Source organism: Patella vulgata, chromosome 7, assembly GCF_932274485.2.
Source record: "Patella vulgata chromosome 7, xgPatVulg1.2, whole genome shotgun sequence".
Lineage (NCBI taxonomy): Eukaryota > Metazoa > Mollusca > Gastropoda > Patellidae > Patella > Patella vulgata.
In genome coordinates this window covers 20,881,077-20,953,165 of record NC_065885.2, presented here as the reverse complement: position 1 = coordinate 20,953,165, position 72,089 = coordinate 20,881,077, and the positions used below count along the sequence as shown (strand labels likewise).

Sequence of the window (72,089 nt, the reverse complement as noted above, 5' to 3'; positions counted from 1 at the left end):
ACTTGAATTATTTAAAAATGTAATAGTTTTGTAATTATTAATAATAAAATTTTAATGATTGGATAATACATTTCTAAGACACAGCTTAGGACAAGTTTTCGCTTTAAGTCTTTTCGGATAAGTGCAATATGGGTATCCGGTGATATGAATTCATGAGAGTAAAAACTAAATTTTTGAAGACAACTTTCTAAAGATTTATTTGTTAAGATTTGTTAGATTGTTTATCTGTCTGTTTATTTTAGGTACTGGCTCTAAAAGTGACTCTGATGATTTCTCCGATCTGGCGTCTGATCTGGATATGGAGGAAATCTATGGCGAGCGGTACCGTGCTGATGGTGCAAGTACTGATGATGCCTGGGACGATATGTCCATAAGTACCGTAAGTAATGATGACGCCGATGGTTCAACCTTTCGACGTAAATATCGACCCAAGTCCCTCAATCTCTCTAGGTCACACAGTCTAACGTCCTCAGACGAAGAGGAATCCCTGGAAGCAGCTGCGGCATCAGCTGCAGAGGTAACGACCAATTTGAACCAAGTACCAAAATCGAAACCCACTCATCCCCCACCCGTTGCCAAAAAACCAGACCTTAAGCTCGCCCCAATCGTAACCGAAGAACCAAAAGCCAATCTCATGACTTCATCTCTAGAAATACACGAATGTAAAGCAATAAATTCTCCCACGCCTCCACGAAGTCCAAGCTGGCGTGAAGGTTTGGAGAGTCCCCCATTCTCGCCAAAAAGAAAAGATCATTATCCTGGGAAGAAACGGTCTGGCTCCGTGTCACCTACGTCTCCTAAAGAAAAAAGGCATCACTTTAATTACAGTGATTTATCACCACCGTCTAGACAACCATCAGTAGACGAACTTTACGGAGATCAAGGGCCGAGCAAAGACACTACTGCCCCTTTAATTAACATGGCACAAAAACCATCACCGTTGTCGCCTGAAGAGATCCCCAATTCCATCATAGGAACATCGGGAGAGCCATTTTCATTCAGTATGCCCGTTCGTGATAAATTCAAATCAGATCTTAGTTGCTTTCAACCCGCTAAAATAGCGGAGGATATCCATGACCAGGTACAGGTTATGGATCTAGCTACCTATGCGGCAACCATTGCTAGCAGCACAGCTAGTCTGACATCTATGAGCGTGTCACCAACTACTTTACAGGTTAATGCTTCGTGTTACAATAATGAACATGGCTCACCGGAATCCAACGATAGTCCTGATTCCAACTCACCAGTATCGCCGGGCTATTATGATAATGTTTCAAATTCCGGCGATATGGAAGATGTAGAATTGGCTGATCCATCTACTAAATCAATTGACTACCAAGGATCTAAGAGACAAAAGGCGAGACCTCCCACTACTGATTGGTCCCCTGTGATAGATCTGTCCCCGATCCTAGATGTCTCCCCATCTATTGAAGAAGCAGAACAAGAAGATATGTTGATGAAGCAAAGGGAGGAATTCTTAAGACAGAAATCCAGAGAGGAAGAAATAGAGCGAGCGGAGGCGGCCATGGCGGAACAGGATGAAGAAGAAGAGGAAGAGGTGCAGCCAATCACAGACGAAGTGCAACCACCACTAGCTACAGTACCGCCTCCAGCGGACCAATACTTATACAGATCATTGCGACGTTACGGAAATTTCGAAGATATGAGCAAAATTGGTGACAACGGCTTGACTCTGAGTACTCTGTCCGATGAACTGAATGGAAATGACCCCAGCTACCACATAGAGGACTCTCCACCGAAGGATGAATTTGCAATGATGCATTGCGCCAGTTTAGCCCAGACTCTGTCCACTGAATCAACTCCGCATTATAGTAAGTCACCAGTCTTTCAGGGTGATACAGTTGGCGACTCGGCTCATCATAAATCAGTATTAGAGACAATAACCAGCATCGAAATAAGAAAAATAAGTCAGGACTTAGAAGACATTGCTAGAAAAGGGGTGGCTGAATTCAAGCCTCTACCACCGCCTAAACCAAGACGAAAACTGCCCGAGCCAGGGGTTGAGTCTACTCCTAAGAAGATACCACCGATTCCTGCACCAAAGCCATCCATGTCAGTGCCGAAAACCGTGGCTACGGAAGAATCAAAACCACCTACTAGTGATGAACCGAAAACTGTTTCGGATGACAGACAGCTTCAAAAACAAGACTCGTTTGAAAAAAAGACAGCCAAATATTTGAAAGCACGACCAAATCCTATTTTAGTCGAACATATAGAATCCGAAGAACAATCTGTATCGCCACAATATAAAGTGTTGGATTCGCCACCTACACCTGAGCAAAAACCTATCAAGAGGGAATTCTCAGAGAGCACGTCCGTGTCTCCTTCTTCCTCTCCTGACCAGGATGTGTATATGTTCCCTTCCCCCGTTACTCCTCCAGATTCAGATTCATCTCCACCAAAGCCCCACTCTCCATCCTCGACAGGTACAGACCTTGATGATGATGCATCCCATAAATCTTCTCGAGATGATTTGATGGGCTTAGATGAACCTGTCCCGACCTCTACTGCCAAACAATCACCAATTAAACCCGTTGGCACCAAACCAGTGTCACAGCCAATACCCATACCATCAGATGCACAGAAAATAAAGGATAAAATTTCGAAATTTGAAAAGGTACAACTTATCTGTAAAATATATTTCAATGGTCAGGTTTGGATCTTTTGTTTTCCTTTTTTGATCGTTTACATTTACTTTGCCGTCAACTAAAGCATTTTCTAACTTCTATTATATTGTCCGACGGATTTCGTCGTTAAAAGATAATGAATGATTAGTTCCTTGGACCTTAATTTCAAAATGATTTCATTAAGGATTCGGGAGAGGGGGAATTACATGACCATTATTCTCACTTACCATTTTTCAGATATCCGATTCACAGAGTGACCATTCAAGGGAACAAAAGAAGGAAGCCAAAAAGATTCGCCGGAAATTACCCCCAATACCAGTCGGTGAAGAACCAGTGTTAAAACCAAAGGCTAAAATACGAGGAACAAAGCAATCGAAGCAACAGCATACTGAGAATAAAGTTACCAATGGCAGTTACAGAAAGTCCTCTACGATTTCTCAAAGTGATGATTCGATGAACGAGGAAGATATGGAGGTTGCTAGAATCACGAAACATAGCGCATCAAAGCGAAAACCCATCTCAGATGTCGGAAAAGCTAAAAGTTTTGACGTTTCTCCCCAGACTATGAAAGGCAGTAAGACTCACGCTGAAGCTCAAAGACTACTACGAGCATGTTCTGTGGGATCTAGTCAGAAAGTTGGACCTAAAGACGAAACGGATGCAATAATTGATTCCCTGATCAGTATTTACAACATCCCCATAACAGAAGCAATGAAATCCTTAAAGAAACGATTGCAAGAAGAACTACGCAAAGTGACTAGAGATAGAAAGCGCAAGATTGAAGAATTAGAAGAGATTCGAGCGCTACAGATGCAAATAGGCGCCCTCCAGTTAGATGCACGACATGCTGCTAGGGTAAGGAATGGGAAACGCTCACCAGCCCCAAAGCAATACGAACCTCCACCAACAGATTCTAGAAAGCGAGGAGGACTTTCTCCATCTAGTAGTTCTCAAACTTCACGATCCTCGCCTCAAGTCACCCCTCGACGCCAGAGACATAAACGCCAATCTTCGGATCCAATGATAGCTAAATTCTCTCCAATAAAGGAAGATCGGGACATAGAATCCGACTTTCAGTCCAAAATAGACAGCGCTGATGCAAGACAATCTAAATATTCTACTGATGATAGTTCTCAATCAGGATTAAGTGACTGTGATAGTACCCGTTCGGAACCAATTACCAATGTTCGGTACAAAAAAATCAAACCATCGGCATATGCTCGTATGTTCTATACAGGAAAAGGGACTCCCACTGATCGAGGACAGCCTGATCACCGGGAACAGCAAGGGCCACAAAATCAATTGTCTGTGAGTCGATCCGAATCCCAGATAACTGCCGGTTATCGTTCAGGTTCTGGATCCGGCTCTAGAACACCTTCGTATTATTCGGATGACGAAGAGATGAAGGCGAAAGAGGAGAAGAAAGCCCAATTGCAGTATGAGATTGATAAACGTAAACGTCAATTGGAAGAAACTGCTCGACTCAAACATGAACTGTTGAAACTAGCAAGAGCTCGCCAAGCTCTAGCCCACAGCTATGATGATATTCCTGGTAGATACGGCTCGGGAGATTACCAGAATCAATACCGTTCCTATGGTCCACAGAGACCAATACCAACTGGAATCATACGACCGATAGATGATGAACCCGATGAGATGGATATACCTCATTCTAGGAGAGATGATAGATCGAGAAGCAGGCAAAACGCTTACAGTTCGACCGAGTATCTCGTACACAAGCACGAATCTCGGAGATACAAATCAGACGAAGCCAGCATTTATTCTGATGAACAGCATTACAGTGATGGTTATAATGATATGGAAGCCGAATCACCGCCGAGAATGTCAAGGCGAATGGAAGCATCTTATCCATCCGCAACCCCAAGTCGGGATGCTCGCATGTCCGCTAGTGTTACCCTACCAGATATGTATCACACTAGGGGTGATATCGAATATATACCAACCCGGGACGCTTTTAGTGTTTATTCAGGATCTGAAGGAAGCCCAGCTAGTGACTATACACCTGCCATGCCATTACTTGATGACGTCATGGCTAAATCTCGTAAAATAATAAGAGAAATCGGAAGCGGAAGTAGACCTGTTTCAGCAGAATTTAATTTGGACGGTGGTGTTGAAGGTACGTTTTAGAAATATGTCTCTCTCTTTAATTTCATAAAAATGGTTAGATAAAAGGCATGTGCTTTTGAACAGGGTTTAAAAGTTAGATTTCAATGTGTCTATTGAAGGAGTGCACATAGCCACCAAGCTTGTCTTCTACATTTGTATAAAGCACTTACCCAATGAAACTGTTGGTGTCATTTAGCCCTGGTGTTATTTTCTACACGAGTGCTCCAGCATCTGAAACTATCAAACTATCGATCAATTTTAGGAGTTAATATTTAACATTTTGTTTTCAGATCTTATGAACGCCATGTATCGCGTAGAGAGTGATAACAGTGTTGATGCTGATGAACCAATCATGAAACATATGACAGAAGGTGGAGTAACCATCCTAAAACAACTAGATAGGAAGAAAAAGGTATTATATTATTATATACATGTAAATAATAAATGATATAAACATTTAACATACTCCTGACTTTGATGGTTAGACCACGGCGGAAAATTATGGCAAATGTGTAAAATATAATATACAACATCTTTATCCAAGAATAACTATGCCAGGTTTTAGTTCACGAAATTTCGCTAGTATCTAACAGGGCTTGATGCCTCGAGTTCGTGGAATTATTTACTTTAATTTAACATAGTTTGAAGTCCATGTGTCTGAAATGAGGATTGCTATAGGGCCATATAAATTCGGGATTAAAATTACCTTGTTTATTATTTTTCAGACTCCGTCTAAAGATCCTATTCGATATCCATTTCCCACTAAGCGTATTCTAGTAACACGTGACCCTAAAGACAGGTCCGTTACAGGTACGACAGGTAAAAGCAGTTTAATTTATCATTATGTATATTGTCATTCTTATGTTGCTACCTTCTACATTTACTTGTTGTGTCTACTTTTTTACCCGGCCCCAATTCATCACTGTATTCAATAACGTATGACAATGGTTGTCCTTTTCTTCTTGACACACCCTTTAGCACCAATCCATCACGGCATTCAATTATTGATGACGATGTTTGTTTTACTCTTCGTATCACACCTATTATTGTATACGTCCATATTCTTACCCCTTTGCAAATCAGTGTTTTTTATAATCGAAAACCGTTGACAATTTATCTGTTGATCTTTAACAATCTATGCCCATAAAACGACCCTTAATAAAGAAAATACTTTTCAGGTACTACATAAGAAAAATGAACAATATACAATTTTTTTTATCTTAATGTAATTATTACGATATACGTCTGAAAAATTGATTAGCACAGAAATCAATAATATCTGAATGCCAATCACTCCAAGCACCAAGGAACAATCACGCCGTTCTTTATACAATCGATGCATCTTGACCTCGACCGATTCAACCATGTTAGATGAGCTTTTGATTGGAATCTATGTCTATTTAAAAATCCCCCAAAACTATTTTGTTCTACTCTGGTGTATGTCTTAATACATTGGCATTGTAAAGTAGACGGCAGTGTAACAGTTTTAAATTGCAGAAGCAAATGCAATCATATTTTCATTCTTTAAAAAATTGAAAACTGAGATTCTGTAATGATAGAGTATTGTATGTTTCTAAATATTGATAATTTAATGTCTAAACATGCTTCAATTAAACTTAAATATAGAACTTTAGAACATTTTTTGGTCTAAAATCGATTAATTCTGGCAATTTTAAACCTATATTGATATCACACTGCCAAATCATTATATCCTATATTAGACAGATATACAGATATAGTAATAATAATAATTTTAAGTACCTATGTATTTTATGCAGGTAATGGTTTAGGTATGAAGATAGTAGGTGGCAAACAAATACCAGGTACAAAAGAAACAGGTGCTTATGTTACAGCTATTTATTCTGGCGGTGTAGCTGATCAACTACACGGTGAACTAGAAGTTGGTAAGTTAAAAAAAAAGAGAGAAAAAATGGGTTTAACTTCCACTCGACACAAATTAGGTCATTTCGGAACTAACATATGGTTCAATTTCATTTAAATAATTCGCTTGCGCGTATTGATCTTTCGCAGTGGTAGGAAACCAGAGGACCCGGAGAAAACCCACGGCGTTGGTGTTTTTAAGTTTTACCTACGACACGTTATGTGTTTTTACAATATGTGGTAGCTATTGCTGTTCGAAATAGCTTACACATTTCCAGTGTAATTGTACCAGGCCTGTTTCCCTTAAGACATAACAATATTCAACCGTTTGTAAATGATCGCCAAAACAGGTTACTGACGTTGTGGTTTCTGTGTTCAAGGTAAATATTCAATAATATAATGCGTTACTTTACGTTCTCTATTCTTACAAACATAGCTCGCCAATAAGTAATTGTATGACGTATAATTCTCTTTAATATCAAATAACAGCAGATAATATCAGAAAATACAGAATGATGAGTAATTTAGTTCTTAACTAAGAAAATCAGTCTTTTTATGTTTCAAACCGTTCATTTTTGCATCAATAATGTTTGGATGCGCTGCCTAGATCCAAATTCTAGAAGAAATCTAACTAACTTGAAACACTTGACAGTCCTACTTTCTCTGTCAACCCGCACATGGACCGTAAAGAACAAAGACAAAAACCATGCGGTGGCTAGTTAAGAAATGAAATAAAATGACATGGGTTTTTTCTGTCCCAACTGGGCTGATGAAGACCGTTAATTAAGATAGCACCATCTATAACCATGTATGCCAATTACATTTGCTAAATTATTGTGTAAAGATCATTGGAACCTATATGCGTTTATAATTACCGTACTGTTGATGAAAACATTCGGTTGTCTTCGAATTAACGTTGGAATGTAGCAAACAACATTTTTCGTCTTTAGCTGACTTCATTTTTTAAGGGCGGATAACTATCTGATAAAGGGAAAGGCTCACAACACAATAAATAACGCGTAACGTTTTAAAACCGATAAGTTCAACGTAGCCAAAACGTAGCCAAATCGTAACAGGCGTTAGAGTTCTTATCTACACTTTTTTTAATGAGTAAGCTGCTAAACGCGGCTGTCGACGCCGTTTATAAAACATCCTTAGTAGTGTAATTTAAAGCTACGGAAGATATGTAAAACTATAAAACGAAAGTAGAGATCGATGTTATTACTGCGTTGTAGTAATGTTATTCTCTGTTGTAGTCATGTGTATCAAGATGTTTGTCTCCAATCGCACAGAATTGCTTATGCTAGGTTCCCAATATCACGATTCGCGCTACGATTGAAATCGTAGTTATAATCATGAAGTAATCGTGTCAGGTCTGATCATATAATAATATTGTGGTCAGTCGTAGTAATCGTGTTGATCGGATCGAAACTTATCCGAACGTGGACCCAATAGGAACCATCCTATCGTAATGCATCGCACGACAGCGGGGACCTAGTCTAAGAGCCTTTAACCTAATATAGTTAACCGGTTTTATGCACTGAATTATATCTCAGATGTATTGTCAATAGCAGTAAGAAGTAAAACAGCAGCAAGTATATCAATTATTTGGATTGATCTATAAGTGTACATAGAAGATGACTGAATTTCTATCGGATGTAGCAGTGGTTAATGAGATGATAATGCTTGATAATATTTCTTGGGGATATGCAAATATGTATATTAGTTGTGATTTGGTTTCAACATGGCTATCATTTACTTTTTTTATTTCAGGTGATCAAGTATTGGAATGGAATGGCGTGACGTTATCTGGTAAAAGTTACGAAGATGTTCAACAGATTATATCACAGCCAAATGGTGAAATAGAGATGGTAGTTAGACCGTGAGTTGTCTCCCTTTTTATCCATTACACTACAATCACACATCTTTCAGACGTCACATAATGTTTCATAATAGAGTATCTGTCGTGACGAGGATTAGACTCTCCGATCCATTGAGTTGTCGAGTTGCTCAAAGAGGTCCATGAACAGACAAATTATTCAAGTGATAAATTATTATTATATCTGTAATGGTAGGTTCCAATTATCACGATTAGTCCTACGATTGAAATCGTGGTTTCAATCGCGGAGTAATAGTAGTGATCCTATCTGGTCTTATCATATATTGAGGTCAGTCGTAACAATCGTGCTGACTGTATCTAAACGTATCCGAAGGTGTCTGTACGTAGCAGATCGTGGACAGTCCTATCGTAACGCATCGCATTGGTAACATAGTCGTGATCCTGTCAACTATCCTAAATCGTGTCTTTATTATACAGGTTAGCTTTCCCATCAAGCTCAAAACGTCCGACCGGCCATTCCAACAGCTGCCATTCATCCTACGATAATCTAGATCTACCATGTAGTGATGATGAACTCGGGGACAGTAAGTTTGATATCCATTCTTATTTTCCATTAATTGCTCTTACTAACCATCTTGACGTCAAGGGCTTCTGATTACGGAAAAAACTCCATATTCTATTACACAATTCTCAGTTCACTTAAAATTCCTCATTAATGTATCTATCTCAAATAAATCATAGCATTTTGGGTAATAACCATAAAATGACGAAGAACACTTTTTCCCACTTGCACCCAATCTGGATCAGAAGCCCTGAAGATCTCCACATTGACTGTTCCTTCCTTTCCCTCTTTCAACAAACCTTTAATCTGAAACAAACCTTTGTAGCTTCATCAGTCTTTTCACCACACGATCTACGATCTGGGTCTGTGTTTAACTCAGTTCTGATTCCTTCAGTACCTGCTGTCCCCTGACCGGCTAATCATTTCCTCCTTGTGTTCTTTGTTTTTATTTATTGCGTACAGATATAAATTTACAATACATAGTTTTACGTAGGAAACACCAAGTCTTTGTTCAATCATATCCTAGATCCAGGAATATATGTTTCTGTCTTATCAACTATCAAACCTTTTTTTGCTCTAACATCTGTGTAGTACTTCTCGTTGCCGAATATTCCGCTAATGTTGATCTTGATATTTATGTTTCTAACCACCCATAATGGTTAAAATAAATTGTTCTTTGTGTTTGGTATTTATCATTTTATACAATTCCGCTAATATTTACTTTGATATTTATGTTTCTAACCACCCATATAAGGTTAAGATAAACTGATCTTTGTGTCTGACATTTAACTATTTATAAAATTCCGCTAATATTTATCTTGATATTTATGTTTCTAACCACCCATATAAGGTTAAGATAAACTGATCTTTGTGTCTGACATTTAACTATTTATAAAATTCCGCTAATATTTATCTTGAAATTTATGTTTCTAACCACCCATGTAAGGTTAAGATAAATTATTTTTTGTGTTTGATATTGAACATTTTATAAAATAAAAGTAGGTATTTTTATTTGTTTATTTCTTTAAATATTGAATTTAGTTTTGGTTTATAGGACCACGAATAAATAGATTTAGAAGGTATGTCTGTTGAATGTTTCATTTTATAGTTAAATTAAAAGAATTTAATATATTTTTTAAAGAAACTATATTTCGAATGGCGGGGTTCTTTAGGTTAAATCACACTTGACCAACATCGTGACCACTTTCCTAACAATAGTTTTTTTTCCATTCTGTTTTAGAGTCTCGGTCGAGTGTTTCTCCCAAAGGTGTTGATCCTCAACAACTTGCAGCTCAACTAGAGGAAATTAGAGAAGATGTCTCTCCCGAGAACTCCCCGGCTTCCTCTCAGCACGACTTTCCTACGCCTAGCGTTTCCTCCCCTTGCAGCACCCCTCTCTCTGACCCTACATCCACACCATCTGATAAACATCAACGTGTAGTTCATGAAAAGGTACGACCCCTTTTTTCCTTTTGTAAATTCTCCAAGTTCACCATATGGTATGCATGTTTGGAATTTTAGTTTAAGATTGTCTGACTTTGCTTAACCTCTTTGATTAGATCTAAAAAAAAGTATTGAAATTATTTGATCTGTTATTTCGTTTAGTGATAGGTTACACACCTCAGTACGCTTAAACTTTTGTTTAGTGTACATATTGGCTTGCAGTGTCGACAGTTGAAACACAAACTGGTTTATATCACAAAACTAGCTTTATTTATAGACGTAAAATGTCTAGTGAAGACAGATTATTATCATTCCACAAACAATATCAATACATAACATTCAGTGAGATGGGTAGTTTTATTTTTGATCCAAATCAAATAGGTGTAGCCATTTATATCTGGTAGTAGTGACGAGGTTTATCATTATGTAGTACTGATCATTTTTCTTCCCATTTAACCATCATGTAGTTTAACTTTTCACATTCTTATTAATTATCTAATACAAAAAATATTCAATTGATTGATTTATCTTTAAATATGTCGATTATGTAATGATGAATAACAGTAATTGTTCGATTGTGGATTACAGATTTGCGAATATGTAAATGACACGAAACAAGACGTTGATACTATATATGTAATCATTGTAATTGACGACGGCATAGAAATGTCATTAAAATAAAATAGTTCTGAGGAAAATGTTACAGATTAAACTTGCAGCTGTTATTATTCATGAATGGCGTCTTTACATGGATGACATGCTCTATTATATAATTATCTTCTACTACAGGTGGCGTCCCAGGCTCATTCGGCTCACGCCTCTCAAGGTCAAGGTCATCAGGGTCATCAAGGTCAACTGGTCAGCAGCAGCACATCGTCAGCATCTCATACCTCCCATACAACCCACTCAACCCCTTCCTCGCACTCCGCTCATACCTCAAACACTCCGCCTCAGACAGCTCCTTCTCATCGGTCTACGCAAAGGGTCCAGTCCCCTCCTACCAGTCATCACAGTATCCACCAAGGCCGCAAGGGTCACTCTCCCAAACGTTCAACCCATTCCCCCAATCACGCACGCCACTCCCCGAGTCAAACAAGTCGCTCGCCAAGTCGCGCAAGTCACTCTCCAAGCCAAGCCAGTCATTCGACAAGTCAGACCAGTCATTCATCGGGTCAGGCCAGTCATTCATCGAGTCAGGCCAGCCATTCGTCAGGTCAGGCCAGCCATTCGTCAGGTCTAGCAAGCCAAGAAAGTCGCACCAGCCATTCACGGTCTCCTTCCAATAACCAGGAAAGTAACGGACAAGGTGAAATACAGGTGCGTAAACATAATCAATCTTAAATATTACTATAGTAATTCTCAAAATAAAAAATAGATTTCACTCTCAATTATTATAATTGGATGGACTATACTTAAAAAACAAACTTATGATGACACTTAATAGTATTATAGCTAAATTAACTTCCAAAATAAAAATACATTTCACCGTCAATTATATTAATTTGATAGTCTATATTTAAAAAAACAAAACCTATTATTAAAGTTAATCTTAAAATCCTTTTATACTCACCTCGGAACCAATTCTACTGCTCGGTCTTTCCAGCCTATAATTTGTTAATTATAGTTATCGCCCTTAGGTCTCTGTCTATTCGTAGATGTGAATTGACCTATTATATAAAATATTACATCTATTTTATTACAGATACAGATTAGTCATGACGATTATGATAATACATTAAATGTACACGTCATTCAAGCTAGAAACCTCAAACCACGTGATCTTAACGGCCTTTCTGACCCTTTCGTAAAAATCTATCTTTTGCCTGGAAGAGGGTGAGTTATATATTTACATCTTTTGGGATTTTTTCTTCTTTTCCACCTTTATATGAAGATAACGCCACAGCCCTCCAGTTGCATACGATTCACACGTTATGCTCATTTGCACTCGCTTGGTCTTGCTGTAACCAGATATATCACATCACCTACTGAATCATTTGTATTTCTGATGTACGAACTCGTAGGTCGACTGCAACCGATAAGTTGCGTTACTCTCAATCAACGTCTCGAAGAACCCAGTGCCTAATTTGTTTAAAACCGGATGTTAAATACGTTTCGTCTTTTTAAATGTTGCTAACATCTAACATATTGTCTTTAAAGACGATGTTCCGATCATGTGAGCTTATCGACCAAACAAAAATTATGTATCTATAGACGGGACTTCTTTCGTTTCCTGATGAATGGTAGGAATTGTATATTTCAAGCATATAATAGCGAATCTATTATTATGAATACATATAGAATTGTCATTGGTAGAAAACGCGGTTGTAATAGAAAGCAAGTTGCTATACAGTGTAGTGTGAAAATCAGAAATATCTACCAAATGAAATTAGTATCTAAATGTAATTAGATTGTATCTTACATTTTTCCAGGGCCGAAAATAAACGTCGAACAAAACATATACCCCGTACTTTATTTCCTGAGTGGCACCAGACGTTGATCTTCCCTAATTTAGCTCGTGAAGAATTAAAGAATAAAGTACTGGAGATAACAGTGTGGGATTATGACCGGTTTAAAACCAACGACTTCCTGGGTGAACTTATTATAGAAATGGATGGTAAGTAACGTCATGGATTATGACGACAAATAATTAGAATTTATGTAATGTATTATGTACTGTCTGCATGTCGTATGTACCTGACAAGGGATAGGATATCTGGAAATGCCAAGTTCTCTTCCATTGTATAATTGTATAAGTTAAAAAGTGACCTAGTTGGTATTGTTTGGATGTTACCATTTCCTCCTCCTCTTGATGTGTAGTGACGATGCAATGTATACATACGTTTACACAGTCTGGTATTTGAAATTTCAAATAGCTAATGATTCGGATAAGAAACGTATTCTATATCTAGTACATTCGATAATAGTCATAAAATACCCTATGACAGACTCTGCAGTGATCAAGGGCCATTGGAGGTTTAGACCGTTGTTACTCCTTTAACCAAGTGAAGGTAGAAACAGGGGACATTTACATCAAGTGCCTATTCACACAACGAGATTTACACCGAACTCATCTTAGCTATTATAAACGAATCATTATTTGTTTTTCAGAAGTCGGATTTCTAGATAATAAACCACATTGGTATCCATTACGAGATCACGTGCTTCAACAAGGTTTCCAGTTACCTAAATCCAGTGTACCTCCACCACTCGTTCCTAGTGAAGACGATAACAGTAAGGGTGGAAAGAAAGGAGAGCACTCTAAATCACCACGACATCATAAGCGACATCCAACTAGACCTAAGGTAATGAAGATATACTGGAGGTTTTTTTTAATATTGCAAGGGTGTCAATTCGCTGTGAGATGTGTTATTATGTTTTTTGTATATCGCAACACTAGCAGACTACCAGTTTGTAAATATAAACTTTATATACATCGGGGAAACAAGAATAGGTTGCTGGAATGAAACCAAGTTGTAGGTCCCCTTAAAATGGAGGAAATCCAGGTCTTATATACACACAAACAAGTAGGGAATTGGACCTCATCATCAATTATGGAGCTAGAGAGAGAGAGAGAGAGAGAGAGAGAGAGAGATGGGTTTTAACGTCCATTCGACACAGACTAGGTCATTTCGGGACTAACATATGGTTGAACAGGCGACCCTACTCCTTGTCACGTACAACCGGGGATTAGAAACCAATTATGGAGCTGGGTCTTCTAAACAAATATACACTCAAACAATAAGAGAATTGGGTGTTATCATTATCATTATATGCTGGTCTAATTAACACCACGTTTAGAAAACCGTCATTAAAGGTATCTTTACCTTATTAATATTATCACAGACGTGTACATTGCCAATAAGATAGGAGTTATCAAGTCTTTAATTAAACACAATTAACCACTATACATGTATATAATTGTAGATTAATCGTATGTGTTCAGGTGCATCTAAACCCTCGATCCATATGATAAATCATGACATTCCGTATTGTTTACTATTCAGTGTTGCATACAACACTATTTTAATCATTACAGAAAGAAGAAAATGGCGAGTCTAGTCTAGGCCCAAGACGACGATCTTTAGACACACTTGATGAATCTGGACAATCCAGGAATTGTAAGTTAGCTTTATATAATTAGAAAATCTCATAAATATCAGAAGATGTGTTTATTAATAAAATCATGAAAAAAAAACCAATTTTCTCTAAATCTCTCTCAGATAATTTATGTTCTCGCATTTGTCCCTCTTTACTCACCAGAATACTTGACATACTCCAGACAGGGAGCGCATTTTAAGATTATTGAACCATGTTGTATAATGTCATATCTCAAAATCAATGGATGGTCTTTATTGCTCCACAGCTCAATCCCGAAAATCAACTCGTCAAATAGCATCCGCTCATGCATCACCATCTCCGAGACGACGGTCTCGTGATTCCAGATCGCCAAATAAATCTCGCTCAAGTGGTAAATATTTTTTTATTATTCTTTATTATTTAAATCCCGGAAATGAGCAACCAGCCATAACCTGATTTGAAATGATATTTTTGTGATAGTAATGTGCAGGAGGTCCGCGCCAAACTCAACACATTCTGGGAAATGTCAACAAAAGGACAACGCCTGGGAATAAAATTGTATATTTCACGGTCTAAACTGGATTTAGCTTGCGTGTTGTGAAAAGAGACTGTTGATATCCGGTTCGTTATTGTCCCCCGTCTTTCAGAGATAGCAGGAGACTATTAAAAGGTGTTTTCTGTCCGTCTTTCCGTCTGCCTAGTCGGGTCATCATACTTTGTGGGTCACAGTAACTCTGCTTTCAATTGAGGTAGAATTTTCAAACTTGGTGTAGGAATTTATTAGGTGACCTCCTTGGCTGGGTTCGATGATAAGCATTTTCTGCTTAGACTAAGCAGAGATACACAATTTGATTGGTCGATGCTTTGAGACACATAACTTTTCGCCTAATTGCGTCAGAGTAATGAAACCTGGTCTATAGTTCATTACTTCAACACCTTGACTAAGTTCGATAATGATCATTTTCGGGTCAGGTTGGGCAGGGTGGTAAACAATTTGATTGTCGAGACATTGAAGCTCGACAAACTTTGATTCTAACTGAGTGAGAATGGTAAAAGTTGGCGTATATTCTTACATGAATACCTTGACTAAGTTAGATGATGAACAATTTGTTAAGTGTCTTGTTCTGTTACTGTCTTTGTTATAAAGGGCAAAATTGTAAACAGGCTCTAAGCCTAATTTTTCACCTTTGAAAATAAAGATATTATTATTATTATTATTATTATTATTGTTGTAACTCCAGAACGTTGCTTTTAATTAAGTGAGAATAGTGAAACTTGTTGAAAATGATCGATGCATTATAAAACACAAATATGCAACTAAAATGTGTGTCAGCTAATTACTTTTTCAATTTGGCCGGAGGACAACTGCGCGTTTAAATTTATATTTCTTTCATTAACTTCTTGCCCTCTGATTCTAATGATAATTTGATTAAATTCCAGGTGCACCTTATTGTTGGTAAGAGAAATATTTGTGTACAGTAATAACACCTGTTTTATGTTTAATCTGTATTGTACTGTGCACTCTGTTAAATTCTACTCTTGCCCGGGACTATATTTTCGAAATTCACAATCCATTAACAACCGGAGTTCCAAGAGCAAAATCTACTTTTTTTGCAAATATTGTCCCCAAATGAGCCATCCTTTATAAAGATCTAATGGGACGCGTATTTCTTCTAAATGCCCAAAGAAAAACTACACCGATGATACTGCTTTATGCAAGAAAGGCATTCATGGCAGCTTGTTGTTATGAATTTCAGTATTTGGGATAATTTGTCGTTTGTTAATCATCCTTTAATCACACGCATTGTTAAACATACACAAAAATTTCGAAATTCTTGCAGTTTAAGATCCACACCATCTTGAGTACGGCTCACTGTATCACGATGACCTCATTATACTTAGCTTATCATAAACAAATGCGATTTTGGTAAATAATGCTTTAAGAAATTGAGTTGCCAAGTGTCGTATTTAAGAAAGTTGGACCTGTGTAAAATATGACAGCTGTAGTTGACTATAATAGAGCGTGGTTTTGACTTCTTGTAAACCCATGATTTGTTTTTTTAACTAATAACAACATTGCTACTTTAAATTTCCCAATGGCACATTGTATACTATTTCTGTTTACCCCGTCTTATTATTGTTGGATATGCACAATGCTCTCACAATTTATTACTATCGTCTATCAGGACAGTGTGTTCACCTTTCTTCTTCCATTCCACGCTCCACAACATACAATATTCTCATTTAAAAATCAATATTACTTATTATACTCCAATGTATCGAAGGCATGGAACTCACCATTTTCTACTAGTACGCATGGACCGGAAGTTGCATTCGATTACCAAGGGCATTAGTTGCACTATCGCGATAGTCATGCAATTATGTAAAAATGGTGAGAACTAGAGCATATAGTAAGTAAGCTTGGTTTTAATCCCCCCAAGGGATGACGTTTGCACTTACAACTGTCTGTCACTAGCACCGCAATCAATTTCTCTTGCATCCAATCTAAAATGGCTATGTCCCGATTAATGTACATACACATATATTGACCAGTTTTAGTTTTGTTTGTTGCTTCCTGTATTGTGTGATTGTTGTATTGTAAATACGAAAGGCGCCTTGAAATTTATAAGATGGCCATTATTTTAATGAATATTGTACACGTGTAGAATTGATCGGAAGGCAGGTGGAGACAGTATATGTGAATTACTTCAAACATATATCCAATATGAAGTAATTATTTCGCAAACGAAGATCAAATTATGTTGCCGAAAACAGAACTGCAACAGTTTGCTCATCTTTAGCATCAAATACTGATTCAATTTATATCGGAGAATTTAATCCAAAGCTCGAGGTATTAGATATTCTTCATGCAAAATTCAAAGATAGCGTTACAATGAGTGACAGGCTAACAAGCTGTTCGTAATAATACCACGGCTTCTGCGACCGGCCTGGTTTGTTGCTAACTATACGCAAGCTTTTGGCGTTGACCAATCACAAAAGAGATATTACGTTCGCCCTAAAGTTTTCTGTGCTGGTTGAAAAATATGTATATTAATTATGATAGACGTTAGGCTATTCCCTTTGAGCTACCAGATATGAAATAATGTGTCTAGTCCCACCAAGGACGGCTTTCAATTTAGCATGTTCTTGTATTTTTTTTATTTTTTTCCAGAAGATATTAGTTAAATCATCAAGCAAAACTGTGTTCAAGATTAATCTTTAGATATACTAAGGTAAACAGATGTGTTTATATTTCAATGTATATATAATATTTTCACTTCTAAATCTATACAATCAGTCAAGGAAAATGTACATAATGGCATGGATTCAGGGGCGTGTTCGGGAATTTGAGCCGCGGAGACAACGTCAAGTTTTGTCTGGGAGATAACCACAGAATTTGAATGAATCATAAGCCCCGAGACCATAGTCCTGACCCTTTTGGTGCATTTATGTACCGGAATTAGAGTAGAGTACACTGCGGCCAAGCGAAGGCAATGCATCGCACATTTCTCATTTCTTTGTTCGACGTTATTTCGATCAATGCAAGAGGACAAAAATATGCTGGATACGCGCCTCGGGTTAGTGCTGGATATGTGTCACAATACATGTGTTGCGATTAGATACTAGACAACTGTTGGTATTGTTAGTAGAACTGAAATATGTTTGTTGGTATGTTCTGTGAGAGGGGTTTTCAATGTAATGTGAGTCGTTTTGTACCAGATATCTGATAAAAGTATGAAATAATTCATAATAGAAATAGATGCTCTATGATTTGAGATGCACACCTTGCGATTCGATACACTGTTATGCTGAAATGTAAATCGCGATACATCGGTTAAACAAGATGTCGTGTCAGCACTAGTTAGGATTTCAAATTGCAAGCTCAGGATAGTGCCATAGAGACTGATGTTCCTATGGTGAAGTAGTATGGGGTGGGTCCTGGAAATATTAAGGATACTCTTCCTCTCACGTGACCTTTGAAGGGCGCTTAATAGTCATGCGGCCTCACGTGCTGACCGTGTTTTGAGGAAATTACGATAACGTAATGGAGTCATATCCTGCCATAAATAGATAATGACGGCTGTTTCCCTGTCGAGATTATTGCGTTAGTTCAAATGCTTGAATATTTTGGTCATTACGTTGACATGGATCGTATGGTGATTTGCTCTTGGCTCTTTTCTTTCAGGATTAATTCTATAAAAGTGCTGTGGCTCATCAAACCTACTGGCTGTTATTTGTACAAAGTTTTATTAGATTTTAACTCGTGTAGAATATTTCACTAGTTGTAATTGTTTATTTGCAAATCGACCATGCCCAATGACAATCTCCAGTACGATTATAGTTAGAAAACAACTAACTATACGGTTTCTGGTCTGATATTTCCTGTGGGGGTCTGGCTTTGTTCCATCGGCCATTCAAAGATTTAAATAGAGGCCGTTAATCGATATTAACAAAGAACATACATATGGGTTACATTCCCGCTATATAATTCATCTAGTGTGGTGTGCGGCATATGAATTTGAAATCGTTCTTCAGCAGATATTGTGATGGGAAGGCGGCTAATCATCACAGCTACGCCTGCTTTATGTACAATGGATTATGACAATTATCAACTCGAAACTTGGATGATAAAATACCAATGCCACGGTGTGCTAAAACATACATGTATAGATTAACATTAAGCTATTATTCATCTACTCAGGACGCTTCAACTGCAGAGGCCGATAAATTATTGCGATCACAGTCTAATACGAAATGCTTACATCACAAACGCGAGCTGTTGAGTGAACAATTCCTCCAAAAATCGCAAATTGTGCTTTTATTTGTTAGTCCAATAAAAAAAAAATCGGATAAACAACGGCAAGTAGTTGATATTTGTGTATTCTAGCCTTATACTAGCCAATAATATCTAAAGTACATATGAGGCCGTGTTCATATTTGTGTAGGTGAAAGACACTTCGGCATTTCATAAAGCAGGGTCGGCAAAAAGAGCAATGTGGTTACAGGGCATTATTTCATTGTGTGCTTCTTGGCCAAATTCTAGTCCTATTGAAGAAGAGATATTTGGACCCGAACATCATTTAATTCGAGTAATGTCAATGTGAATACTGTATTCATAGTAGGCATATATATCCTCATTACTTAGAATTATTATAACCGTACTATGCATTTAGAATGTAGATAAAATAAATAATCAATAACAGCACATATTGAACTGTAGTGTATCAAGGTACTACCTGTATAGTTTATTTGTTAAATATATTCCATGTTCATGTTTTAATGTAAAAATAATGAACTTTGTCGAAATTATGAACATTGTGTAAATTATAAATTTAAAAGGCGTTGCTTTTGTCATGTGTGTGTCAAATCCGTTATTTAATGTCCACTTCCAGTGAAGTGGTGACAAAGACGTGTAAATAAACATTTAATGATGTAGGCGTACACTAAAGATCGCTTTTAACATTGTGCATAAATGTAGATAGACTAGAAACACTAAATATTGCTGATTATATTGCCGATTTTATAAATGTGAATGTTTATGATGGACTTTAGCTGTATCTGTGTTATTGAGTAATGTAAAATATGGAATAATTGTGTACATTTCGGCGTGAATAGGATTACTATGATATTGTTGGATGTATATAATGGAAATATAATTTGTTGTGCTTTTGTATATGGTTATACTCATTGTTATCAGTGTCGTGGTATTATCCATAAGTGTAGCTAAGTTTGGTTTTGCCTACGACACTTCCTGCAACCTCTGTTATAATGTTTCGGAGTATTATCTATATATTGGTGACTTTTTGAATAGCAGAGGCAGTCTACATCTGATCAAGAGGCTAATATTCTCTATTCAAACTATGTATACGAGTCGAATGTTGTACTTGCAGTGGATATTGTTATTATATCGATTCATCAACTATTTTGTTATTACTTAAATCAGAGGTTATCACTTTTAAATTCGGAAAAGTGTACATTTAACAGCATAATCTTTATGTTTTACAGATTAATTAATTGTACATTTTTGTAAAGCATTCTGTGCATTTGAATAAATTTTATGTACAATTTTGCAAAGCGTTCTGTGCATTTGAATAAATTGTATGTACAATTATGCTTCTTGATTATTGCCAAGTACTTAATTGTCTTCTTTATACCGAATTAGAGGTACTTAATTGTTACATTTAAATTAACTGTGCATTTAAATTTATTGTACATTTAAATTTATTGTACATTTTATTTATTATACATTTTAATTTATTTGTTTAATATTGTGTACAATTTTGTAAATTTACTTAGAAAGTCTACTTAAAGTTGAATTAACAATTTTATAAATTATTTGATTAATCAATTTATTAATTTATATATATTGTATGTAATAAGTGGGCCTGTATATGTACTAGGTAATTAACACACTCAAGTTTGTATTATTTATATATTAAACTGAATACTTATAGTCTGTTTTGAATTAGTTCACCAATTGCCTATGTTAATGAATTTATTCTAAAACTTGTCAGTAGTGATGCATTTAACCCAGTGAGTAAAAAGGACAGAAATGTCTAAAACATAGAAACAATGTTTAAATAGTAGCAATATACTAACTTTCCATCTGCCAGTGTGTAAGAAATTATTAGTTGATACTTTATTGTGTTTAAGAGATCTGATTCACCGAAACATAAACTGTGATATTTTAAGGATGCACCCTTTTCATTGGCTCAGAGTAGGAATCCTTATAGACTTTAACTATCAGTGAAAAGGCTGCGCCCATAAAATATTTTGGCTGGTGATTCGGAATAAAGTCTTTTATAATAGTAAGGGATATTTATAAGTGGTTACACTCCATCTAATGGCTAAGACAGTATATATACCCATATCATTCTAAAACGGATGTCTGATAAAAGCACTGTTCACATAGAGGAATGCTCCCTAATCTGTGAAAACCAGATAGTTTCATTGATTTCGTTGTTGTGACCAGGACTGGATTTATTCTTAGGGGAAGAGACCCAAATAAACGTCGTTGGTAGTCATAACTATCCAGACCATAAAGCACATTTGGTTTTCAAAATTAGAAAGTAATAGTAGATATAAAGAGCATTTATATCGTAGACTGCCATATTTGTAATATCAGCCAATGAGCGGTTAAAACAAAAATAATGGCTATTTAATGCAAACGCTTAGTTTTCGTTAGTTCAGTTATGAGATGACTCAGATACTCGTGTTTACATTTATTTAAAACTGAATATTCTCAGATTATTTCGTTAATCGAATAGTAAGTCATAAACACAATTTTAGTACAGTCATTTGCCAAAAGTAATTCACCCTTCTGAAAACAACGCAAGGGTAGTGAGTTATCCTCTGTAACTAGAAAACTAAGGAACTCCGTTGGCAGGCACAACGACCTAGGTCACTAAAAATAGAAAGTATTACGTATTGGTCAGTGCTCTGAGTATATACTATCTCAACAATAGCAAATATCAGCATTCATCGGTATATTCCGGTACTTTCCGGCGTGTTCGGAGTGCTACATAGATTAGGCAAACGGTACTTAAATTTTATATTGATGATTATTGCTCAGATCTAATTTGTATAACTATTACTCGCTGCCAATCATGTAACACATAATTGTTACAATTGCTGTCAATCATTCAGTTATTGCGTTGTGACATTATTGTTACTGCTGAAATTTTTAATGTTTGATAAATAAACAAAATATGATAATAATAAAAAAACAACGTTTGTCTATTTTTGATATCTACCTTCTGAAATCCAACCAGAACTCAAACGGAAGGGAGAGAGGGAGAGAGAAATGGGGTTTAGCGTCCACTCGACACAAATTAGGTGATTTCGGGACTAACATATGGTTCAATTTTATTTCAATAATTCACTTGTGCGTAGGGTTTTTTAGCAGTGGGGGGAAAACGGAGGACCCGGAGAAAACCCAGGAGGTTCGACAGTCGACCCTACTCCTTGTCACGTATAGCCGGTTAATCGAAACCAGGTCAGTTGACTCAATTACAGACCTTGTGATACAACGCTCACGCGCTAACCATTCGGCCATCCATCCACCCTTCAAACGGAAGGAGTCCGTGGTAATCAAAGTTGCCATAAATGGGAAGTAATCTATGCCGTTCTACTAGGTTTAAATAGATTAGTTAAAGGAGCTAAATCGGTAATATTTTGGAGCTAGAAATTGGCACAAATGGGTCGCAACACATATAATAATATAATAGGAATTTATATAAACTGTTTTACATTCAATCGTTTCTGTTTTATTGTGAATTGCCATCAGTTATGTTCGGCGATATACGCCAGAAGTCTCAACCCAAAGTCAGTTTCTAGCGTCTGGTTATTCCAGTCAACATCGATAGTATTTATTATGCATGCTCTACAAATAAGAATATGGCATTACCGTTTGATATGACGTGTGGAATATATGTCTAGCATCATTATTTGAGCACCTTGTTACAAATTGCACTGAAACGCATCATGGTACACGATTCGTGTACCAATGGTAAAATGTTTATTTTGTCTGAAATATGGATATCAGAAGTCCATATTTTCCAGGTAAGATCACCACACCAATGTTGATTTAAATTACAAAAACAATCGTGTTTTCAATGTCGAAGATTTTGGATGATATTGGGTTACGGACTTAGCTACTCTAAGAGTTACTCCACTTCTGGTTTGTGTATCCCACAATTTTCATGTTGAGCTCATACAAGTTTTGGAGCAATATAATGTCAAATCTAATCTTCATGGCTATGTGGTAGGAAATCGGGATGGGGGGGGGGGGTGTTAATGTAGAAGTTAATGGGATAATGAAGCTTAAAGTTGCAATTTCATATTTTTAAGTTATATTTTTAAAATTTATTAAAATAAAGCCCAAAAATAGATGGTATCTATAAACAGTCCTACCTTGTTAAAGAATAACCCCATTAATCCTATAATTCACTATTGCCAGTTGAGAAATTGGCAAAAATATCATTTTCATCTTCAAATTCCAACGTTTGAAGATAGAAAACAAGGGAGGTAATTGGGAGGAAAGTGTGTTATTATTTCCGGTGTAAATGAGTTTTAAGTGTGAGAATGACACCTATGATCGTATAATAGTGAGTTGACAACCTATTGAGCAAAATACAGAAATAATTATGTTTTGACTTTCTTAGAAAATATGAAATTGTAACTTTAAAGTGCCTTACAACCTGCTATCAGTCCTTCGAATTCTAATGCCCAACTTTGCAGCTCTTTTGCAGAAAGAAAAACGAAACTGGCAATGCTCGACAATCTCTTAGGTTTATTCTAGAAAACATGTGTTAAATTTACGTTAGAAAACCCTACTCACTCTTGACATAAAACTAGGGTTACATTAGAAAACTAACCATAATCTATCCTGAGATAAAATTAACGTTAGATTAACGTTCAAATTATAACCAATAACACACGTTATTATCATATCAATTGTTCGAATTAAGAAACCGCCCAAAATAGTATCGTTACATTCACGTCATATAGCTAACGTAAATGTATCCATAGCCATTCTGACGTTAAATTAGCGTAGTTTTAACTAAATCTAACCAAATGACGCAAAAGTAACGTAAATTTCACATCAGCTTGCTATCTGGGTATATATATATATATATATTGCTACATCGCCTATGTCCAAAGACCACTTTTGTGGCAAATCTGTATTTTGAATAAAATAGAAATTCATACAGTAAATAATATAATGTTTATTACATGGTAAAAGTTGATATATCCAGTATGTATACAAAAAACATGGAATAAATGATAATATGATTCAATATACATCGCAAAATTATTTAAACGCGTATGACCCCATTCTTAATGCTGTGCCTATAGCATTATAAACTGTGTATGCGGAACATTTTGAAATAGAAATCCAATCCAATTTTTCATAAGCATGACCGCGCACAATAGAAGGTCATTTGGTATTGAAAAGAAACTGGTGGGCATTGCTTATAATGTCTGACGTCATTATTAACAGTTGTTCTTACTATAGCATTACGTAAATAGCAGCAAGCACTTAAAATATTGATTGATATACTGCAATATATACAACCTACAAAATATTTTTTCTAATAACGTTGATAAATGAGTGTTATCTACTAGACCAGAAAAACCAGTTAAATATGTCACAACCCATGTATCCGATGACTTAAGTCTGTTCCAGTCTTTTTTTTCAACATTCGTCTTGGTACGCATTTCTTTGTACATAACCATGGACCGTATATCGCAGTCGTTTTCTCTATAAAACATTCTAAAGATCAAGATGACGGCGCAGTCGATCAACTGTGTCCATAGTATGTATACACGCAACGAAGCATCGTGATGGTATCGTCTTTATTGCATTCCAGGCCATTGCTTAGACAGTCCAATATATTTGTCGACATTTATGTGTTATAGCCATATGGTTAAATTTGAGTTATTCATAGTTTTCTATGAGCTATGATTTAGTAACATTATTTGATATCCTACTTGAGATTATAATCATTTCATATATGCTTATATGTATATAATATTTATAAGTACCCAGTATGTCCGTTCCAATATAGATTTAAAATATATTTTAAAATTATCAAACAATATTTTTGATACTACGAAGATATACAAAGTCTCGAACCATTTCTCCTTCATGAACCCATATTATAGCTGAACAATTAAATTGCGGGAAGCACTTTTTTTCCTTTATTTACACCATACTTCTTCACCAATTTGCCATTTAATTATATAAAGTTTTTGCCTATTGAAATTGTAGAGTTTATTTAGAACGGAGAAATTTCTTATGATATGATTGCACAGCTGATTGTATATGGCCGTGTTCGGGTAGTGACCAACATGGTGCCGTGGCGTTAAATGTTGGGTCGTGTCGTTCTACTAACCGGGCGCTGTCTTCCTCCAGTCTACCGTTAACTTTCATCCGTAACGTAGCTGACTTTCGTCCATTGAATGTATATTCTGTGGCGGTTATAGTTTTATGTAAGAACAATCCTGAAATAGATGATATTACATTTATTCCGTTGGAAATTTGAAACAATAACCAAACAGTTGTATTTATACATCTAACTATATATATAAAATCATCCCGGATACAAATCAAGGGGAAGCTAACTTTGTGTAACACATCGATAGGCTATAAGTGTATGGTTACTGTATTGGCTTTGTATTGGAATTGAGCACTTGAACCAAGGATAATATCAAGTATAGCCAAAAGCATTTTGAACAGAGAGCGGCGCTACCAGGTTTGTATTATAATTTCGCGTGGGCAGCAAAATAAAAAAGACCACGGTTTCTCGAACAAGAGCCGGCTGATTTTACGAAAGTTTAATTAAATTTCAGTTGTTCTAAAAATATACTGATCGACTTGTAGATCGACCGTGTGAGGATTGGTACACGTTTAGTGCATTGTTCTTGAATCAGAAATTAGATTCGAAAAACAGCGAGCACAGAATCCAGACGCAGATATGGAATATGTAGAAAGTGACCCAGACCCAGAAATCTCACGATCACATTTGATTTAAAAAATGGGTTAACATACCTAGAATACCTGACGATTGTTTAGATAATCTGTTATCTTTATCAACTTCTACATTGAGAAAATCATCTCCATCATCGTCGCCGTACCAGTGTTTGTGTTTCTGTATTAAGATGCGTACTCCTGACTTTAATCTGATGGTCAGCACCTCCACACCTGGGCCAATCTTCGCCATGGCATCCCCAAGATGTAAGACTTTGTAACTGTCCCATTTATAAGATCTAGTATTGATCACGATTCGATCTAACTTAGCTAGTATTGTAATATTTCCATAAAGAACTGACGAAGCCTTGATAAATCGTCGTTTATAGCCATGCTTATCTGTCTTCTTACCAACTGTTAACTTTATATTCACTGATAGATCTGAAACAAAAACATTAATAGATAATACGTAGATTTTACATTGCTTAAAGTCTCTGTACGTGTTTGCATTTTTCGGAAAATAATTCACTCTAAAATGTAATAAAATTTTATTAAGATCACAAAATGAAAATTAACGGTAGTGGAATCATTTGGATTAATAAGAGGCACATCAAAGTGGAAATTATAGATGGTGGTGGTTTGCGCTGACTCTCCTATATATTATATCGTCGTAAGAGTATGCCGAATGCTGATACATTTTCAATTCACCTTATCTTCGTAAATATTCAAGGTATCAAACCATTTTACACTAATATTCCTTTTAAATATTGTGGTTTGTAAGGTATTAATAAAATGACGACCAGGCTTGAAAATCATGATTTTGCTTTATTTGTTTAATAAAGACGAAATAACAACTTACCGATTTCCGGATCCTTTATCAATTGAAACACATCATTTTCTTTGCCCTTGACATCAAAACATACAGGAACCTCTAACCCAACTATATCTACCATAAAATGGGGATCTCTACCAACTGAAATGTTTAACAAAATAAGGGTATAAAATATCATACCGACAAATAAGTGTAAAAATATCTAGAGAACTTATAAAGTAACATCAAGTGTTTCGAAGAGTAAGCACAATCAGCCCCGAACATTTGCTACTAAATCTGAGTGACCATCCCTCAGTCGGTTCAAAATACACTGGATATTCGAATAAATAGTCGGGTATCTACAGAAAGAATTAATTAAACAAATCCAACAATTTCATTTAAAATAACATAAACATAAATGTTACTTTTTCAAATGAAGAAAATGAGATTTCCTACAATACCTCTACCCCGATTCCGCCATCCACCAAAGGTTCCAACATTAAAGCCTGAAAAATAAACGAAATAATTAATACCAGAAACGACTCATGATTGATATTATGACAAAATGTGTCCTGTTGCATTGTTTTTGTTTTTTATGTACCTCGTGATACATCGCTGACCAATCAGCCTCAGATCTAGATTGGAATTTGTATGTAACAACCCGTCTTCATTAGCCCAGTAGGACGTTAAACCCCATTTCATTTCACTTCATTGCATTTGTATGTAACAATAAATAAGAAACTAATTTCTACCTTCGCCTTCATGTGTACTAACAACATCTCTCTGTTGTTGTTGTTGTCTGTCATCACCCGGTTTGGTTACAACCATAGATGTTACAGGTGTCACAAAATTATACTGAAAATAAAAATCTCAAAATAATTATTATTTAATCTTACAGATAATTTGACTGCAAAAAAGTGAACAGCGTAGCTAAAGTGATATTAGATATTGCAGAAGAGCTATCCTACCCTACTACATATACCAACTGAGTTCCAGCAAATTGGTTTTGTTTTAGTTCTTTTTGGTTTGTTTTATTTAAATTTATTAATGCCAGAACGTCAAATACTCTATGAAATCATTTCCAATATCATATTAAAATTAATGTATTCCAGTAAAATTTAAAATCTAAACTAAAGCACATCTATCAGTTTTTAAAGCAAAATTAACTATTAACGAAAGTTTGTATAATAATCAAAAGTGTATGTGCACTAAACACAATGGGTACTATATATATCAGTTCTGTCTTTTTTGTTTTTTCAGGTAAGTAAATACATCATTGTTTTTAATTTATAAAGTGCATTCTAGAACAATACAACATCTGAACTAAAGCATATCTAACTATTTTTTTTAAAGAAAAAACTGTAAACGACAGTTAATATGATAATCAAGATTCTGTGTGCACTAAACTTCTTGGGTATTATACATTAGTCCTTCCAACTATTTATGAATATATAATTTATTAAAATCATTCTTTTTTCGGTATGACGCCCAAAATGGTTTTATCATATGAATATGGTTTTACGCTGTTAATGTACAACGAACTTTTTTGGAGAAAATATAAAGTAAATGAGTGCACAACTGGTGAACAAATGGGTACAAGTTAATAGCCAGACATTTTTTTGGTAGAATTTACTGAAAGTATACTAGAGGCTTTGGGTTGAATGAAATACTTGTTTGAAAAGGGAAAGTAAATAAGTGCACAATATGTTGACAAATGGTAAAATATTGTAAGAACGTGGCATATGTATGATATCTATTTCATTCATTCATATCAATATGAGACAGACGTAACAAATTTCATAATCGCATGTTTGGGAAGATTGTGGTATCGTTGAAAAACAAATCTGATCACTAATCAGGAGTTCCAATATCAAACCCAGTGTTGGCGTACAAGTTCTTACTTTTTGTCAGAGCTAACGTGCACACTTTAGAGTCCACGAAAAGAACTCTTTACATATAGAATTCAAAGAGTAGGCGGAACGCAGCTGTCTGTGCATACGTTCGCTTACAGTACACGACATAGCGTTTGCCCTTCTTTAGCCCGTGTGATGCAGAAGATTAGGACGTTAAACCCCATCTCATTGCATTTCTGATTACTCATCATTGCTTCTGAAAGTCATCGTCTACGACCGATGTGGAAACTGGCCCGTTTTTGTGAATATAGCCTGATGCCAGCTAGTGCGTGGAACCCGATTTTAAACCCGAACCGAGGAATTGCACCTGTTAGTTACAATGAATTACAACCCAATAATCTTTTTCTTAAATCTACCTGTATTGACATATCTACAGCCTGCTTCTTCAAAGCTTCCCTTTCTTCTTCCTCTATGGCCCCCTCTCGGTTTCTGAGGATATCTTGAATCTTCAGGTACGCCCACATCTGAAACATACACGCTATAATTAATCAATCTTTTTAAAACTATACAAGTGAAAGGCAGATTCGCTTTCCATTGAAGGTATCGCCTGACCTGTTGTTACATATTGACGAATGAACTAGTACAACTAAACAAATGAAGTTGCATTAAGTGTTCTAGAAATAGTAAGGATGTCCTAAAACATACACAATACCTTGTAACAAATATTATAGGTAATTGAAGCAATGGTCAACATTTATAACTAATTGAAGCCAAAATTTTCATTTACAACTGATTGAAACAGTATAATTATTTATAAATGGAATTGGGTTTAACGTCCTACGGTTCCGCTCCGACTTATAATCATTTATAAGGAATTGAATCAATAAATATCAGTTTTAACTAACTGAAGCCATAGTTCGGATTTATAACTCATTTATACAATTGAATCGATAGATATCATTTATAACTAAATGAAGCAATAAATATCGTTTAAAATTAACCGCAATCTAGTTAAAATATAGGTCTATATTTCGTTTCGTTTTTTATACTTTCGATTACCTACACTACATGTAGACCTAACAAGTTATAGTGGGAGTTCACGTTCTATGACGTCAGGTACCAAGCAAGCGACATTTGACCTGATTACGTCAGTCATTCGATTAACCAATTATCGACCGCCATGTATTTTTTTATCTACTTTTGCTTTGTTTTGATTTCTATTGCCGCTAATGTCTACCCACAGTTCCGCGCAAAAAAGATCAAACGCTCGATTCGACAGACCATTTGATTGGATGACCCCTCATTTCAAGCAGAACACGAGTTAAATAACAACGCTTCCAGATCCAAGTGTAGTAAAGACAAGTAAAATCGAAATTTTGAACTATAAAAACAAACCGAAATTGGATCTGTGTTTTAATCAAGTAAAATCGAAATTTTGAACTATAAAAACGAAACGAAATTGGATCTGTGTTTTAATCAGATTGAATTAACCGAAGCAATACTTAGCATTTATAACTAACTGCAAATAAATATCATTGATAACTAATTGAAACAATGAAAATCATTTATACTAATAGATAACTTTTATAAATAATTGAAGCAATCAATGTCGTTTATAACTAGGTGAAGCAATAGTTGTTATCATTTATCAAATGAAAGTCCATAGAGCTTCTAATTACGAACCTTTTCTGTGATATCTTTGAAATTTTCAATTTCCTGTTGTCTTCTGACGTGAGCTTCGAGTTCCAACTCTATCAAACCTTGTGATGTATTACCTCTGATATGTATTGGTAATGATTCTAAGCTACCATTGATAAGTTTTCCAGCCACTAGAATTTCCGAACCATTGAAATAATTACTAAAATCAGAATCTGTTATACCTTCAACCGAATCGTCCAAATAATCAAAATTAAGATCTGTTATCATTGAAGTGGACACTTCATCATAGAATCCTTTGATTTGAAGAGCTGAATCGGCTTCTTCGTAGATTCGTCTGGCAAAACCATCATTCTGGACAGCGATTTTCTTCATGAGTTGCCAATCAGCGTAGACACCAAAGGCGAGGGTGTAAATAGGTATATGATATCTGTTACTGTCTCGGATGTTTTCCAGAATAAGTGTATCTTTTGTCTCGCCAACAGTTGATCTTCCATCAGTTAAAAACACTATTACCGATCGGTTATGTTCACTGGCATGTTCATATAAGAAATTAACTCCCTTTAACATAGCTTCATTAATATCAGTCGCTAAAATAAACACAAGAAACAGGTGTTGATCACAGACACGAAATAAGCATATGAAGTGGCTATACAATAAAGTCAAGTTCTCAGGGATTTATATTATTGCTTTCAGTCATCATTTGTATCCATATACTTTATTTTGTTTTCAAGCATTGACCTTACTTGCAGGCTACTTAATTGCATGTGAACTTCGTGAAACGGTGCTCTAAACCTTATTATTCTGATAGTTTTGTTAGGTCTGAGGTGGGACTAATGCCCAACACCATATCACATTGTCTTTGAATGGCTTCGGTCTATTAATTAGTTTATTGTTAACCATTTGTATATAACCTTCTGTTAATGACTAGAGAAACCTAGTCGAAACGTCGCTCAGAGAGAGAGAGAGAGAGAGAGAGAGAAATGGGGTTTAACGTCCACTCGACACAAACTCGGTCATTTCGGGACTAACATATGGTTTAATTTTATTTCAATAATTCGCTTGCGCGTAGGGGTCTTTAGCAGTGGGAGGAAACCGGAGGACCTGGAGAAAACCCACGAGGATGGACAGGCGACCCTACCACGCCAGTTGACTCAATGACAGGCCGTATGATACGGCGCGCGCGTGCTAACCATTCGGCCATCCAACCCTCCGAAACGTCGCTCAGTAATAAGCAGTAATTGTATATTCTGTAACATGTTAGATTGTATCATTGCTTGATAACGGCGAGGGCACCCCCATTGAAAAGTTGCAATTAATAAACCTAGTGAATGTTATTCATAAAACTGTCTGTTATACGAGCGTATATCGCTTTCACTAAATGCCATTTAAAGATAATAAATATAATGGTGTTTACAATAATACACACTTGGTTATTTATTAGTATGTATGATGGACGTAAAACAAGTTCAATGTATTCTGTATTTGCCGTTATTGCAGTCTTTCTGTTTCATTTCCTTTATTAGGTAGTAAACATTATGATTAGTTGTATTTACCTCCTTTAGTTTGCAGGTTTTCTATTTGTTGAACAGCTTTCACTAAGTTAGCATCAGTAACAGGTACCATATCTTCATTGTTCCAGAACTCAGAATACGTATTGAAATCTAATATGTTAAAACTGAAACATATTTGAACATTTGAAATGTTTTTGGAGACAATTTAAAAGAGAGCATAAATGAATAGGTTAAATAAATGAAAAGATCTACTGTACAGTATTAGTTGTCACAAAATCAACCTGAGACGTCTTCTTATGCTCTGAATTAAATCTTTGGATTTTAATGTTATTAAATTGTTATTTACTGGTTGATATTACATTATCTGTTTTGTGTAATGTTTGTTCCAGATTTTTTTTGAGTAGCTATGATGTTGAATAGACTAACACAACATATTGACACCCTGAACATCTATCTGGTTAAATCACAGATCCTATTTGGTTTCGTTTTCATAGTAAAAAATTTCGTTTTACTTTTCTTTACTACACTTGGATCTGGAAGAGTTGTTATTTAACTCGTGTTCTGAATGGTGTCAAGGATAAGCCAATGAACCGGTCTGTTACGGCGAGCTTTAGGCCTTTTTTAGCACGGAACTGTGGGTATCCACTAGTAACATCAATGCTGATTGGTTAATCAAATGTCTGACATCATAGGGTCATAAGTCGGTCTTTTGACCCCTGACGTGACCTATCGCTATAACTTGTCAGATCTTCATGTAGTGTAGGCCATCGAAAATATAAAAAAACGAAACGAAATATAGATCTGTATTTTAATCAGATTGCCCTGAACATCCACTTTTAAACCAGATTCCAATTTGCTGAAGCAATTTCAATTTACAATCACGCAACTGAAATGTGCTTCCATAACAGCAAAATAAGCCCAATTGCCAGATAATATTTATAATACGAGTCTTAAGTTAAAGCCTCAACATGCTAAAATAAATATAAAATATGGCGTTCAAGACGATACCGGTAAAAACAATCTGGCACTGGAAAAACATTTTAGTTCCAAAATTATTTAAATCAACCAATGCTACATAAGTTAAGACCCATTGAATGTTCACATTGGGTGCTATTGAATTCAAACCAACATATTTCAACCTTAGGTCTACAAACGTGGTAATAATATTTCTATTCTTCATGGCGGTTTCAATTCTTTGATGTGGTTAATCATATTCAACAATAGTGCATATTTTTGATTTCTCTAGAGATCTGGGAGCCACGGTGGCTAGGTGGTTAAGACGCTGGCTCGCTTGCCTGGAGGTCGGGTGTTCGATCCCTGCATTGGCCGAGAAAGTTCATCTGGATTTTTCGACGTGGTTTCCCCTTGTCAGTGGTGCAGAACGGAGGGCCTGACAAGGACAGCTGTCTAGTCCTTCGCATGATACGAAAAACCGAGGTCCCGTGTATACATTGGAATGCACGTAAAAGATCCCTTTGCAGTTGGAATTCGATATAAGGGTAGGCGATAGTGTCGCTGCCCGGGCAAAATTTCCCTCATAGCACACTGTATGGCGTATGCCCGTCTTCATTAGCCCAGTATAGGAGCAGAACAGTAGGACGTTAAACCCCATCTTATTTTTCTAGAGATCTTATATATGTGTTTCAGTACTGGGACAATAATAAAACAATAGTAAGATAGTTTACCGATCACCAGGTCTTAATTCACTCAATATAATCTTCATGGCAGCCTTGAGTTGATCGAGTTTGCCAAAATCCATAGAAACACTGGTATCCAGGATAAATAAAATATCTTTCGGGAGTGGGAAGTTGAGCTTAGGAGCGAAGAAATGAACAAAATAGCCATCGATAATCTGCAAAAAAATCATTTGTTGAAACAATAATCATATTTCAACCATTGTCCTAATATTTGTTACTGCAAAAGACATGTTCTTTTGAGGTTATGGGATATATTCAGACTTGTTTGGTGACATCCGCTCATGATTGTTTCGAATACGGTAGAAAAGATTGGAACGGTGAATCTTCGAAAGGACAAAAGATTATTTAACAAAACGTATCAGTACACCGGGAACATCGAAATGATACTGTAACAATTCAATTATACTTACCAACACATCTCCAGCATCAAAATCTCTTTCAATATCATAGAGCACACTAAACATGCCTGATATGCCCCAGGGATTATTTTCTGTTTGTTGATCTATTGTTGGTCGGAAGGTAATATGAGCTGACTGGTTGTTATTTTTTATAATATATGCATGGGGGTTATTAGCTGCAATACAAAATTAAATATGCCATTAGTTTTCAAATGTCTTTATTATGGAGACAGTTCAGAATCCCGGATAGGTGTGATATTTAGTGCGCAGAATGTGTCAATCTAATATGGAAATAACCATACAACTGAAAAGCTGAACGTTCAGGATAAACGTTTGACGAGGACAATGAGTTAGGAGTTCTGCCTAAGCTAGTGCCGTCCTCACCAGACTCATGCCCCGTTGTAGCAGGGTCGGTTCGCAATACAACCAGGAACTTGCAGACGGGGTTGTCACCTGGAAGTTGCCATAGTTGAGTTTTGTTGTATACCTTGGTCAAAATAATGAATATTGACTACCTGTTAAATTAACACTGGTTAAAAGATCATCTCTGATTGGTGGAACTTTGAGAAATGTGATTGGTCTAGATTCTAGGATGTTGACGTCTACACGAAGATCACTGACTGGTTCACCAGGGTTGACGTATAATGTTTGATCATAGTATCCCCGCTTTCTCTTTAATACCTCCTGATAGGTCAAGTTAAAAGATACTTTCTTCATGGCCTTGATGTTCACTTGTACAACAAACCGATTCGTATCTCGCGGTCTACAAATAAAATATCAGGAATAAGGTGAGTTGGTGACGCTGTACATGGAAATTATTAGGTAATGGTTATTGAGTGCTGAAAGTATATGAGAATGTTTCGCCCTTCTTGCATTCGCGTTAGCTAATGCGAAGGCGACGCGAAAAAACCGTGGTTTATATCTGTCATCCGCATGAATCCTAGAGAAACACCAAAAATTTAAGCTTGAACAATGGGGTCGTGCCTGACATATACCGACCGGAAGACGACATGACGTGAAATGACTTCTTTTCTTCTTGGTTTCGTCTTAGTTAACGCTGAAAGAAGGGACAAAGGGGGTACTTATAGGATTCGATAGAATGCTGCTCAGTAATTCAATTCATATCTAGTTTAAGGGATAAATACTAAAAAAAATGGTTAATTCCTACTGAAAGACACTACCTATTCAACTAACTGATATGTTTTCGAAGAAAATAAGGACTTTCAGTTTTAGGTGGATTGTCCGCATGTTTCCAAACTAACTGTTGGTGTATTGTCTGGATAACCACGTCTATTAGACTACCATAATCTCGCACCATTAGGCATAAACAATAGCTGAATAGGCTAAAATCGTTTAACTGAGTTGTTTTTATGTACGAGATGATTTCTTATTTTGAAATTTAACATTTACTTTTTAGGTAATTGTAAAACAACAATTTATAGACAAAACATTGTCTATATCAAAACCATATCTAGAGTAGAGAGTATATTATAAAAACTACGTCCTTTATTTTTTATCAATTATTTATTTATGTTATCATGTTCAGACATTATCATATACATCGAGGAAATACTGAGTTCGTTTAGTTTAGTTTAGAGTTTTAAAAACAAACATTAGTCTGGTCAACATGTGTTTTCAGTTCGTCCAAATCTTGCCAGATTCAACTTTTTATCCTTCTATTTTCTCTAACAAACGATTATTCACAGTTTTACGTTCGACGTCAACGTCGCAGGGCTGTTAATATGTTTGAAATGTAAAGGTCACTGTTGACATAGATGAACAACGGCGACGATGATGACTATCACAGTGATGACAATAATGATAATGTCATAATGTTTATGATGAAGTTAGACGTGGTTGTGATTTGTTTTGATGACGACGATGCAGATGATCGTTGACAACAATAAAAAGGGTGACGATGATAATAGACCAAACAATGATTATAATGATAATGACGATGATAGGAGACACAATGATTATAATGATATTGACAATGATAGGAGACACAATGATTATAATGATAATGATGATGATGGGTAAAACAATGATAACGACGATGATAAGGCAGAGAATGATAATGAGTGTTGATAAGCCAAACAATGATAATGACGATGATAGACCAAATAATAATAAAAGGTCAAACAAGGATAATGACAATACGGTGATAAAAAGTCACCTTGCTGCCAGATGTCCAGCACTCTCCCCTTCCTTTTTAGCTTTAAGATATTTACGTTTAGCTGATTCCTTTTCTTCTACCAGACCTTTATATTCTTTTCCTTCAACGTCCCTGTAATTATAACAAAAACGTTTTTAACAGTTTGAGGTGCGGGAGATGGAACACCAAATATCTATCTGCCAAAATACTGGCTTATTAAAGAACTAAGGACAGTTGGGGTTAAGTCAAGGGTCGAAGAAATGTGCAACCCTAACAGACACACCCAAAATGCCACGGCCCCCAACTAGGTTATATAAGCGGGCACTGTTCCGTGGTCCAAAAAATTAAAAATTGTGCCAGGATGCGTAGGGTATTAATATCTAGCGCGCATGGAAGAGGCGATAAACTGCTTAGTTGGGGGGCATGGCATTTTAGATGTGCAATACCACCAGATACCCCGCAGACTTACATTCTGATGATACCAGATATGCATGCATTGATACCATATAGGAGAAAATTGGAACACTTTTCAGGTAGGTTGCCCCCCCCCCCCGGGCTCCTGGTCTATAAACCCTGTCCAGTGCATTCTTTCAGTTTGAAGTATGATGGCGATGGGGCCCATTATTACACGTCCTCTGGTTACAAAGAAAATGAAAATAAATCTGTTTCTAAATAATCAATTCCATAATGAAAACGATTTCTGTTCTTTGATCCAACACATAAAACAGACACGAACGGTTTGTTTCATTTCTACATTCTTTATTTTCTCTTTGAAATCTGCTATAAAGCACATATTTTCATCCATTGGCACAGCTGGGTAAACCACTGCTTTTAAACAATACATAACTATTAAACAAACCTCTTCTTTGATTCCTGTTCAAGTCATTGAATGTTTTATTACACAGGTTTTCTAACGGTTTTCCAAAGATTGTTTGAAGTCGAATGAGTATGGCCATAAGTAAACTAACTTTAATATCTTGGAGATCAACTATTTCCTACCAGCGTATAGTTCACAAATTAATTAACATGATTCGGACTTGGGGTGGTGGGGGGGGGGGTACGGTTCCATCCAGATTTTGGCCGTGGAGAGAGAGAGAAAGAGAGAGAGAGAGAGAGAGAGAGAGAGTGATGGGGTTTAACGTCCACTCGACACAAACTAGGTCATTTCGGGACTAACGCATGGTTCAATTTTTTTATTTCAATAATTCGCTAGCGCGTAGTGGTCTTTATCAGTGGGATGAAACTGGAAGACCCGGAGAAAACCCACGAGGTTGGACAGGCGACCCTACTCCATGTCACGTACAACCGAGGAATCGAAACCACGCCATTTGACTCAATGACAGACCTTATGATACAGCGCGCACGTGCTAACCATTCGGCCATCCAACCCCCGTTGGCCGTGGAAGTTACTCGGGATATTCCATTCGTGTAGGATTGCTGGCTGGTGGGGATGCGGTGGCTCAGTGAGATCCTGGGTTCCATCCAGGTTTTGGCCGTGCAAGCAGCTGAGGATTTTCCATTTGTGTAGGATTGTGGGCGGTTGGTACGAAAACAAAATTAGGCTAAGTTGTACTCCAAGATGACATGTCTTACATCCTACTCACAATTGGCCATATAGATTCACTTACATGACAAAATCGGCTATAAATGCGCTTTCTGGTAAAATAACATCCATTGAAACTTCTCTCGTTAGGTGACTTGGATTTGATATAGTACTGGATACTCGAGTTGTTGCAAACCGGTACTTGATGTCCGTGGATATATGTAACGATTCAACCACTGTCGCCTACAATATAAACAATAAATTGTGATACTGGAAATTAAATTCTGATGTAATCTTAATTTTATAGTGCACGAGTCCCGCTGTTAATTATTCATTTTAGGTACGTGACAAATTGTGATTTTATTGATACGTATACTTACTCTTCCAGAACACAAGATACTAATTCGCTATTAGGTATTGCTTATTTGCATACCCCCTCCCCCCCCCCCCCACACACACCAACCGATCACTGTCCCGGTTTTGCCTAATGCAATTTAAAGATACATTAGCTAAGAGTTTAATAAAGAATTCGTAATTCTTGCTATAATAATTCAAAAATAGATGATTAAAAAAGAAAATATTTAAAATTTCATTCAAATTACTTCATTCTGAGCCAAATTATACTATTCAAAAAAAGTAGGGGATATTTGATTTTGGGGGCATAATACTAAAATATGCAAATGACTACGAAAAAAGTCACTATAGAACCTAACAGAAGAAACATTTCCAGATACATGTGACGCCCAAACGCACCAATAGCTACCGCATGGAATGCAGGTGATGCTTGGGATCATCATGGGGGTCCAACCCAAGATTTGCACGACTCTGACTTTGAATTTTACAGTCATTGTGGCGGTTGTGGCGCGGACGATGAATGTTTCTCAGTCTGTCATAAGCAGGCTATGGTCCAGATACCGTGATACACAATGTGTACAGGACAGACCACGCTCAGGTCGACCAAGGGCGACAACTCAATCCCAGGATCGATTTATCCGTACCTTGGCCTTGAGAAGTCGTGTCATCACAGCAAATCAGATCAGCGCTCGTCTTCAAACAGACACTGGTGTGAGAGTGAGTGGCCAGACGATTCGGAATCGACTGCATAGGGGTCACCTTCGCGCCCGACGTAGTCGCGTGATCCCTTGTTTGAGAGATCATCACATTCAGGCAAGACGTCGTTGGTGTAGGGATCGTCAACACTGGGATAATCGACGCTGGAGCAATGTGATGTTTTCAGATGAGTCAAGGTTCACTGTTGATTTTTTGGACAGACGTAGGAGGGTGTGGCGTCGTCGAAACGAGCGCTTCCAAGACGTTAACGTCATCAGACATGATCGATTTGGGGGTGGTTCTGTTATGGTGTGGGGAGGCATCACTGTTGCTGGAAGAACGGCTTTACATGTTGTTGCAGGGCGTGTTACAGGCCAGTACTACCGGGACAACATCTTGGCAGTCCATGTTGTGCCGTTCGCACGACGTCATGGCCGCCGTTTCATCTTCCAGGATGACAACGCAAGATGTCACAGGGCCAGGATCGTTACAGGTTACCTCCAACAACAGAACATCACCACATTACCTTGGCCAGCACTGAGTCCCGACCTCTCCCCCATCGAGCATGTCTGGGACATGCTTGGACAGAGGTTACGTCAACGTCAACAACGTCCTGCCAATGCCCAAGAACTTGCTGCTGCGTTGCAACAGGAATGGGACAATCTGGACCAAAATGACCTTAAACGTCTCATTAGGAGTATGCCACGTCGGATCAATGCTTGTTTGGCAAACAGAGGAGGATTTACCCGTTACTGACTTGGTTGTGATGCTGTGGTAACTTTGCTGTTTGACCCCGGGTATCATTTTACCCTTATAATGGTCAGTCTGTGCCTTACTTAGTCTAACGATCATTTGGAATAAATCGATGAATGTGAACTTCATTTCATTTTGTCATTTGTTTCTTCGTCAGTTTCATTAGGTGACTTTAATAACACTTAAAAATCAAATATCCCCTACTTTTTTTTAATAGTATATTACTGTTTGTAGTTTTGACAAGATGTAATCATAGTGGTAACCAAGATTCTGGTATATTCGGGACTTAGCCTCGCTTTCCCATTTTTTAAATGGCGAACCGCTCTAATCTAGTTAAAATCTCGAGTATCCGATGCCATCGAGAGATGATCGTGGTCTTGTTTTGTTAATAAATGTCTAATTAATAGTTTATATAACATTTCAGACCTACAGAAAGACCTACAATAAGTAGATTTAGCTCTTACATAATGTATGTTTAATGGAATTTGGTATTAGGCCTTTTTCGAAGTATTTTTGTTATCTTTTGAAACTAGTCAGCTAGCAATTGGGTTGTTTCAAGATATCAACGGAAGCATGAACAAAGATTATTAGCAGTGTGATTAAAATTTAATTTTAATTCGCTGTTCGTGTTCTTTCGTCGTTTTAATGTCGTATTTTTTATTTACCAGAGAACCTGAACTATCAACGCGAAATGAAATAAAGATAGACTTTTAATAAGATTGCGCTGTACACATCTTCACCGGTTCGTAAAAATACTAATATTGGATTCGGCAAGATTTAACTATGCAATTACTTCGGGCATGTCCACGTGTGATTGAATGTAAAATCTGAGATACATCTGTGATGTCATTACTGAGATATACAAGTTTCCTTTTCGATTTAAAGGGTCTGGTGGTGGTTTTCATGGACTTTAACGAACTCCCTTGTTGAATACCTTACTCAAGATGAGCCTAGGATTATTTTGAATATGAAACATGTATTATATCAAATGTATTTTCTTTGCTAAATGTGGCAATCCCTCTTTATGTTTAAGATTTTGTTTTAAGATACTAGATTTTTTATATTCAAGAATAAGTGGCGAGGGGTGCAAAACATGTGCACAGATGTATTGTCCCACCCAATGGAATTGACAGTATTTACGGAGCTGGTTTCAATTTGAAAAGAATGTGGGGTTAGGAACTCCCGGAATTATCGGTACAATCAGCATGGTGCCAGTCTAGAACATAAATAAACCTTTAACTTATAAATTGATACAGAAATATACATCGACATTAAAGATACAGTAAGAACAATGATGTGCTATTTCTGTGGGTTCATGATTACAGATGACGTTTTTATAGTTGGACATGTTACTACACATTTTAATCTAAGGAATCTATTAAAGGATCTTCCACCAATATTAGAGTTACCTTTTCTTATCTCTAATTCGGATGATCCTTACGCGAACATTATGGCTAATCTGAGGGGTAGGGGGATTCTATCCCAATCGTTGGTCTAACAAATAACTCCATATTTTATACGTTTTAGAAACTCAATGGAATGGTCCGTATTTCGATGCTAAGAAAAGTCGAGGTACGCGTTGACGTACACGAAACAGAACTCTTGGAATTTGTTGAAGTGTCCGGCAAAATATCCCACATACTATACTGCATGACATTTGTAGGTTTTCGTTAGCCCGGTTAAACGTTAAACCATATTGCATTCCACCGATATTGCTACAGGCGTAGATGTAACGATGTCAGATAACACCAAAACTTACATTAGAAGAGTGCAGACAAAGACGTGTCATTATGACCACAGAAGACAATTCCATGTTGTATAACATTCTTAACGATTTATAATCTGCCAAAAATAACACGAACCTATACACGTGCATGCCGGTTGCATATGTGATAAATATCAATAGGTTATTAATGTCAATATGTCAGAAGATAGATGGTTACACAGTTAGAATTTCTCTTGTGAATAACATATAATTGATTTTTGTTTATAAACGAAATGCAAACATAGAAAAAGACCAAACGTATCCAATTTTGCATTGTAGACAAGTTTACGCTTCAAAGGGCCAAAGCTAGATAATTCATTTGGTTGAAATTCATTGTGCCACATTGTGTCATTAAATGCAAACTGTGCACAATAAATCATAGTTACCATAAAAAAAATATACCAAATAGCGGCGACTCGTTCTTATTTAATAACAAAACTACTAAATGTTTTGGGCTTGGCGGAGAATTAGTGCAGTTTGGGTCATCATTGTACGCAATCTGAGCCTTCGGTGAATAAATACAATTCGGCTAGGGAAATAGCTATTTATCAGAACTTTACGTAAGGTGTACATTAAGCCAGAGCAGTGTTGAATTTATGAGACATACTGTCATTACTGGAGCGAAATCTTAGACAAAGGCAGCATTCTCAGAGATTAGAAGATTTTATTCTGTAATCACCCTCATAAAACTTCGTCAGATATTTATTTGAGGTTTATTTGAAACCTACAAATTGGTTTGTTTAATCGAGGAAAGGTGTGTCATGTAAGATAATTCAAAGCAGAAAACATAAGTTTAATTAGTCCTCGACTTTCGTTTTAAAAATAATTTTTTGAGATATAGTCCCATTTTTCCTCTTTAAAGTCGGTGGCGCGAACCAATTGACCTGTACAATTGGTGAATAAATCAGCCACAAGAAGGGTTTACCACAAACCGAGGGCGGACAACATTTTTTTTATATAACAATACTTTGACTTGGGAATATAATTAACTACATCTACGTCCATTCTTTAACCTGTTTATTCAGGTGACGAATTGGTGAAATTTCTGGTGGCGGGAAAAAGGAAACTGCACTAAATTTCCTATTACAATCGGTGCTTAGATTCCATAATAATCTCCATGGTGACGATAATTTCTAATAACTTCCAGATAATCGCAGAAGTCAAGTGAACACAATTACTAAACACTTATTTTTCTGACATGAGGTCTGTTTACACATATTTTGTTTTGGGGGAACCCTTGGGAATGCCCATTTACGTACATCGGTGGAATTTCATTTTGACACTAAGGAATTATCATACGTTTTAATAATTTCCTGAGAAACTTTCTACAGTTCTTGGTATTAGTGGGAACGCATGCGAACATTTAATGGACAATGGGTTCGCTAGTGTTGGGTCATTTTCAGTACTGTCTTGGACAGCAAAATATTTTGACATGCGCTCAAGTGTCCCCGCTACCACCGGAACACAAATGTTTTCGTTAAACACTTCTCGTGAACGGAACAATATACAAAAACCTTCAAATCTTTAGGAATTCTGCTGATTTAAGGGGTTTTGTATTTAGACACCATTTCACTAATAGAGTTCGTTATAAAGGAAATGCCTTTACATCTAGTCACATACTGTACCATATAAAATAAACTCAAATCTTGTAGCCTTCGGGTCCCACAACAAAACTCTTTCATGTTGTATATACATTAAAAATCATTACTATCAGAATATCAAAGAGCCTTCAAACGCACTGCCAAAAAACATTTCAAAGAAAGGTCTATTTTGGTTGTATAAGATATTTCTGTATGTTCTAGTTACTTCCAGGAACAGATTAGAACAATCGTATATCTCAACAATATTAGAAACTTCGCATTGATAAATAATGTTTATGTTAAATGGGTGAATAGGTAACAGCTTTTTATTCTTTTTCAATTTGGATCGGGCATTCGGCGGGGTTGTGTTAGGGTGTCGTGTATGCCCTAGACTTCCGAATTCTAGGTATAAACTATCGCCAGAATTAGGTAATGACGTGTGTCGTGTTTGAGGAAGGATATGCTTACACTTTCTAGAAAACTGCACACCCATTATTATCGTGGAAGTATTCAAATAGTTAACACATTCTGGTGTACGTTTGTAGTTTACCGTTTGTACGGTAAATGTATGTGTACGGTTTTCTGTGGTGAAAAGGCGGTATTTCCGCTTACTTTTATTCAAATTCTACTTTGAACCTTCATTTTTTTTTCATTCGTTCAATTTTATTCCTTCTTAGTTTCTGTCTTTTGCTAAGGTTTAGCAGCACTAAAATAAACTACCCGATGAAGTTATAAAATGAATGGACAATGCCTGCTGTATATTAGTCGCAAAATGACATACCAAACTTAGGGTGTCTGTTTACAGTTAGCTCCGCTTGAGAACAGACATTAAGCTAGTTGGCCAATATTTTAAGTCCTAAATCGACGATTTTAGTCGACAACACCAAGTATACTTCGAGAATTTTGTTAAGTATTTATTAGACTTCCATTTAATAAAATTGAAAAAGTTTATTTAGTCTATGTGTGTATGACAGATGAGAAACGGAGTAGAACCGCAATACAAAACAGTATACTATTTTCGAAGTATGAAGTAGATGACCCCTGTGTGTAGAATGTCAAAATGGCTGAATTATAGAGATGACGTGATATTATACTCCCATTTATTCCTTTCCTTCCCATACGAAATATATTGCCTTAAAATATATTTTCATTACTAATTTATAAAGCATTTTTATTTCAAGATAAAGTCCTTATGAATGAAATAGTGGTGAGATAATTGATAGGAAAATAAACAATGGCAGTGATATTTTAAGAAACGGGTTCAGAAAATAGATTAGCCTACAACTCGCATAAAATTAATAAAATGTTTTACTCTTAACCTAAATTTGATACAAGATACTAAAAGCTTGAGCCCCGGTTTAACACGTGGAATGGATTTAGTTTTCGGGATAACGTAAAAAGTGAAAACTGAGTTGATCTACGACGTTAATATATTCATATACAACCTACATATTAATAGTTTCATTCATAGTAATATTACTTCTAAACTAGGAAACTAACTATACTACAATAGGTCTATAATAAAACATACCTCGGGGGCCTGTTTCACGAAATTTTAACTAAGATAAAATCCAAATTTTAGTAATTGATTAGACTGATTTTAGTGCTTAGCCAATCAAAATTGAAGTATCTACTAAAATTTGGATTTTATCTTAAGTTAAAATTTCGTTAAACAGCCCCCTATTTACGATTATCAAACCAATCCTATATCTTTTATTTAGCCTAAATCGCTGATCCTAAACAATTTTCTCTCTTTTTATAGTCCCTTGTAACTCGGCATTAACGCAAATTTCTTTAGACAAATGCTAACACTGACATTTTGGTATTATTTTCAAGAGCCATACTTAGTTATTCAGCTAGTAATGTTAGGAAAAGCATAATACAAATAACTAAACAAACAAAAAAATAAATTTAAAAAAGATAAAAATATTTTCCGATCGACCGCCTGGGAATTGCGCTCTACATTCTCGCTAAATTCACCATAATCTAATTCACAGAAACAATATCGTACACTAATAAAACTTTATAGATACAATTAGATGGTTTTCATTAAAAGCAAACCAAGGTTCTTTTTAATTTAAAACAAGGCTGTGATGTTACTGGGATTTTCTTTAATTGCTGAGAGTTTGTAAATTGCCTGTTTTTCTAAACTATCTAATTAATTGTCATGGATGTAATGTCTGTTTTCGTGATTGGAACAAAAGATGCCATAAAAAATGGCTCAATCTTAAAATCATTAATAATATTATATTTAAACCAAACAGATATTACCCTTCAGATATCCATTAGTATTAACTCCCGCTAAAACTTGCACCTTGCTGACGTTCAAAAATAAATTTAAAAATACTTACAGCACGTTGTTCTGACAATCCAACACATAAAAGAACAATTAAAAACACAGGTATCGCCAGGTGTAATGGTGCCATCTTTAAATTGTCTTAAGGTAACCAATTTCCTTCAATTATTCCCCTTTGCAGACAGACACCTATAAACGTTGATTTGTCTCCTATAGATTAGATCATATCTGTGACGCCGGCTATTCTATTTACTCCATCTGCTAATGCTTACATAATAATGGTATAACACATGTGTTTTCCTGGGCAAGTTTCAATTAGATGTATAAAATGCAATTTCTATTGGTTGCGTGCCGTCTGGTCGGAAACTCGTGACCCAATACCAATACCATTGTCCTGACTACCTGAATTTATCTCAACAAATTTTCTAGATTTTTTTTATACCAATGTGAGTAATGTTTGTCCTAAATAATCCACACCAGGTCTTTAAGGGTGTGTGCCATTTTATTGCATGAAACTTTACATGTTTCAATACTTATAATAGGCAGACTTAGTTCATTTGCAAGAAGATTTTCATTTAATTTTATTTAAACAGAGCTCCGAGGTAAAGAAAAAAAATAACATTTATCGGGCTATGTTGCACCGAGTAGGATCAAAAAGGACTTAACAATTTTGCACACAATTCAAATAAAATCGTCATCATGACCATCGACGGCTTATTAGTGACTTCAAAAGGTTACCTTTTACATGATTGTAGAACATTAGACATTAGGAGAGTATCTTTAAGTCCGATTGCATATGCTAACAATCTGAACACCTGAATACCACAAGAAGTTGGTTTAACATGGGCGCCTTGTTTTATACTGGCATTTATATATGTACGGATGTCGTATCTTAAATACTTTTTATTTATTAAAGAGACTCGAGACTATTTCTTTTTGACCGATTATGCTTGTAGTCGCGAGGTCAAAAACGTGTTAACATTCAAATGCAATGGTGCTTATTAAAGGTTCTTAGGCCTGTATTTGTCACACAGACAAAAAAACACCCCCCCCCCCCCAAAAAAAAAAAACCTTCAACTCAGCAATGCATGTTTTGATATTTTTTTCATAGAAAAAGTGACTGCTAGGACTTCATAGTTTATTAAGATATCTTAATAATGATAGACGGTCGAATACCGACGGGGTGTGCGGTGACAAATATGCCATGCTATGATGCATAGTGTATACGACACAATGGAGTGTGCAGTGACCCACTTTATGATGCATAATGTATACAACAGTGACCCATGTTATGGTCCAAACTGTATGCGACACAAATTGAGTGTGCAGTGACAAATATACCATGTTAACATAATGTATACGACGCAACAGAGCATGTGGTGATCCATGTTATGATGCATAATGTATGCGGCACAACGGAGTGGACAGTGACCCATTATTCCAAAACGTATACGACACAAACGGAGTGTGCGGTGAATGCCATGTTATGATGCATAATGTATACGACACAACGGAGCGTGTGGTGACCCATGTTAGATGCATAATGTAATGTATACGATACAGCGGAATATGCACTGATCCATGTAATGATGTATAGTCTTTTATATGACACAGCGGTAGGTGTGGTGATCCATGTTATGATGCATAGTCTATGTCACAAAACGTTGCCCCATGTTATTCATATTGTATACGATACAACGGAGTGTGCAGTGACCCATGTTATGATGCATAGTGTATACGACACGAATGGTGACCAATGTCATGATGCATAGTCTATACGACACAACGTAGTATGCCGTGACAAATTTTATTTACCATGTAGTTTTTGCTGCATAACGTACGTCTGTTTATTCGACAAAACGGGGTTATGTTATGCTGCATAATGTATTCGACACAACGGTGTAATTTAATTATGACCAGTCAAAGTAATAGTGAGTTTGTGGACTATTATCAAAGATTTTAGATAATAAATTTTCACGAGTGCTGTTGGTATATCTTTAAGTTCTGAAAACAATAAGTTCACAAAACCTATTCCTAATGTTAAATATAAAATGTTGCCTTTGTTCGACATTACATAAACAGGTGCATGAGTGAAATGATTTATAAATAAATTCAACCTGTAAAAATAAAACCACGTGATCTAAAAACTAACTTGATTAAAATACTAGGTGTATTGTTTTACGTTTTACTGCAGGTCTAATGATATATTTGTTGAATTTAAAGGTGTGGAGCTGGGACCAGTAGTTCAAACGTATAATTGTAATCACCCGTAAGGGCTGCTGCAAATGAAATGGTGTTTAACGCAGTACTGACTGCGCTAATGAAGACGGACATACGCAACACAGTGCGCTATGGGTGAAATTTTGCCTGGACAACCGACTAGGGCACACCAGTAAGATGTTAATCCTGAATTCACGTTCATTTAAAATTATGTTTGGTCTTGTATTAGTACTTTTTTTATGTTGGGTAGCAATTCAACCCAAGGGCCTAGTCGCCTGATTATACAATAACGTTATCGTGCATAAATGGACACCATGATTTTCCAAACGAAGTGGGCAGCGACGAGGCACATCTTTTACATCGACCAGAATACATTATTTTATTTATTTTTAGCCCTTCCTCCCATGGCGTCGTCACCGCGCCAATTTCACCAAACATAGAAAGCTAATATCACCATCTCTTGTCCAGAAATACATTTTGATCTTTTGTGGAGATTAATTAATAATTTAATACAATTTCATAACAATTTGACCGTAAACTAACATTTAGGCATAATTATATGCATCCACATGACCTTCAATAAAATGGGTGTGTCTGTTTATTTTGGATTTTTTAAAATTATGTTATATTGCAGAGATTTTGTAATATTTAAACTTGTAGAAAAACCGGTGCCGGAATCAAAATACCCAGACTATATATCTTACTTATATATACACCGATCTGTTCACACCTTGTAATAATCAAATGGTCACAGTAAAGTTATATTACCTCAGTAATGTGGGGCTAGTGACACGGGCTGTCTAGAACTCTAGGTTAAAACTAAAACTTTACACGTGGTAATAATTGTCAATTTGAGTAATATCCTTACAGGTAGCTGTAGAGAATTATTTCCCCGGATGCGACTCCGTTAATCGTTACCGCATAATCTTCTACTTTCTCATACGTTTGTTTTACCATTTCTATTCGTTTGGTTCGTGGGGTTTCATTAATGCTTCATTAATATACAAATGCTGCGGCCCTACACCGACGGGAGCGGTTTGTTTTGTCAATAGCGTCCTAAGTATTGCAGGGGACCGCCAAGGAAATAATTATATGTGACAGATTTATTCTACACACCATATCCTAAATTTAAATGATTTCATAAAAGAATTATTGATAATTGAAATTATCGATTGAATCAAGATGTATAGAATATGCATATCTTTCCTTGTTGATTACTTTTTGCATTATTCTGGGCGTTATTGACAAAAAGATGCTACTGTGGATTCTTAATGTCGGTGAATATTTGGACCGCAATGCAGAGAAGTAAGAGCTCGGGCATCGTGAATCGCGACAAGACCGACAGGGTGGCATATGTGCGCGTATACCCCCCCACCCCTCCTCGTAAATGATCGCAATGCAGAGAAGTAAGAGCTCAGGCATCGTGAATCGCGACAAGACCGACAGGGCGGCATATGTGCGCTTATCCCCCCCCCCCCCTTCCTCCTCGTAAAAGACACCACAATAATAAGATTCCATCCAACCTTATATAGGATAAAGTGAGCTGGGGCAGGTGGGTTATGTTGATCTAATCACGATGCGGATTACAGAACCAATCTTCATCTTTACACAAAAACCTATTCACATATTCTAAAAATAAAAATCTGATAAAGACCAGCCCTCACCCTAAAATATATCAAACCCTAGCCCTAACTCTTAGTAAATAAAAATCAACTAGATATAATAATTCATAGCCCTAACAAGATAGTGGAACAAAAACTTTTTTTTTAGACAATCCAATCTCTAGTAAGAAACACACTAATGTGGCTCTCAACCGAGAGCCTCAAATTTATTCTTTTTCTTCAGAAACAAAAATACCAGAAGACCGAAGACCACAAGCACCAACTAAGGCCGATGCCAATAAGACCAGTACCACCAGCCGACTTTCGGACTTTGTATATAATTTTAATTTACATTATATATTTTCATAAAACTAAGAAATACCATGAATTGAATTTCCATCATCCTCGGTCAGTGCTTATGTGGAGACTTAACCTCTCTCACAAATTCTTAAACCCAACCAGTCGGCTTCTATTAATAGTACTTGACCTGGACAACGACGTTTTCGCCCACTCTTTGTCGTATTTAAAGGACAATATGTCAGTCATTATCACATATGTGATAGAACTGGTTAAACAGGTTCCAAATATATTTTTAACACATAGATCATGTAGTGAGCCAGCTCCATACACACAGGAGTACTGCTAGTTTTACATGTGAAGTGATATCAGATGTTGTAGACAACACAAAGCAATCGCAGAATACTATAGAACAAACAGTACATTAATACAGAACAATCTCCACAATTCACAGAAGAAAATGTACATAATACAAAACAATCTCAACAAAACACAGATGATACAGTACATAATACAAAGCAATCTCAACAAACCACAGCAGAAATGGTTCATAATACAAAGCAATCTCAACAAAACACAGAAGATACAGTACATAATACAAAGCAATCTCAACAAACCATAGCAGAAACAAAACATAATACAAAACAATCTCAACAAAACCCAGAAGAAACAGTTCATAATACAAAACAATCTCAACAAACCACAGCAGAAACAGTTCATAATACAAAACAATCTCAACAAACCACAGCAGAAACAGTACACAATACAAAACAATCTCAACAAAATACAGAAGAAACAGTACATAATACAAAACAATCTCATCAAAACACAGAAGAAACAGTACATAATACAAAACAATCTCAACAAAATACATAAGAAACAGTACATAATACAAAACAATCTCAACAAAACACAGAAGAAACAGTACATAATACAAAACAATCTCAACAAAACACAGAGGAAACAGTACAGACTATCACACTGAATTAAAGGACCTAAGTCCGTAACTCAAAATCCTCCAAAAACTTCGACATCGAAAACACGAATTATTGGTCAATTTAAATCAACATTGATGATGTAAACTTACCGGGAAAAGATGAGCTTCTGATATCCGATATTTAAGATAAAATAATTTTTTTAACATTGGTACACGAATCGTGTACCATAATGCGCTTCAGCCCCAGTTGTATAACTTGTATTGAGAGACTCGAGGGACGAGGCTAGACACATTGCACCAAATCAAATGGAGTTATGTAGACTAGAATAACTAGACGCTAGAAATTTGCACTCGATTGAGATTGCTGACTTATTTCGCTGAACATAACTGATTTGAAATTGGAGTAAAAACAGAAACCATTAAATGTAAATCAGTTTATATACATTCATATTACAGTATATGCGTTGCGATCCACTTTTGTGAATTTCTAGGTCCCAAATGTTAGCGATTTAGCTCCTTTAAGTTGAAATCACCAAAATTCGACAAAATCCATCTCACAGATGAACAAAAAGATAAATCAATCAAGGTTATATCAGACGTATATTTCAAATATATAATTAATTACAGCATTCTAAAAACATGTCACAAAAATTTTTTAAATTAAAATTGTTGGAAATAAAGAGAAAAAAATAAACTAATCATATGAAATATGTAATCAATTACAGCATTCTAAAAAAAATGTCACAAAAATACCATTTTTTAGTTAAAATTGTAGGAAATAAAAAAAAATCAATTAATCAAATCAAATACATGTATCCATTAAAACATTTTGATAATAAACAAAAAAATATCACAATACTAGACTAAAAACTTGTGGCAAGAATTTAAAAAGTTAAATATCCACCCAAACAAAACAATCTCTTGTTACTAAATGCTAAATGCTGTAATAACCACTCAAGTCGCGATTTTTTTACTTCATGCCAGTGTTTTTAAAGGGCGTATAGCTCTGTTCTTTGGAACCTTAAAACATAAATATAATGGTTGAAAAGCATATATTAATGTATATAAATACTATATGAATGAATATACTGATGTATATTCAATTTTAAATTTGTATTGTACTGTCGAATCAGTTATGGTGAAATACCTGAGCAGACCACATTGAATGGCAGTCGTTTGCGACTGGTTAGTTCAATATTGAATTTTAATTTGTTTTTCATGTTGAATGTTAGTTATACGCCTTTTAATCTACAGACGGGTATGGTCTTGAAGATATTTAATTATACTCTAAACATTTACATGTAATTACTCAGAAATGCACATATTTTTAGTACTTTACTTATGATATATTTTATACGATAAAGAGTCTTTCTTCATACTGTTATTGTTTAGAAGATTTTCCATTTTTATATTCTTAATTGTATCATTTAAAAACAAAAGCAAAGAAACCTGTACATATACACACACCGGAATGACTACAATAAATAAAATGTATGTATCAACATTATATAATATCATTATATTTGACTATCATTGCACAATATACAACATTGCTTCTTAAAGACTTGAGAGGCCTGGTCAAAACAACCCTCATTAATAAACAGTAATTGTATTCCATAGAATTGAGACTTGTCTATTCAAGTTCAATTACTAAATGCCATTGAAACAATTTACAACACTGAGGTTTGATTTCTTGTAGAGGTCAAATTTCGGGAGACCATAAGGCAACAGTCTTCAAAGTCCAAGGCATTAAATATATCAAAAATTAGTAAAAATATAATTTTCCTCGTGATGTGATTAATCCTAATTTAAAAGGATGTGAGCTATACTTCAGTAACTCCTAATTGTTTATACAAAGAAAGTGGTCCAAAGGTGTATTTTGCCATTTGCAACTCCCAAATATTCCAAATATGTCACTTTATAATGATTAACATTTTCACCAATTTGTTTTTAAGATATACCGTTTAGTGAACAAAAATAGCCATGAGAAATGGTCTTCAAAAATAATCTAATTTGAAGGAGTTTCCACATGACCGGAGGAAAAATTATAATTATGTAATGTTTACCTATTTACATCGCTTTTCTTCAAAATAGAATCTTAGATTGAAATATCTTGCCAAATTATTAATTTCAACAGCTCAAATTTTTTGATTGTCATTTGAAAGGATGGAATTGATCTGATCTCCTACAATAGCCTCCTGTTCCCTTAAATATAATCAGACTTTACAAAAATATTTATGTATATTTCGTGTGAGTACAAATCATGCCCATTCACAATTAATTCACTTTGCCATTTGGAAATTAAATTTAAAACATAAGATGTGGAATAAAAATAAGAAAAATATTGTTTATAGTTTAGACTGTGGTGTACTATGAAGAAGATCTCTGATATACTTATAGTAAGATGGATGAACCTGAAACAATAAAAATATAGGTTCAGACATAAATTTTAACCAGTTACTATAAAACAACTAATGTGTCTTTACATGATTGGAATTGTAAAGACTTTGAATGAAATCTATATGAATTCTTGAAATTTTACAACAGATCAGGGCTTTACTTCCAACTTCTACTAGCACAATTTTTTTTTTAAAGAATGTCACAATTTAGCATTATCCCACATCTTGTATATATTTTTAAATTATAAATTTTAAAGGGATTATCTTTGTTTATAGCATTTCAGAATCTGTTCACTATGAATTTTAACCCCTTTTTTCAATGCAATACAGGTACCTATATTGCTAGCTAAGATTTCAAACATCATTATATTATTTTAATCTAACTGACCAAGCATTATTTTATTACTTTGACCTGACAAACAAATCAAAATTCTACTTACATCTGTTTTGTTCATAGGTTCTTGTTGTGTCGATTCGTAAAGTTTTTCATAAACATTTCCATCGTAAACGCCTAATACGGAACATAGAGTTTCATCATGTATATCAAACGCATCTACCAATGATACAGCATCAGGTCTAGTAAACAATAATAGTTGTGTAAAATAAATATCAAGTATAATAGATATTAATCATGATCAAAGACTTCAGCAAAATGGAGTAAGTTCACTCACTTATTTTGGGGGGTTGGATGGCCGAATGGTTAGCGCGAGTGTGCTGTATCATTAGGACTGTCATTGAGTCAACTGGCGTTGTTTCGATTCCCCAGTTGTACGTGACAAGGAGTAGGGTCACCTGTCCAACCTCGTGGGTTTTCTCCGGGTCCTCCGGTTTCCTCCCACTGCTAAGGACCCCTACGCGCAAGAGAATTATTGAAATAAAATTGAACCATTTTTTAGTCCCGAAATGACCTAGTTGTGTCGAGTGGACGTTAAACCCCATTTCTCTTTCTCACTTATTTTGAAAGTGGTACATTGTAAGACTGCCAGGATTTAGCATGGTGCAGTTTATAGTCATACAATGTTTAAACTATTTTCCTTTACAGCTGGACATATGAACGCTTGGTAATTAATGGAACAGTTTTTATACATTTTCATGTGGACGTATATATTAACACATGACACAATTATACGGAATACAAGTTACTTAAAGGATTTATTTCAGCGACGTTTCGACATGGGTTGTCCCGTCTTTATCAAGCAAAGAATGGCAACCATAGTACAAATAAAGATATATATACAAAATATGGAACAAAGACATACATCTATATACAATGAGAGATAATCATTTGAAAACCATCAAAACCCCAGATTTTGATGAAACTCAAAAGTGTATATCCCAAAGATCTCAGCTTCTATCGATATTTGCATATTTCAGACCATAACTTCCTGGATTATGGCCCCTAACTGAACGATTGCTTAACAAGGTTAATACAAGTAAAAAGAATAAAGAATTCATTATTTACCTGATTTGTGACAATAGTTTGATTTCTTCTTCTCTCATCAATTCTAGCTGATTTAGGTTTATAGATGATGTCTGAAAATATACAGTAATAATAGTGTATATATGCACAAATTCCATACACGTATGCATGCGAAAAGTGCCAAACACTATATACACTATACATCTTTCACTATTTACACAACAGTAAAATTGTTGCTCGGCAGAACACATTGTTATTCCTATTGCATGCAAAATAAGGAATTCCGAAAATTTTAAAGGTACCCGAAATCCAGGCCAAAAAACATTTGCCACATTCACGAGTTGTGTTGGGTATTTTGCAGGGTATAGATACCCCTTCTAGAATAGCAGATACATCTTCTCTTTCTTGAAGTTTACATTATAGCTAACACATTTTTGTATTCATATCATTTCTCCTTGAAATATCTTTCCAATTTTTTATTTCAAACATAAAATCTTAAACAGAAAGATTCTGTACATACCTACTCGAATATGAACTTATCTCTTTAAAATCACCTGATTACTTCTATAAAATCACCTGATTTATTGATGAACTTACCTCTATAAAGTCACTTAAGTTATTGAGGAACTTACCTCTAAAAAATCACTGGTGTTATGAATATACTTACCTCCATAAAATGAGCTGGGTTATTGATGAATTTATTCTATAAAATCACCTATTGATGAACTTACCTCTATAAAATCACAAAATCACCTGGGTTATTGATGAACTTACCTCTGTAAAATTACCTGGGTTATTGATGAACTTACCTCTATAAAATCACCTGAGTTATTGATGAACTTACCTCTATAAAATCACCTGAGTTATTGATGATACCATATAAACAATAAAACACACACAATCGATGTAATACTTGTTTTAAAACTGGACTTAGTACCAATGATTGTACACTAGTTATAAAAGCTTTAACTATAGACATGTGACTGTGAACCTATAAAATACAAATAAGTACATTGTTTTATTATTTAAAATACATTGACATTGAACTGAATACAAAACACTTCATTCTTTGTTTAATTCTGATCTGACTAGCTGCATCATGTTTGTAATAGATCTGATCTGACTAGCAGCACCAGTGTTTGTAATAGATCTGATGTGACTAGCTGCGTCATATTTGTAATAGATCTGATCTACCTAGCTGCATCATGTTTGTAATAGATCTGATCTGACTAGCAGCACCAGTGTTTGTAATAGATCTGATTTGACTAGCTGCATCATGTTTGTAATAGATCTGATTTGACTAGCTGCATCATGTTTGTAATAGATCTGATCTAACTAGCAGCATCAGTGTTTGTAATAAATCTGATCTAACTAGCTGCATTATGTTTGTAATAGATCTGATCTACCTAGCTGCATTATTTTTGTAATAGATCTGATCTACCTAGCTGCATTATTTTTGTAATAGATCTGATCTACCTAGCTGCATCATGTTTGTAATAGATCTGATCTGACTAGCAGCACCAGTGTTTGTAATAGATCTGATTTGACTAGCTGCATCATGTTTGTAATAGATCTGATCTGACTAGTAGCACCAGTGGTTGTAAAAAATCTGATTTGACTAGCTGCATCATGTTTGTAATAGATCTGATCAGACTAGCTGCACCAGTGTTTATTATACCATACCTGACTTGACCAATTGTATACATACACATGTAATAGAAGTCCATGATATTAGTACCTTTGCTAAATCAAATTTTTTTACCTGAGCTGATCTGACTAGTTGAATCATATTTTTATTCCATGCTATATGCTGTTCCAAACCACTTGACATGTCAGCATGTAATCTATGGGCAGTCTTCTTGATAATTCTACAAAATTTAAAAAAAAATATCCATGTACATGTATCACACAATAACTAATGAAACTTTAATTTATAGCTCAATAAAACATATATACACTAGAGCTATATTTTTGTCACAGTCATATAAACAAACAGATCTGATAAGTCCATATGAAATATTTGGGCACTTAATATGTAATTTTATGTTGCAGAAAAACTCACCTATTTGCCATATTCTGATATATATCAGTGAGTATTTGTAGATCATGGCAATGTTCTGATTTCTCTATCGGATTAACATAAATATCATCATTATTTAAGTAGGAAGTAAACCCATTCAGTGTTTGACCAGAAACGTTTAATGCTACTTGTTTCATTAGATATCTACAATATAATAATATAAACAGGGATACAAAAATACAACAGAAATTCTTAGAGAATACAAAAAAAAGTCAGAAATTCTTGGAGAAATACCTACGATAAAAAAAATACAATAGAAATTTTTAGACAATACAAAAGGTCACAAATTAAAGATGGTTGATTTACTAGCTGTCCCTAGAATATTAATTAAAACATTAAATTCTGACTCGATCTTCACCATAGGTCCATACACGACCAGATGTCTCAAAATAGTATAAAGCAGAGCGTTTGTTTGTAATCCTTGTAAAAATCTCACCTGGCCGTTTGTTGATATAAAACAGTATTTTCACCTTCTGCCGTTATGATCGATGCTCCACCAGCCACAGCTTCACCTAAACCAGCATACCACAGGTAACCATGACCACCACAAGCTCGACGACATATCTCCGAATGGTGAACGGACAGCTCTCCTGATATAGCCTTAAGTGCTGAGGACTGACTGTGAAGCTACAATAATTATAACTAAATGATTAAAATGAAAGTAGAATGTTTTGTAGAAAATTCTTTCGAGTCAGAGCTGTGAAAATAATCCGGTTCAGTTGCAAATAAGAAGGGAGAAGTAAGTCAGTGAACATGGTCAATGTGTGAACTACATACTACATGTGAATTCATCTTTTAAATTACTGAACCAATCTGGCCCGAATAAATATTAGAATTCACTAGGGATTTAAAGAAACTAGGAAACTCGAAGGAATTAGGTCTGTTTAAAGTCTCTGTGTGAAATTTGAGGGATTGTTAATGAAAGTTGAATCTCTAAAAGAAATGTCTGTCTAATTAATAATGTTTCAATTCCATTCAGTATGACAAAGATATGATGAATTGATTACTTGTTAGCATTCGACATTCACTTCAGATGATATATAGAATAGAGTCAGAGACACCTGTAAGTTTTGAGGAAATGTTTTGATGGACTTCTTTTTAATCCGAATGAATGCAATACTGATGACACTTTTCGAAAAATGGATCGATAGATAAGTATTTAAATGGGTAATTTCTGATGGATTGTATTTCTCTAAGAATATCTGGTCTTTTGTATTTCTCTAAGAATTTTTTACCTTTTGTATTTCTCTAAGAAATTCTGATCTTTTCAAAAAAAGCAAATAATGCATGACGACTTTAAATAAAGAAATTAACTCAGCCAGAATTATATAAGTACAGATCGAATGTATTTCTCTAAGAATTTCTGGTCTTTTGTATTTCTCTAAGAATTTCTGATCTTTTGTATTTCTCTAAAAATTTCTGATCTTTTTGAAAAATGCAAATAATGCACAAACACTTTAACTAAAGAAATTATAAAAGTAGAGAAAGGCGATGACTTACCTCAGCTAGATTTGTATAACTACCTCGAGCTAACTGTGGATATATTTTATAATAATAATCATGTAACTGTTGAGAAGCAAATGTGAGAGCGTAAGCTGTAGCTAGTGCTGGAAATAATTTATATTGTTGAGATTGATAATTTATAACCTGTTCTTCTTCACCCCTTAAAAATTATAAAGAAACAAATTAATGCTTAGACTGTGAATAGAAAAAACTTAAAAGCTGTCCATTTTTCCATGTATCTAATTATAAATTGCTAATGCCCATGACAAATGTTGTTGATCTGTTTTGTTTATTTAATAGCGTTGATAAATGTTGTTGATATGATTTGCTATTTTGTTCATGTTGATGCTAATATTTAAATATATCTTTTCTTTTGTAGATGATAATTATCCATCAAGCTATATCTAGTTATGAGAACGAAATGACTGAAATTGTACTACATGGAGATGGGATATGGAAGAATGTGGCAGTAATCAAACAGTATGTATCGAGTCTAAAACCATTAATCACTGTAAATTATTCATGTCCTGTACTTACCCAGGTTTTAGAGCAGATTGACGTCTAACACAACTATATCTCATGGCTGCTGTCACAGAACCACATGCAATATTAGCTGCCCAATTGGTCATATTAACACGAACTAACATCATAGTAGCGTAATTAGCTTTACTGTTACCTACAGATGTGAATTTACCACTTCTAGATACCTATAAAATATATATTTATTTAATTTAATAAATTTATTTTAACATAATCCTTTAGTGGCATTTAGCGATTGGAAAACATAACAAAACTAACACAGTTATATGGGACAACAATCAATTATCGAAACGTCATGCTAGTGTATAATAAACCAGTGATTGTTGTCCCATATAACTGTGTTAGTTTTGTTAAATTTATTTTAAGGAAAACCCATATCTTCAACTGAGACTTAAAATTATAAAACCTAATATTCATTGTTATCTTCTATTATTATGTAAACGTAATATTGCCTTGATCTATGTCTTTGTAATATGAACATGAGCACATTTATGTGGCACTTGTACACTATAGAAATGTGTAATAATAATAATTAAATATGTAATCATACTGAAGAAACCAATTCATTCTAAAACAAAAATTCATTGATGGCTCCTATATTTTAACAACTCTTTCAACCAAAGTTAATATTGGGGAAGGGTAGACTTATTTTTGTCAAACTGCTTATCTCCTTCTGCTTTTAATCCAAATATATATAATCCTTCTGTTTTACTTTTGGACATTATATCATTCTTGAACCCAATTTATCTTTAAATCCGACCCACAGTTGAGATGTTGACAAAAATTTGTAAACTCGATAAAAATTGATAACTTATCATGCTTATTTACAGGAAAACTTATATTAAAACAGGAGACATTATTATAGTTTAAAATTCATTAAATAAAATCTGAAGCTGTTAGCCTTTAGGTAACCAAAAAATAAGTAGTTACAACTGAGCCGTAACAAATAAACATTGTCTACAAACCTTGGCATTCTTCATCAACATCTGATCTCTAGGTATTCGAACTTGATTTAATATAAGGAAACCATTATCAACTGTATTAATAGCAATCTTTGGTCCAATATCACCTACTTTTATACCTACAATACAGGGAGAAAATGAAGTTTAAGATCTTTTTTATTGGCAAGTGCTAGGGAGAGCATTTTGCCCATGCAGTAGCCTTTCCCCCTACTCTTCTTTGAATTTAACCCACCACAGGAATCCCATTCCCAAACAGTAAACATTTCTTTCTAGTCCTGGTAAATGAAATCAAATGGGGTTTAACGTCCTACTGTTCTGCTCCAAACTGGGCTAATGAAGATGGGCTTACGTCATAGTGTGCTGTGAGGGAAACTTTTCCAGAGTAGCAGCACTACACCTACTCTTATATCGAATTCCATCTTTCAAGGGATCTTTTACGTGCATGCCAATGTGTACACAGGACCACAGATTTTCGTCTCATCCTGCATCACTGAGAAGGGGAAATCACGCCAGACATTTTCCATGAACTTTCTCGGCCAACACCGGAATCGAACCTGAGACCTCCAACTAGAGAGAGAGAGAAAGAGAAATGGGGTTTAATGTCCACTCGACACAGACTAGGTCATTTTCAATAATTTGCTTGCGCGTAGGGGTCTTTAGCAGTGGGAGGAAACCGGAAGACCCGGAGAAAACCCATGAGGCTGGACAGGCAACCCTACTCCTTGTCACGTAAAACCGGGGATCGAAACCACGCCAGTTGACTCAATGACAGGCCATATGATACAACGCGCGTGTGCTAACCATTCGGCCATACAACACACACCCCCCCCAACCTCCAACTAGTCCTGATAAGTAACTTGATAAATCTTGTTGAATACAACACTACTACCTGGCCCAACATTTATCTAGAAACCATTTTCTTTCTCAGATTGATTTGTTTATGAGGAAATATTATATTGTAGCTTACTATACCTGGTAATGGAGTATGGTCATCTAAACTACGTAGTTGTACCATAAATGGATGCATGCCATAAGATTTATTATCAATTATTAACTGAGCTAAAACTATAGCATGTGTACTTGATTTACCCACTGGAAATAAAGAAATAAAAACACACAATTTCAATTATTTACCTTTGTTAAGATTATATTTTCATGTCAAAAGAATAAGTGAAATTCTGTTGAAAACATGAAATAATACATAGGATAAGATAAAATAAGATTATGTACTGAACGTCCATAAAGGACAGCATACAATATAAACATGTACATAAATAACGATCAATAACAATAAGACAAATAATATTTATATTTACAAACAAAGCAAATAATAGTTTTAATCTAGCCTACATTTACTAACAAGACAGACAGTCTATAGTGGACTCTGTCAATCCGGAAGTATTATTGTACCTTCGAATACTGTATTGTAAGTTTTATTATAATGCACCCTCGAATACACAGAACATAAAATATGATAACGCTTACTGTACATTCAAATTTTTATACATTATATCAAACAATTGCATAACAATTAATTTACTTTGAATATAAATAATCGTTGAATAAATAGCACTTGTCATCCAAGGCTTACAATTGGCCGACCAATTGACTGACAGGTTGTCTTTGTCCCCACCCTTAAACCACTCTTTGAATTCATCTATTCACTTTAAAATGTCAGATAGTGTAGTACGGCCAATTGAATACTTATACCAAGAGATTATAAAATTATCAAGGTAATCAACCAAGACCGACACAGAAAATTGATTGGTGATTGCTTGTCGGTTAACTCCCACTGATTGAAGGCTGGATTATCCAATGTTAACTGAACGCAAATCGTGTGACAGAACCGCTGATTGATGTCGTAATTCAGAATATTCAGAATCCGAATTACTCAAAACTTTTTTGGTTGAAGTACATAAGGAAATTAATCGGGTCATGAAAATGACAGAATTCACAGAATGCCGTTGTATTCAAATGTCGGAAGTGACAAGAGTCCACTGGATATTTACCTCAAAAAGGTCAATGGCCATAAATATACAAGTGCATTATATAAACTATGAATTTGGTTTAATAACTAATTTTAAAAGTTATTTGGCTTTACCTATCGAGTGTTAACACAAGATCGTTGGCCTTACAGATGGAATTTTTTTAAAATGAAGACAGTTTGTCATCTTACAATACATTAAAAAATTCATTCAAATAAACAACATTTTTTTTTATTCTTGACCTACATGTATGAAATCCAGTGAACTCATGAAAGAATTTATACTTTAAGATTTTTGTTTGCGCTACCGGAGTTGATAATTATAAGTATTCATACTTACATCCACCGGGCCACCATTTCATGGATGTAATTTTAGGTGTTCGTAAAACAAATTCATCTGTTGACTGGTCGAAAGTTGCTGTGGTTTCAAGGCCCAATAGATTTGTTCCTAATCACAAAAATAGTTCAATATTAATTTCTCTACCGTATACATAATAACTTGTGTGGGTACATTCATTTTTTTTCATCACTAAAACATTAAAATGGAGTTATTTCCCTTGACAAATAAATCATTACAAATTATTGAACATGAAATCTTGTTTAAGTTTTACTTTTCTGCTCCGATTGAGCTAATGAAGAAGGGCATATGCCATACAGTGTGTTATGAGGTAAATTTTGACTGGATAGCGGTGCAATGGTCTACTCTTATATCAAATTCCAACTGCCAAGGGATCTTTAATGTGCAGGCCAATGTGTACACAGGACCTTGGTTTTTGGTTCCATCCGAATGACTATACGCTGTCCCTTGATCCTTCACCACAGACAAGGAGGAACCACGTCGTAAAAACCCATCAACTTTCTGGGCCAACGCAAGGATTGAACATGGGACCTCCAGGTTAGTGAGCCAGTCTTCCTCTTCCCCATTGAGCCACAGTGCCTCCCAAATAATTAGACAAAAATGAATTAGTAAACACAAGCAATAACAGGCAATAGATCAGTCTTACCATGCCCTAACTCAGTCTGAGCATATGTTCCAAGGATTTTAAAACTTTGGGCTAATGGAAGCCATTTTGCTTTCTGTTCATCTGTTGCTAAGCGTTCAATGGCGGGGATAAACATGGTGTGATGGAGTGATAGAGAAATCTCCTTTCGTAATAAACTGAAAAATAAAAATTTATCAAACAATAAAAAGGATGATTTACATAAATAAAACCAAATCAATGATCTCAATATAATTTTGAAGCATTATATACCGTATTAAAAATTTCCATATAATATTGGTTGTATTGCCTCATTCTTTGTAAAAAAAATGATCCTTAAAAAGTTTCTCCACAGAGCCAAAATTTGGTTATAATAAAAGCTGAATTTAGTTCTGTGAATGTTTACCTTCAAAAGACAATTTTTCAAGTAATTATATACAACAGAGACGCAGAATGTGTATTGTTAGCGGTAGCTTACATTAGCCTATAAATATTCATAGAACGATTATGAATTACAGTAATATTTTGATTGCTGGTTCTTACCCTGTATTTAGTGATAATAACTGGGAGAAATTAAGATAAGTCAAACGAAACAGTAGTAACAAGTCTGATTTCTACATCAAATCCATACTCCTCGCAGTGTTTCGTTTAATTAAACCTAATCCCACTCAAGTATTTCTGTTCCAAATTATGACTGGTCAATAGTCCGATTAACAACCAATACCTAACTGTGTAAAAATGTCATTTGGGTTTAATCAGAGCTCCACATCGTTTACATAACGTTACGTCATGACTCACGAAAATATTTACGCACAATTAACCAGTGCATAGCAAAATATTGCAGAAAAACAAATTACGTTACAAAACGAGGCTATCAACTGTTACAATGTAAACAAATACAATGTATTTTCACCATTTTTAATACCTTAAATCACTGTCCAAAGTTTTAGGGAAGATCGCAGATTAAACGAAGGGCTGTCATGTTGCTGTACTTGGGATAGATTTGATTGAACGGAAAGAATAGACACACTCCCTCAAAAGCTCAAGTATCATAAGTCAATCCAGCAATGGGCAGAGAGGGATTTCTCGGGCCATTGCTTCCGGAATATGCATGAAATTCTATGTATAGTAAATAACACCTCAGGGTTTGTATGTTAGTTTTAGAACTTACGATTCAGCCATAAAATAATCTTCTTCATTCCACTGATATTTTCTCTTTAAATGAAAAAGTTTGACAGATTTCTGGACACCATAGTCGTAGAGTTGTGATTTTGAAAGAAATGCTCGGTTAGGGTTGGTGAATACTGGATCAGAAAACAGTAGTTGTTCTGGATTTTAAAAAAAATAAAGGAAAATTGTAATCAAATATAGTCTTATCACTCCAACCCAAGAATAAGCTTTTGGTTTTGATGGAAAAAATAGAAAAAAAAAACAGTTTCAGAATCTGTCCACAAATTGTTTTTCTATCATTGCTAGCAGCAATATTGTAGCGACATCAATTGTTACGCAAATATACGTATAGTCTTAAATGCACAATTCTGAACACATAGCGTAACAGTTGAATAACTGAAATAAATAATTCTAAAGAAACGAAATATTGCATAGCTGTTGGATTTGATCAAATCACATAATAATGTGATAGGTTATTATCTTTATTCAAATGGGAATTGGTTGATTACATGTTCAGCTATGTGCAGTACACTTTGTGGACATTTTAATTGAAAATTAAGGTACTTATGATTACAAAACTTGTGCAAAGAACCAATGTACTACTGCAAAGGAAGGTCTTACCATCCACTACTGTGGCTGGAGTGTGGGTCAGTTCATCTCACGACTGTTTTACCCCGGGCTGTTTCATTCCAACCTATTTCTTATTGGGCTGTTTCATCACGGGCTGTTTCATCCAGTTTGTTATTGTAATAGCAGTTAATTAACCAAGTTGTACATTTAACTTAACAGTATCGTTAATTAAACTGTTAAACACTTATAAATGACAGGTTAGTCACAGACACACTTATTATGAAAAATCATGTGAGAATCGAGTATTTTGAAAACTGTTCTGAATGGATCTATTTTCTTTCTTTTTTGTAAGCTGTTATTTTGAGGTTTCATAATTATTCTCTGTTTCGACATAATCATTGTTTTATTTTTTCTGCTTTTACATTCAATCAAGAGGAAATTTTAAACAAATGGCTGAATGTTCGCCCGTGTATGCCCCAAACAACTATTTTATTATTGGTTAGAGGCATAAAACGGTGGAGAATAATATTGTTATTGTTATTAGATGAATAAATTATTATAAAATCATAATATAATACTCTTTTTTTAATTGATAAGATGAAACGACCCTATATTCGTGGTATGAAACAACCCGTGTAAATTTGCGATGAAACAGCCCAGGGGGAAACAGTTGTGGGATGAAAAGACCTACTCAGTTAAAATTAGGGCCAGTGGAACCATTAGCCTGAATGAAATCTAACCAGGATGTGAGTAATGGATAGATTTTGATATTTAGCCCAGTTTTCCATATAAAAAAATAACATTTGTCCCAATATGTGAAATAAAGTCCAAAGTCAAGAGTAGGGCAAGCAAAAAAAAAAAAAATAAATCATCACTTCATGTCAAACAAAACGAGAAAATGTTCAGGTTTACTCCTGGTTCTCACCCAATTCATGCCTTCTTTTTGTTCTTTCAGGACCGCCATCTATTATATTTGTTAATTCTACAATATTAAATGTTCCAGTATCTCTTTCCTTCTGTAAATCAGGATTAACCCTCAACCCATTATTTATCAACTTCACCGATTTCGCCATTTTGACTACTTATGTATCACGTGACAGTATAAATCTAGCCCATAGAGTTATAAATAGAACATGGTCTAGCCGGATTGGGATCATCCAGACGTTTCAATAGGCAATCGAGACGACTCGAAAGAGATAAATCATTTTTGAAGGAGACAGCTTTTTTTTTTAAAAAAAAACCACAAAAAAACGGAAAGGTTACTGAACTATCTCTGAAGTGGGCAAAAAGGTTAAAGTAATGTAGTCTAAAAAGATTTTTAAAAAAGGGGGTATTAAAGACTAACACATTTTTTAAAATAATTATCATTCGGATTAAATTTAGTTAATTAAAGGGTGTATAGATCTATTCTATGAAACCTTAAAATAGATTAAAACGGGTATACACAGTCGTTTGCGGCTGCTTAGCCATTCTAAAGGTTTTAAATAAATTGTTATTGTGAACCTGTTTCGAATACGTTGTTGGCCGAGAAAAATTATCGGGATTTTTAGCGTAGTTTCGACCACTTCTCGGGGGTACGGTCAAAGATCCAGATATGCTCTTTTTTTATATAGAACTCCCCAATGGTACGTAAACGTCTAAAAATTGAACGTCGCATGTTGATGTCACATATTGATGTCACATATACCACGTAACCGTGTTCCGTGTACACATTTTCCGAGCAAGTAAACGTACCGTTGACAGTACGAATACAATAGCTGCTCGGGCAAAATATACTCTTCAAAAAAGTAGTAGATATTGAAATGCAAATACCTATGCAGGTTGTGATATGATAAATATTCATGGACACTTGACATGCTTTGTTCACAGATGAAGAACAAAACCACTGAGCTGCACATGCGACACGCAATAGCGCGCCATACACGTGGGAGGGGTTCATTGTCAAATTTGACACTTCAAGGAAGGGTTGATGAAAAATGCCGCGTGCTGGTTTATCCTATCCATGTTTGCTTTCCTATCGGTTCTTGAATAAGATTTACTGTTTAGCGTATCTTTGTTTTAGTGCATTACGTTTAATTTGCAATGAGACGTCTTCAACATGATGAACGTCTACATGACATTGGCTTCAAATTGGTTCTACACAGCGAGCAGTAGCCAACATGCTTAATGTAACACAGTCTGTGATCAGCAGACTGTGGAACCGGTACCAACAAACACACAATGTTGATGATAGACCTTGTTCAGGTCGTCCTAGAGCCACCACACAAGCCCAGTGTCGATACATTCGTACACAGGTCCTGCGAAATCGAGGAAATCAGCTTTCAGTAAACTTGTAACTCGACATCACATGGCAAACAGGCGTCAATGTTGTAGGCAGCGTAGAAATTGGGGTAAACGTTCTCAGATGAGTCCAGATTTACTCTGGATTTCACCGATAGGCGTGCTCGCGTTTGGAGGCGTGGAAATGAGCGCCATCCTAACTTTAACGTCAGATAGCTTGACAGATCCGGGCATATTTTACGGGGTTAAAATAAAACATCACACCAATACAAAGTTTTGCCATGTTTAAGTCAGGGGGTGCGGTATTCATATTTTTTTCATGACTTTTACATATTGAATGTCACGCTTGAGTTATGAACAACACAACAAAGAGAGTTTACTAGGGGAATTTTTATGAGGAGGATCCACATGAAACAAAACTTGATCACGTAACTTTAGTTTATGAGGATGCATATTTGACCATCACTTTGTTAACTACAATACTATATACATATACACATTGACACTTACAAGAAAGTTGTATAGATATTTAAAGTATTTTGTACATTTTGTGTATTATAAATGGATTTCAAAAAGTAAACATAAGTTTGATGGTCACAAACTGATAAGGAAGGGGTTATTAAATTACATTAATAGCTTGTACTGTATGTATAAAGTATACCAAAAGAACAGTCCTTTTTTCCATAAGCAGCGGTGATGCGTGAAATTATACTTCTGGAATATTTACAAAATATTACTGACAGGCTAACTAGACACAATTTTATGGAACACAGTCACTTGCCACTTCACACTTGTCTCCAGGGTGATTATCTCTGTGTTTTATTTTAGCAATGTAAACCATATTGGGATATGTACAGGTTTTATACAGATAGAATCTTAACTAATCCTAATAACTGTTGTAAATAAATAGGAGTTAGGGCCTACTATGTAAAAAATATTTTTTTTTTTTTTTGGGGGGGGGGGGGGGCAAGTATTTTCAGACCTCCCTCCCCCCCCCCCGGGACTCTTTCACCCCCATGTGTGACGCCCATGTACTCGTGACGTCATTTGTGCGGGACTGTCTTTGATCTAGCGTTCTCCTTATAAGCACACTGCATGGCGTGTGTCCGTCTTCTTAATTATCCCGGTTGGAACAGAAAGTGGAGCCACGGTGGCTAGTTGGTTAAGACGCTGGCTCGCTAGCCTGGGGGTCGGGTGTTCGATCTCTGCATTGGCCGAGAAAGTTCATCCAGATTTTCCGACGTGGTTTCCCCTTGTCAGTGGTGCAGAACGGAGGGCCTGACAAGGACAGCTGTCTAGTCCTTCGGATGAGACGAAAAACCGAGGTCCCGTGTATACATTGGAATGCACGTAAAAGATCCCATGACAGTTGGAATTCGATATAAGAGTAGGCGATAGTGCCGCTGCCCGGGCAAAATTTCCCTCATAGTACACGGTATGGCGTATGCCCGTCTTCATTAGCCCAGTATAGGAGCAGAACAGTAGGACGTTAAACCCCATTTCATTTAATTTCATTTCTGGAACAGAAAGTGGGAGGTCAACAAACCCCATTTCATTCATTCATTCATTCATTCATTATGTTACCTGCTTGGAAATTTAATAGGATATTACAGCCCCCCTCTCCAAGGGCGCGGATTTGTCATAACTTTTGAGAGGGGGGGGGGACGGAAGAACTCTGGAACTTGGAACATTTCATTACCAAACGAAATAAATAATTACGAACAGTTTACTGTACCAGTGCTATTTCGATGAAGGCTGTAACTAGGGATAATATGATGACAATTTGGAAAAATTGACTACCTACATCAAAGCTGCATAAATATTAATTGTTCATGAAGTTAGTGAATCGTCCAAAGACGTTCATTCTACGATCTGGACTGTTCTCTATGAATATCTTGACGACATGCTTTGGGTCCTGATCATGAATATCTTGGCGACATGAAGGGGGTCATTATTCATTATGGAGTTATTCGCCCCCCCCCCCCCTTTCCGATTCTAAGGGGGGGGGGGCATGACCCCCCACCCTCCCTTAAATCCACGCCCATGCCCCTCTCTCTTTGTTCCAAAGAACGCTAAACCACCCTTTTACATCCGCCATTTATGAATAACTAGGTGATGATTATTGGGATAATGTAAATTAAGATTCAGTGCTAAATAGCGTGAAGATCCAACTATGTGATATTAAATTACCTCTTACCACCTAAAGCTACACTTGAAAGCTTTATTGCATTGAGCGGCTGTAATATCTGTTCTGGGATAAGACACGGATTTAAAGTTTGGTATAGAGGATGGTTTTAACAGTTTCCTGGCGTGTGCATATATATACCCACCCCATTTTTAGTTTGTGGGGGAGTTCACATAGATATTTTGTAGTTATCTTGACATTTGGGTTATAAAAATACGTCATACTTGTGGGATTTTAAGACCGAGGCCATTGTGTAATCATTGGCGTGAACGTAAAAGAACTCTTGACAGTTGGATTTTATTTAATTATTTTTTTTGTCACCCTGTAGAAAAAGGTAATTGTTTGATACATTCAAATAACTTGTCTGTACAATTTTTAGGGTATCGACCACCCTATGTAATATGAAAACGTATGTCTTCGTGACGACACTTTTTTTAAAGCTAACATGTAGTAGCCCAGAGACAGTTTGTTGAACGTTAGAGTTGGGTGGCCTAGAGGTCTAGAGTGTCGCGCTTCCAGCTCTATCTTGCCGGTGGGTTTACTCGGGGTGCTCTGGTTGTTTCCTCCAAAAAAGGCGTGCGCCGAACATAGTAAATTAAGACAAATTGTCTGCGATATCACCTTCGGTGGAAGCGGACGTTAAACACTAATAGACGAAGAAGACGTTAGCACCCTACACCACCCCTTAATACCGGCTACACCACTTCTTGCATGAACTATGTATAAAGGATGAAAATCTCCGTCGTCGAAAATCCGTCGCTGGTTTTCTTATTGCTGCTTTTGTTGCCATTGATTTATCGCACCCTACATTAACAAATTCCTGTAAATAATCGTTCCTGTACATTAACTTAAGTATAGTAAAATGAGGCCAACCTACTCAAATTCATGTGTCAGTTTGTTTCATGGGATTTTAACAATATAATTAATGCATGTTGCATCTTTCAGCTTTATGATGATGGTTGTTATCAAGTAAAGTACATGTATTATGGAATCCATTCATTCTTCCTTGTCACAAACAAAACCATATTTACGATCCATTTCAACAAGACAACGTTTATTCTCTTTAGTGAATTCAACGAAAACAATTCATCACATATTTATTCGTGAATTGATTTTCTGCTTTGTTTATCTGAGGTTATACTAGCAAAAGATCCATGGCTACAGTTTATTATTTTGATATATTTAATTCATCAATATAAATATAATCAAATATGGTAACACACAATATAAAAAACAGATTGTTAAGTCCTTCGGTGCGGTAACTTACTTGTTTGAATGACAAAATAATCATCCATATAACCATATAAGTCCTTTTAGTCAGCAAATCGTTCTATATAGATAATCTTGGCAGTCGCCAAATTGTATTTGTCTAGAATGTAAACACTTCTCCATCTTTCAAACGTAAATGGGACTTACTTATAAAAGCGTTATGTAAAATCGTAGATAAAGAGCTAACCGTTTATAGCTAAAAAATAGATAATGAAAAAAATAAATATATAGACCTTTTTATTCAAATAACTTTATTCTGAGCGAAGCTATAGGTGTTTGAAGTTTTTGCAAGATATAGCGCAGATTGTATGTTATCGTAGCAACGGTACTTGACAATCGGAAATCATAGTCTCAATTATTCACTTTATCGTTAAGTATCGCGGTTGTTCTAATCCGTTTAAATTTCGACCATCCGATGGTCTAAAGAGATGATTAGGGGCTTTTCATGTGAATAGATGTCTAAATGATAGTTTATACAACAGTTGAAGCCATAATAGAGGCTGCAATAGGCAGATTTAGCTCTTACCCGATGCATCTTTAAGAAGACCATTCAAATCCTGAGCTGAAAAGTGTTGATTGACAAGCAAACCTGCGTAACCTAATAGTCTATAACTGCCCATGTTGCTCATTAAGAAAACGCTTCCTTAAATTGGTTATTGAAGAATTCCTAATAGAGCTCAACTTCTCAACAATTGTCAAATTAACCCGGTTGTAAAAAACAAAAATGAAATAAACGTGATGACAGGGTTGGTAAGAAGGCTTTAATCGATAAAATGTCTCTTCCAAAACATATTGGGAAATTGTATTAAATTTCCAACAGCTTAAACCGACATTGTAACACCAACATTGATATAAGTGAAATGGATTATAATCTCCCATGTTTCTGCACCGACTGGGCTAACGCAGACGGGTATACCCAATACAGAGAGTTATAATGAAAGTTTTTTCCCCGGACAGAGCCACTACGGCCTATTATTATTTCGATTCCCAACTGTCATGGGTTCTTTTACGTGAAAGTCTATGTGTACACGGGACCTCGGTTTTTTTCCCATCCGAACGACTAGACATTGTTCCTTATCAGTTTTTCCGTCCTCCACCACGGACAGGAAATTTCTCGACCAACACTGGGAGTGAACCCGAGACCTCTTTATGGAGCCAGCGTCCTACCCACTGAGCCAGTGCGGCTTCCGAAAATTATAGAAGTAAAGATCAATATTTTGTCCAGGTGATTTTACATATATAACAAGCACTGATGACAGAAAGTTAATAAAATTGCCATTAGCGAGACAAGGAGTGTGGACAGATGCTTCCGGCGCCTCGACTTATACATTTTTCATTGATATTATGGAACGATGGAGATTATTTGGAATAATATGATTTTATGTTTTTGTTTCGGCCACGGAACAGGATTAATGTGTCGTTGTCCGGGCAAAATTTCCCTCATAGCACGCTGTGTGGTGTATGTCCGTCTTCATTAGCCCAGTTCGGAGCAAAACAGTAGGACGTTAAACCCCATTTCATTTTATTTCATTTCATTTCACTAACCTTTAAAACACGTACAACAGAACAAAAACAACTTAATACATGGCTGTTATATGTTATTGGCTTTTGTCCTTTGTAATAACCTACAACTATCAACTTTTGATATTTTGAATTTCAAAATGGTTGTTGTGGGGTTTGTATGTTTTGTAAATATCATTTGTTTGTGATGAGTTTTAAACATGGGGCGTTTGATGAATACAAATATGGTACACGGTTGGTTATAATCATAAAAGATAAATCAAATACGAAAATAAAATGAGAAAAAAAACATGATCTTTTGATATTAAATATTGAATTCCCAAAAAAAATTCACGCTACCGAGCTACATGAATGACAGTCAATCAAAAATGGCTACACAGCGCCTGAAACTTGAGCCGTATCAAACCCTTTCTAGATAGGGGCAAAGTTGTGAGTCGGCGCCTAGCTTCCCCAATCGCCGCGGACCTCTTAATCACAACAGACTTTTTACCAGTTTCTTCTGAAGCACTTATCTGTGGCATCCCACTTCGCGGAATTTAAAAGGACGTTAACCCCCAAATTCAAGAAGAAAATTCAGAATTTCAAAGTGCAGCAAAGCTGTTGTCATCCTAGTTCACACACTAGAGGGCAACGCGTTCTCTCGGAGATACACGGGATAAATGTGGTATTAGGGGTCTGGGGAAGAAGAGACATAATGTACTAGTATAACTAATTCAGCTATATATAATTCTGCACGACAACACAAACATTATCCGGAATGATCGACTCGTTCTCTGGTTGTTATGATGATGAACGGAAGCCATATTTACCTTTGTACCCTGTTTTCGCCGGACCCTTCAATGGTTCCCTTTTTACAGATCTTCAGACGGACAAACTTTAAATTGATCGAAAGTTTTTAAGATACTTCTCGATTGAACTATTTAAATCAGTCCTCTACAATCTTCTCCAACTCACCACCTTCCGCCACCACAACCCTCGCTGCTTATTGAAAGCCTTAACATGTATTTTTTTTTATTAACCTTGATAGAATTCTGTTTATTTATAGGTAG

General features: G+C 35.7%; 4 protein-coding genes across 4 annotated transcripts in view; 2 read left to right on the top strand and 2 right to left on the bottom strand.

The window, feature by feature from the left end:
• LOC126828052 (cell surface glycoprotein 1) overlaps positions 1 to 2,602 on the top strand; it is a gene marked incomplete at its 3' end in the record, with an annotated part of 6,707 nt that extends 4,105 nt beyond the window's left edge. Inside the window, exon 2 of the mRNA XM_050557633.2 lies at positions 243 to 2,602. Within this exon, the coding sequence (XP_050413590.2) occupies positions 243 to 2,602 (2,360 nt within the window). The remainder of the gene's footprint in view (positions 1 to 242) is intronic.
• Positions 2,603 to 2,889: 287 nt separating this feature from the next.
• LOC126827194 (regulating synaptic membrane exocytosis protein 2) lies at positions 2,890 to 10,466 on the top strand. Its single transcript, XM_050556431.2, has 6 exons — positions 2,890 to 4,785; positions 5,066 to 5,187; positions 5,501 to 5,594; positions 6,554 to 6,679; positions 8,430 to 8,538; positions 10,299 to 10,466. Exons 1-6 carry the CDS (start codon positions 3,102 to 3,104, stop codon positions 10,330 to 10,332), a joined length of 2,169 nt encoding a protein of 722 aa, XP_050412388.1. The 5' UTR covers positions 2,890 to 3,101; the 3' UTR covers positions 10,333 to 10,466.
• Positions 10,467 to 24,321: 13,855 nt separating this feature from the next.
• On the bottom strand, positions 24,322 to 45,344 carry LOC126827193 (inter-alpha-trypsin inhibitor heavy chain H3). The gene is made up of 14 exons (XM_050556430.2): positions 45,178 to 45,344; positions 37,764 to 37,921; positions 36,157 to 36,267; positions 34,496 to 34,743; positions 33,993 to 34,156; positions 33,571 to 33,737; positions 31,928 to 32,049; positions 30,399 to 30,961; positions 29,132 to 29,239; positions 27,615 to 27,717; positions 27,324 to 27,368; positions 26,911 to 27,024; positions 26,133 to 26,492; positions 24,322 to 25,585 (listed from the first exon to the last, which is right to left on the bottom strand). The coding sequence occupies exons 1-14, from the start codon at positions 45,250 to 45,252 to the stop codon at positions 25,356 to 25,358; spliced, it is 2,568 nt and encodes an 855-aa protein (XP_050412387.1). The 5' UTR covers positions 45,253 to 45,344; the 3' UTR covers positions 24,322 to 25,355.
• Positions 45,345 to 50,764: 5,420 nt separating this feature from the next.
• On the bottom strand, positions 50,765 to 64,858 carry LOC126828777 (peroxisomal acyl-coenzyme A oxidase 1). The gene is made up of 15 exons (XM_056102108.1): positions 64,711 to 64,858; positions 63,217 to 63,373; positions 62,070 to 62,224; positions 61,406 to 61,513; positions 60,054 to 60,173; positions 59,085 to 59,200; positions 58,117 to 58,286; positions 57,577 to 57,739; positions 56,513 to 56,703; positions 56,059 to 56,220; positions 55,759 to 55,864; positions 54,841 to 54,987; positions 54,039 to 54,109; positions 53,017 to 53,152; positions 50,765 to 52,591 (listed from the first exon to the last, which is right to left on the bottom strand). Exons 1-15 carry the CDS (start codon positions 64,856 to 64,858, stop codon positions 52,526 to 52,528), a joined length of 2,016 nt encoding a protein of 671 aa, XP_055958083.1. The 3' UTR covers positions 50,765 to 52,525.
• Between the last annotated feature and the right edge of the window lie 7,231 nt (positions 64,859 to 72,089).

What these genes read in the sequence shown, in the direction of transcription:
- LOC126827194 (XM_050556431.2), top strand. Translation starts at nt 3,102, where the DNA reads ATGAACGAGGAAGATATGGAGGTTGCTAGAATCACGAAACATAGCGCA. An exon ending in AACTAGATAGGAAGAAAAAG is followed by an intron (nt 5,188 to 5,500) that starts GTATTATATTAT and finishes ATTATTTTTCAG; the next exon opens with ACTCCGTCTAAAGATCCTAT. An exon ending in ACACGGTGAACTAGAAGTTG is followed by an intron (nt 6,680 to 8,429) that starts GTAAGTTAAAAA and finishes TTTTTATTTCAG; the next exon opens with GTGATCAAGTATTGGAATGG.
- LOC126827193 (XM_050556430.2), bottom strand. Translation starts at nt 45,252, where the DNA reads ATGGCACCATTACACCTGGCGATACCTGTGTTTTTAATTGTTCTTTTA. An exon ending in TCAAAGATATCACAGAAAAG is followed by an intron (nt 29,240 to 30,398) that starts GTTCGTAATTAG and finishes TGTATGTTTCAG; the next exon opens with ATGTGGGCGTACCTGAAGAT. An exon ending in ACAATCGTCAGGTATTCTAG is followed by an intron (nt 25,586 to 26,132) that starts GTATGTTAACCC and finishes CATCTATTTCAG; the next exon opens with GATTGTTCTTACATAAAACT.
- LOC126828777 (XM_056102108.1), bottom strand. Translation starts at nt 64,858, where the DNA reads ATGGCGAAATCGGTGAAGTTGATAAATAATGGGTTGAGGGTTAATCCT. An exon ending in TCAGACTGAGTTAGGGCATG is followed by an intron (nt 61,514 to 62,069) that starts GTAAGACTGATC and finishes TTTTGTGATTAG; the next exon opens with GAACAAATCTATTGGGCCTT. An exon ending in ACTCAGGTGATTTTATAGAG is followed by an intron (nt 54,110 to 54,840) that starts GTAAGTTCATCA and finishes GTATATTTTCAG; the next exon opens with ACATCATCTATAAACCTAAA.